Genomic DNA, 72,089 nt, shown 5'->3' with positions numbered 1-72,089 from the left:
TGCTATTTGCTGCTCTTTCAAAATCAATTTGCATCTGCCTTTAGCGTTATTACTTCAGATTACGTGTGACTGTATATTGCGTAACTGATTGGTGCCCTTATGTACGATTTGACCAGCAGGTTCTCAGTCACTGCTATGTATATTTCTGTGCAATGCTTTCATTGTTGTCTACTTCTTTACAGTTACGTATAAAGGTGGTCGGAGTCTATTGCTTTTATAGGCATCAAATGTCACAGATAAAGATTATGGGGCACATGCATCAACAGATTTTGCATTCGCAAACGGTGCGAATCGCAAAAATCGGCCGTTTGCGAATGCAATATCTGAAAATGAGATGCATCATTTTTTTGTCCATTTTGGAATCGCAATTACTTTTGCGATTCCTTAAAAAAATGCAAAATCAATTGCGATTCCTTAGAAACTCGCAATCCGTGTTGCGATTCGTTAAAAATTCGCAAATTTTGCGATTCCTTAAAAAAATGCGAAAAACGGAATGCATCAATTTTCGCACATGTCAGTAATTCTCAGAAAACACATTTAGGAAGTGCAAAAATAAGAAGAAGTGAGAGCAGGTGGTACATTTTTTTTTCAACACAACACATGTTGAAATGATTAGCAACTTATAAAAGGGACCTCAGAATGACTCTGGATCCCTTCCAGGATGGCAGCAGCAATTTTCCTAGCACGTAGATGGCGGATGAGAGCAGCAGGGAGGAGGAGAAGAGAACTCAGTGAAAGGGTTTTCAGGTTGCGCATTACTTTGCTTGGGCAGACACAGGCTGACATATATGATAAGTATAGACTGAATGCAGACACTATCATTGATTTAATTGCAGAGTTGGACCCCTTACTGCAAAGGCAGACGCGTAGAACTCAAGCTATACCCACCCATGTGCAGGTTTTTATGTTGTCTACACCTTTTAGCCTCTGGCTCCTTCCAAGGGGTAATAGCAGTTGCAGGGGGTGTGTCACAGAGTGCATTGTCTAGATTCTTCAATGACTTCCTGAATGCAATGCTCCATAGGATAAATCACCACATAATTTTCCCCTCAACGCATCAGGAGTTAATGCAGACCAAGTTAGACTTTTATAACGTGGCACACTTCCCACATGTCATAGGATGTGTTGATGGAACACATGTCCCCATTTGTCCACCAGCTGCTAATGAGTACATTTTTAGAAATAGAAAAAGTTACCACTCTTTAAATATACAAGCAATCTGTGATTCCAAAGGAATCATCACTGACTTAGTTGCCTGCTACCCAGGTAGTGCCCACGATTCGTACATTTTCAAACATAGTGCCATTCATGATCGCCTACTTGCTGGAGAATTTGGAGATGGATATTTGTTAGGTAATTATTATTTAATTTCATGCAAATTGTAATGATTCAGACATCCATTGCAATGTCTGTGATGTTTTAATTACATATGTCATCTATCAATTTAGGAGATAGTGCATATGGATTGAGGTCTTACATTCTCACCCCATACCTGAATCCAACTACCCGCAAAGAACAACTGTACAACAAGGCCCATATCTCAACACGCAGCATAATAGAGAGGACGTTTGGGGTCATGAAGTCCAGGTTCAGAATACTGCATAAGACTGGAGGAGCCTTGCCATATCGGCCAGATGTGTGTTAGAAAATAGTTGCAACATGTGCAGTGTTGCACAACCTAGCAACTAGGAGAGGCCTTGAACTACATGAGGATGATTTGCTACCAAATAATTTCAACCAGCCACAACAACCACATGCAAGAGTTCATGGACCGGACGCAGCGGAAGGGAGAAGAAGAAGGGAAGAAATTACACAACATTACTTTTAATAAAAGGTAGGAAACATATTTTGATGCTTCCAAAGGTAAACACTTTAATAAACCATGTTGCACACAGTAGTAGTTTGAAAAAAATATTCAAAGCATGACTTTCATAAAAGGTAAACAATTCAAGATATTGGCCTAATGTAATTCTTAGTCCATATCATTGTACATTGAAAATGTGTAAAATAAAATTCAACAATTACAAGTAATCACTTCTTCCTTCCACGCAAACCTAAAGCTTTAGTTTTCACCGATTCAGAAACCATGCATGGGGAAATATCAATTTCTTTTCCTCTTTTGCTACGGCGTTCACACACGTCATTGGTGTGTGCAGCAACACTGGTTCCTGCAGATTCATTGATAACATTGCCTTCAAAAGCTGTATTCTTGTTGTCATCAGTTGGCAGCACATGATCCCCTCTTTTAATATTTTTAAATCCTTCACATAGTTCTGCACAACACTTTTTGATCCCCTTTTGCATGCGCATTGTGTGTTTTATGACACGTGCATTGCTGCTGGTCACCCTATTCAGAGCCCGGGCATATGTGTGCATACTTGCCACAGTTCTCAAATGTCTATTACAGTTGGCAATGTTTTGACTTTGAAAAATTTCAGTTAATGTCACTAATGCATTTGCTACACGCTCTGAATTCAGATTTGAGGCAGTATGCGCCCCTTCAATGACCTTGCATAATGTTTTCAAACTCTTATTGATTCCACTGATGTCTTCAACTATGTGACTCATTTGTCCCTTTATCACTCTCAGGTCTTTACCCTGAAGACGCTGGACTTTCAATAATTTGTGTTCAACTGTACTTGCATGGACATCATCCACTGTGGAGTCATTTGGATTTGAAGTGCGAGGCCTTCTTCGGTAGAATTCTTGGATTCTTCTACGACCACTAAAGTGTTTTTTGGAAGTGGCAGCCTTCTCAGAATCATCAACCACATATTCAGTGACATTGGCATCTTGCTCAGAGTCTGATTCAAGTACTTTCCGCACTGACTTTCTGATTTTTTTAACATGCACAGAGGGTGAGGAACTCATAGTGTTATTGTCTGAATGGCTATGTACATCCATGCTGATCTCATCAAAAGGGTTTGCCTCATTTGCCTTTAGTACATCTATAATTAAAAAAATGAAGCATGAAATCAATGTAATGTCTTCTCAGAAAAAAGATTTAAAATAAAGACAATGTGTTCCAGAAGAAGGACGCCTTTTAAATCTTCATTTACCATGTGTTTAACAATTATTTGATAGGCAAACTGACTATGTACATATTGCATTGATGAATAATGATTTAGACTTAAAAACTACAACTCCCATGATGCATTGCACTGTTCAATGAAATTGCCTTTTACACTAGTGCTATGCAAGTTATGATGTAACAGAAGATTAAAATTATATGTTACAACATCAAACACATGACTAAATACATCCTGCAGCCCAATTTAAGTTAAGTTTGCATTTGTCAAAAAAAATTTATCTTACCTTGAGAAGTGCCAGCATGCTCAGAGGTGTCTATGTTAGTCACTCCAACTACAGCTTCTGTAACAAGTGTCCCCTCAACCAAATCCTCAAGGGGAGTTGTGACCTTATTGTCAGGGGAGCCACCACCAGTCTTCTTACTATTCTTCATTCTTGACGCAATACTGTCTTTTGCTCGTGAGCGTAAATCGTACCAACGCTTTTGTAGGTTGGTGATGTCCCGGTGGGCAACCCCCACTGCATTCACTTTAGCCTGTATGGCTAGCCACACTTTCCTTTTTGCAGCCTCAGGGACCTTCAAAGAGAGCTTTCCAAACAGCTGGTCGTGGTGTGAAGTCACCTCCTCAATCAGTATCTCCAGTTCTTGCTCACTGAACTTGATTTTCCTTTTTCTGACTTGTACATCCTGACTGGCAGTTTCTGGCTCCATTTCTCCAACAGCAGCACTCCAAAACACTCCTCCACTGCAGACAAACAGAGCTGAATGCACCAACTGCCTGTTTTCAGTTTGAATCTGCTTGGCAGGTGTGTGCAATTAGGCTCCTGGCTTCCTGGGTGTGGCTGGGCTGTGATGCATGAAAATGCGAATAAATTGCGAATTCGCATTTTGCGATATTGCAAAATGCGAATTCGCAATTTATTCGCACAAATTAATGCGATTCGCAAATTTCTGCGAATTTTACCGAATCGGTAAAAATTCGCAAAAATATTGATGCATTCCGTTTTGCGATTCGGAATTTGCGATTCTCTATTTTTCGCAAATTCCGAATCGCAAATCAACACATTGATGCATGTGCCCCCATATATCTTAAATCATAAACAGTCCATAAATGCAGTGCATATTTTATTGAAGCACATCGTAAGCAGGATACTTAGTATCAATCAACAAATATCAGCCTTCAGTTGGGTTGACAAGACTAACCAGCATCGCAAGCACAAACCCTGTGCTCTGCCTGAATTGTGGCACCTGGTGCTGAGGTGGCGCTGAGGTGTTAACAGCTCACTTTTCTTACGTTCTGGTGAGTAAATTACAGTTTTAATCTTTGGCATCTCTGTTTACTGTCTGATATCTGCTTGATCTCTGCCTCACAGCACTTCTAATTGCAGTGTCATGTTCCAATCTGCTGTTGCTATTTGCTGCTCTTTCAAAATCAATTTGCATCTGCCTTTAGCGTTATTACTTCAGATTACGTGTGACTGTATATTGCGTAACTGATTGGTGCCCTTATGTACGATTTGACCAGCAGGTTCTCAGTCACTGCTATGTATATTTCTGTGCAATGCTTTCATTGTTGTCTACTTCTTTACAGTTACGTATAAAGGTGGTCGGAGTCTATTGCTTTTATAGGCATCAAATGTCACAGATAAAGATTATGGGGCACATGCATCAACAGATTTTGCATTCGCAAACGGTGCGAATCGCAAAAATCGGCCGTTTGCGAATGCAATATCTGAAAATGAGATGCATCATTTTTTTGTCCATTTTGGAATCGCAATTACTTTTGCGATTCCTTAAAAAAATGCAAAATCAATTGCGATTCCTTAGAAACTCGCAATCCGTGTTGCGATTCGTTAAAAATTCGCAAATTTTGCGATTCCTTAAAAAAATGCGAAAAACGGAATGCATCAATTTTCGCACATGTCAGTAATTCTCAGAAAACACATTTAAGAAGTGCAAAAATAAGAAGAAGTGAGAGCAGGTGGTAAATTTTTTTTTCAACACAACACATGTTGAAATGATTAGCAACTTATAAAAGGGACCTCAGAATGACTCTGGATCCCTTCCAGGATGGCAGCAGCAATTTTCCTAGCACGTAGATGGCGGATGAGAGCAGCAGGGAGGAGGAGAAGAGAACTCAGTGAAAGGGTTTTCAGGTTGCGCATTACTTTGCTTGGCCAGACACAGGCTGACATATATGATAAGTATAGACTGAATGCAGACACTATCATTGATTTAATTGCAGAGTTGGACCCCTTACTGCAAAGGCAGACGCGTAGAACTCAAGCTATACCCACCCATGTGCAGGTTTTTATGTTGTCTACACCTTTTAGCCTCTGGCTCCTTCCAAGGGGTAATAGCAGTTGCAGGGGGTGTGTCACAGAGTGCATTGTCTAGATTCTTCAATGACTTCCTGAATGCAATGCTCCATAGGATAAATCACTACATAATTTTCCCCTCAACGCATCAGGAGTTAATGCAGACCAAGTTAGACTTTTATAACGTGGCACACTTCCCACATGTCATAGGATGTGTTGATGGAACACATGTCCCCATTTGTCCACCAGCTGCTAATGAGTACATTTTTAGAAATAGAAAAAGTTACCACTCTTTAAATATACAAGCAATCTGTGATTCCAAAGGAATCATCACTGACTTAGTTGCCAGCTACCCAGGTAGTGCCCACGATTCGTACATTTTCAAACATAGTGCCATTCATGATCGCCTACTTGCTGGAGAATTTGGAGATGGATATTTGTTAGGTAATTATTATTTAATTTCATGCAAATTGTAATGATTCAGACATCCATTGCAATGTCTGTGATGTTTTAATTACATATGTCATCTATCAATTTAGGAGATAGTGCATATGGATTGAGGTCTTACATTCTCACCCCATACCTGAATCCAACTACCCGCAAAGAACAACTGTACAACAAGGCCCATATCTCAACACGCAGCATAATAGAGAGGACGTTTGGGGTCATGAAGTCCAGGTTCAGAATACTGCATAAGACTGGAGGAGCCTTGCAATATCGGCCAGATGTGTGTTGCAAAATAGTTGCAACATGTGCAGTGTTGCACAACCTAGCAACTAGGAGAGGCCTTGAACTACATGAGGATGATTTGCTACCAAATAATTTCAACCAGCCACAACAACCACATGCAAGAGTTCATGGACCGGACGCAGCGGAAGGGAGAAGAAGAAGGGAAGAAATTACACGACATTACTTTTAATAAAAGGTAGGAAACATATTTTGATGCTTCCAAAGGTAAACACTTTAATAAACCATGTTGCACACAGTAGTAGTTTGAAAAAAATATTCAAAGCATGACTTTCATAAAAGGTAAACAATTCAAGATATTGGCCTAATGTAATTCTTAGTCCATATCATTGTACATTGAAAATGTGTAAAATAAAATTCAACAATTACAAGTAATCACTTCTTCCTTCCACGCAAACCTAAAGCTTTAGTTTTCACCGATTCAGAAACCATGCATGGGGAAATATCAATTTCTTTTCCTCTTTTGCTACGGCGTTCACACACGTCATTGGTGTGTGCAGCAACACTGGTTCCTGCAGATTCATTGATAACATTGCCTTCAAAAGCTGTATTCTTGTTGTCATCAGTTGGCAGCACATGATCCCCTCTTTTAATATTTTTAAATCCTTCACATAGTTCTGCACAACACTTTTTGATCCCCTTTTGCATGCGCATTGTGTGTTTTATGACACGTGCATTGCTGCTGGTCACCCTATTCAGAGCCCGGGCATATGTGTGCATACTTGCCACAGTTCTCAAATGTCTATTACAGTTGGCAATGTTTTGACTTTGAAAAATTTCAGTTAATGTCACTAATGCATTTGCTACACGCTCTGAATTCAGATTTGAGGCAGTATGCGCCCCTTCAATGACCTTGCATAATGTTTTCAAACTCTTATTGATTCCACTGATGTCTTCAACTATGTGACTCATTTGTCCCTTTATCACTCTCAGGTCTTTACCCTGAAGACGCTGGACTTTCAATAATTTGTGTTCAACTGTACTTGCATGGACATCATCCACTGTGGAGTCATTTGGATTTGAAGTGCGAGGCCTTCTTCGGTAGAATTATTGGATTCTTCTACGACCACTAAAGTGTTTTTTGGAAGTGGCAGCCTTCTCAGAATCATCAACCACATATTCAGTGACATTGGCATCTTGCTCAGAGTCTGATTCAAGTACTTTCCACACTGACTTTCTGATTTTTTTAACATGCACAGAGGGTGAGGAACTCATAGTGTTATTGTCTGAATGGCTATGTACATCCATGCTGATCTCATCAAAAGGGTTTGCCTCATTTGCCTTTAGTACATCTATAATTAAAAAAATGAAGCATGAAATCAATGTAATGTCTTCTCAGAAAAAAGATTTAAAATAAAGACAATGTGTTCCAGAAGAAGGACGCCTTTTAAATCTTCATTTACCATGTGTTTAACAATTATTTGATAGGCAAACTGACTATGTACATATTGCATTGATGAATAATGATTTAGACTTAAAAACTACAACTCCCATGATGCATTGCACTGTTCAATGAAATTGCCTTTTACACTAGTGCTATGCAAGTTATGATGTAACAGAAGATTAAAATTATATGTTACAACATCAAACACATGACTAAATACATCCTGCAGCCCAATTTAAGTTAAGTTTGCATTTGTCAAAAAAAATTAATCTTACCTTGAGAAGTGCCAGCATGCTCAGAGGTGTCTATGTTAGTCACTCCAACTACAGCTTCTGTAACAAGTGTCCCCTCAACCAAATCCTCAAGGGGAGTTGTGACCTTATTGTCAGGGGAGCCACCACCAGTCTTCTTACTACTCTTCATTCTTGACGCAATACTGTCTTTTGCTCGTGAGCGTAAATCGTACCAACGCTTTTGTAGGTTGGTGAAGTCCCGGTGGGCAACCCCCACTGCATTCACTTTAGCCTGTATGGCTAGCCACACTTTCCTTTTTGCAGCCTCAGGGACCTTCAAAGAGAGCTTTCCAAACAGCTGGTCGTGGTGTGAAGTCACCTCCTCAATCAGTATCTCCAGTTCTTGCTCACTGAACTTGATTTTCCTTTTTCTGACTTGTACATCCTGACTGGCAGTTTCTGGCTCCATTTCTCCAACAGCAGCACTCCAAAACACTCCTCCACTGCAGACAAACAGAGCTGAATGCACCAACTGCCTGTTTTCAGTTTGAATCTGCTTGGCAGGTGTGTGCAATTAGGCTCCTGGCTTCCTGGGTGTGGCTGGGCTGTGATGCATGAAAATGCGAATAAATTGCGAATTCGCATTTTGCGATATCGCAAAATGCGAATTCGCAATTTATTCGCACAAATTAATGCGATTCGCAAATTTCTGCGAATTTTACCGAATCGGTAAAAATTCGCAAAAATATTGATGCATTCCGTTTTGCGATTCGGAATTTGCGATTCTCTATTTTTCGCAAATTCCGAATCGCAAATCAACACATTGATGCATGTGCCCCCATATATCTTAAATCATAAACAGTCCATAAATGCAGTGCATATTTTATTGAAGCACATCGTAAGCAGGATACTTAGTATCAATCAACAAATATCAGCATTTATGAAATCAAAACTAAAAGCATATCAGTTATTTCATTGAATCAAAATAAATTAGAAGACACAAGTATAAATCAATTCAATGGTAAACTCTTCATATATGTGATATAAAGTTGTCAAGAATTATTGTATTCTAGTGTATCAACGCACTCTTAGTGAACAAGAAAAAGAGGTAGTTAGAGGGGATGGGTGTGATGGGATATAAGTGGGGACCGGGTAAAGGTGTTGTGACTATAAAACAATCACAGTAAAATTCAGTGCAGCCTTTACAGTCTGGTTTAGATAAGTAGTTCCATACTACTCTTTAACACAGGATCTGTATTAATCCATTAGTTTCTCCTATGTTTAGAGAAATGATGTGGACTGGTCGTCTACGTTTCGACCCCCTGGTTATAAGGGTTATTGGAAACCTCATGTTGGGGTCTTCTTCAGGACACAAAGGGAACTGGAGCGCCTACAAATAATACAATTACAATGAATGTATCAACCCACTGGAAAGGAGCAGTAGTGCACTGGGACTGGAGGCTTTGATTAACCCTGAATGATAGCTTCTGTATTACAGGTGGTGACTCGTAGGGACACACCGTTAGGTTAGATGTATATCTTGTAACTAACACAAGATACAACAACAATGCATAATTGTGATGTGTTTATGTGTATATATATGCATTTATGCTTAATGGACAAGTATAACCGTTTTCTGAATGCAACCAAGTTGAATACGGTAATAATGTATAACAATCATGTGATTTCATGTATATATATGTATTCATGCCCAATGGATATCCCTAACGTTGGATTTGGTTTTGATACATTGACACTGTACACTCGTCATGAGGCGAAGAGAGACGAACTCCTCTTTCCCATAGGTGTCTTTTTGAAAACAATACAAGTCCCTCTGCACATATCTTATCTCTATGAGTGAGACTTTACATTACTTAAGGAGCAATACAAAATTAGATCGATTGCACGTTCCCCAAGGCTAAAAGCCAAGTATATAGAACCTTTTTTTACACTCCGTTAGACCAAATCGAGAACTCTCTTGTGATTGGCTGTCCAACGACGAGCCTCCCAACAGTATCGAGCGACTGCACCTCGAGGCGGCTCATACTCCCATCGGCTGTCGTCCTTGTGAGATGCATATGTGAACATCTTGGTGTTGATTAGGTAAGATACGAATCATTTAGCAACTATTTCCCTCACGGATTAGGCACAAAGCTGCACTATTTTGCTCCTTTTGTCCCGCGTTTTGGAAAACTATATTATTTAGATTCCTTTAATATCTGGCGTCTGCCGAGTCTCACGAGAAGAAGGACCGGAGACTTTCTGAGTCACTTGTTGTGTATCACACCAACACATAGCTTTTACCGGATATCGGCGAAACATATGAGACTGAGCTGTAGACCATGCCCTGATTACGTTGCAGGCACGATCTCTCTGTTTACATGTTGCATGCTAGAAAGACCGTCTATATTAGCTTTTGGTGTGGATCATGCCCTGAGCACAGTGCGGACATAACCATTCCATTTAAGTCTCTAACACTGCAATGGACTGATCTATGTCCTTACCCTCATCTTTTAGAACCACCGGGTCAGTGAGTCTCTCCACGCACCCCCACGGCCAGCGGTGGACAGACGACGACTTTGAAATTTACAGATAAAGCAATTGGAAAGCGACTGCGTCCCAGTAAGTGCCCCCATGGTATTTCTATCGCTCATTATATGTACAAAGGATCCCCTTTTACATCCTATTGTAACATCGATCCTTTAAATAATTGCAGGCTACATTCTACAACATAGGAGCCCAGTATGGTCCTATCCTAACGGCCATTGAATTGGCCCTACGTAAAGTATGTACTTTATTTTTAATCCAGTCCCAGTGCACTACTACTCCTTTCCAGTGGGTTGATACATTCATTGTAATTGTATTATTTGTAGGCGCTCCAGTTCCCTTTGTGTCCTGAAGAAGACCCAGCATGAGGTTTCCAATAACCCTTATAACCAGGGGTCGAAACGTAGACGACCAGTCCACATCATTCCTCTAAACATAGGAGAAAGTAATGGATTAATACAGATCCTGTGTTAAAGAGTAGTATGGAACTACTGATCTAAACCAGACTGTAAAGGCTGCACTGAATTTTACTGTGATTGTTTTATGGTCACAACACCTTTACCCGGATCTCCACTTATATCCCATCACACCCATCCCCTCTAACTACCTCTTTTTCTTGGTCACTAAGAGCGCGTTGATACACTAGAATGCAATAATTCTTGACAACTTTAAATCACATATATGAAGAGTTTACCATTGAATTGATTTATACTTGTGTCTTCTAATTTATTTTGATTCAATGAAATAACTGATATGCTTTTAGTTTTGATTTCATAAATGCTGATATTTGTTGATTGATGCTAAGTATCCTGCTTACAATGTGCTTCAATAAAATATGCACTGCATTTATGGACTGTTTATGATTTAAGATATATAATCTTTATCTGTGACATTTGATGCCTATAAAAGCAATAGACTCCGACCACCTTTATACGTACCTGATTAACTGACCCAGGTCAGAGAGTTCTTAGGGTTTACCCCGTTATAACTCATTACTTCTTTACAGTAGCTGAAGTTACGCTGTGACTCCACATATGTTATGCGTCGGTTCCATACTTTGACTGCAACACATGTGGCATGCACAAGCAGTTTGCTTGAACCTTGGCAATCAATCTGGGAAAGCACTGTCGATCTTCGGGTTTACTTATCCCCTAACTCATCACCAGTTGTTGAATCCTCCCTTGCCTGGGTACCAGCCAATTACTAAACCACACAAGAAGATTAGTGTTACACGTCTTTATTCGTCTGCGTATAACTGCAAATTAAAACTTAGTCCTCATTGCATTCCACTTTAACACTAAGGTCACAGTTCTACATCCAAAAGTGTTCCATCATTTCTAATTTGTAAGTCACTACAACTATAAGTATCAAGAATTAGCAAAGTTATCAAGCAGTACTTTTTACTAAAAAATATTCACCAGAAGTCCGTGACAACGTTTCATGAGCATCATTAATAGAACTGTTAAAAAAAGCTGGCAATGCGGTTTTGCAGGGAGACAAGGTCTAATACACTTCGACTGTTGGAAATGCCATGTTATGCCAGGAGAGACTGTGACATTGGCGAATCTAAGGTGCCTGAAAGCAAGAAAACACATTGCACAGTTTGTTAAATGCCTATTTCTGAACATCAAACAAGGAATAGACCCTAATGTGTATTACTAAGACTTACCAGTAGAAATGTCCCTATAAAATTGGAGAGGATTAAGTTACCAGCTCTACCTTCAAATTCTGTGACACCATAACTGTTCCAAAGGCTAAAGACATCCAGGAACACTGGGGTTCAGTCCGGCCGATACAACATGCTTACCCTAAGCAATTTCTCTCTTACACTAGACCTCTGGGATGACTATGGATGCGACTCAAACCCAAGCTATGTGTTTTCTGTCTTAAATCGAAAAAATATGTATTTAAATTAACATTTTTTTTATACTTTGCCATTTGAGCTATGATTGTATGCAAAATGTTTGCACAGCTGCTCAAACTTCACTTTTGAGACGCAATACTGAAGGTGAGATTTAAGTGACTAGCTTAAAAAAACATTATAGTAGCCTAAGCTCACAGTATCACAACTTGCTACAGAGGTTAGAGTTTAAAGGTGCAACAGTAGGCAAGGTTGGACAGATAATAGGCTCAGGTGCCAAAATAAAAGTGGCCCTCATCAGTGAATCTAAAAGCTAAGAAAGTGGCCCACATTTACAATTTAGAGCAGTTTTGAACATTTAAAGATGTTCTGTATAGGTGTTTTGCAAGGTATTGGATCTTGCATGCAATTGTGCCACATGCAGACAACACTTGTAGTAATATCAGGGAATTCAACAGGAACAGACCATGAAACGGGCCCACAAATAGCCAAAAAACTGGCCGCACACTAATCCGTCATACCTGCCCTTTGGACACTGCCAGATTGCTCATTAGGCTAGTCTGAACCTGCCAATTGCCAACATCAAACTTTTCTAATTGTTTAAAAATGCCATAAAATGTATAAATGAAATGGGCATGTAAATGAGTATAACACGTGTATTGTACATTCGATTACCTATACCTCTTGTTTATGTTTTAAAAGATATGATATTGTTTGCCTGAAGCTCGTCAAAGGGTTTAGCACAGGAATAATCTAATTTCTCTTGCTGAGCTCCCTGTAGCTAACTCTCTTTGCATTCCACTCTAACACTTAAGTCATAGTTCTATTTCCAAAAGTGTTCCAATCATTTCTAATTTGTAAGGCGCTACAATTATAAGTCTCAAGAATTAGCAAAGTTATCAAGCAGTACTTTTTCATAAATATTAAAATATTCACCAAAGGTCAGTGACAACGTTCCATAAGCATCATTAATAGAATCGGTAAAAAAAAAACTGGCAATGCGGTTTTGCATGGGGACATGGTCTAATACACTTCGACTGTTGAAAATGCCATGTTATGCCAGGAGAGACTGTGACATTGGCGAATCTATGGTGCCTGAAAGCAAGAAAACACATTGCACAGTTTGTTAAATGCCTATTTCTGAACATCAAACAAGGAATAGACCCTAATGTGTATTACTAAGACTTACCAGCAGAAATGTCCCTATAAAATTGGAGAGGATTATGTTACCAGCTCTACCTTCAAATTCTGTGACACCATAACTGTTCCAAAGGCTAAAGACATCCAGGAACACTGGGGTTCAGTCCAGCCGATAGAAAAGGCTTACCCTAAGCAATTTCTCTCTTACGCCAGACCTCTGGAATGACTATGGATGGGACTCAAACCCAAGCTATGTGTTTTCTGTCTTAAATCGAAAAAATATTATGTATTCCAATTAACATTTTTGTACACTTTGCCATTTGAGCTATGATTGTATGCACAGCTGCTCAAACTTCACTTTTGAGACGCAATACTGAAGGTGAGATTAAGGTGAGATTTAAGTAACTAGCTTAAAAAAACATATAGGGGCAGATTTATGTTAACTGGCGCATCCCCAGGGATGCGCCAGTTAACATGCGCCACAGTGCGCCACAGCTCCGCCACCCATGGTGCGCCGCATTTATAATGCGGCGCACCATGGTGCAAAAACGGCACAGATGCGTGACGCATCTGTGCCGGAAATGTGACGCATTGCTGGAGCTGCGTCGCAAGCGCGACGCAGCTCCAGCAAGGCTCGGGGGTGCCCCATTTTAACAATGCTGCGTCAAGACCTACGCCTGCTTCAAGCAGGCGCTGGCTTTTGACGCAGCATTGGCTTAAAAGTGACTGAGTGAAATCTCATAGATTTCACTCAGCCACTTTTGCGAGGCGCACCTGCCCCGGAACGCCCACCCTGCACCGGAACGCCTACAAGCGGCGCAGGGCTTTACAACGTGACGCATCTGCCTAGATGCGTCACGTTGTAAATCGTTCGTAGGGATGCGCCACGTTTACGCCGCCTTGCGTGACGCAACAGCGGCGTGAACGTGGCGCAAGGGCTTCATAAATCTGCCCCTCAGTAGCCTAAGCTCACAGTATCACAACTTGCTACAGAGGTTAGAGTTTAAAGGTGCAACAGTAGGCAAGGTTGGACAGAAAATAGGCTCGGGTGCCAAAATAAAAGTGGTCCTCATCAGTGAATCTGAAAGCTAAGAAAGTGGCCCATATTTACAATTTAGAGCAGTTTTGAACATTTAAAGATGTTCTGTATAGGTGTTTTGCAAGGTATTGGAGCTTGCATGCAATTGTGCCACATGCAGACAACACTTGTAGTAATATCAGGGAATTCAACAGGAACAGACCATGAAACGGGCCCACAAATAGCCAAAAAACTGGCCACACACTAATCCGTCATACCTGCCCTTTGGGCACTGCCAGATTGCCCATTTGGCTATTCTGAACCTGCCAATTGCCAACATCAAACTTTTCTAATTGTTTAAAAATGCCATAAAATGTATAAATGAAATGGGCATGTAAATGAGTATAACACGTGTATTGTACATTCGATTACCTATACCTCTTGTTTATGTTTTAAAAGATATGATATTGTTTGCCTGAAGCTCGTCAAAGGGTTTAGCACAGGAATAATCTAATTTCTCTTGCTGAGCTCCCTGTAGCTAACTCTCTTTGCATTCCACTCTAACACTTAAGTCATAGTTCTATTTCCAAAAGTGTTCCAATCATTTCTAATTTGTAAGGCACTACAATTATAAGTCTCAAGAATTAGCAAAGTTATCAAGCAGTACTTTTTCATAAATATTAAAATATTCACCAAAGGTCAGTGACAACGTTCCATAAGCATCATTAATAGAATCGGTAAAAACAAGCTGGCAATGCGGTTTTGCATGGGGACATGGTCTAACACACTTCGACTGTTGAAAATGCCATGTTATGCCAGGAGAGACAGTGACATTGGCGAATCTATGGTGCCTGAAAGCAAGAAAACACATTGCACAGTTTGTTAAATGCCTATTTCTGAACATCAAACAAGGAATAGACCCTAATGTGTATTACTAAGACTTACCAGCAGAAATGTCCCTATAAAATTGGAGAGGATTATGTTACCAGCTCTACCTTCAAATTCTGTGACACCATAACTGTTCCAAAGGCTAAAGACATCCAGGAACACTGGGGTTCAGTCCGGCCGATAGAAAAGGCTTACCCTAAGCAATTTCTCTCTTACGCCAGACCTCTGGAATGACTATGGATGGGACTCAAACCCAAGCTATGTGTTTTCTGTCTTAAATCGAAAAAATATTATGTATTCCAATTAACATTTTTGTACACTTTGCCATTTGAGCTATGATTGTATGCACAGCTGCTCAAACTTCACTTTTGAGACGCAATACTGAAGGTGAGATTTAAGTGACTAGCTTAAAAAAACATTATAGTAGCCTAAGCTCACAGTATCACAACTTGCTACAGAGGTTAGAGTTTAAAGGTGCAACAGTAGGCAAGGTTGGACAGAAAATAGGGTCGGGTGCCAAAATAAAAGTGGTCCTCATCAGTGAATCTGAAAGCTAAGAAAGTGGCCCATATTTACAATTTAGAGCAGTTTTGAACATTTAAAGATGTTCTGTATAGGTGTTTTGCAAGGTATTGGATCTTGCATGCAATTGTGCCACATGCAGACAACACTTGTAGTAATATCAGGGAAATCAACAGGAACAGACCATGAAACGGGCCCACAAATAGCCAAAAAACTGGCCACACACTAATCCGTCATACCTGCCCTTTGGACACTGCCAGATTGCCCATTTGGCTATTCTGAACCTGCCAATTGCCAACATCAAACTTTTCTAATTGTTTAAAAATGCCATAAAATGTATAAATGAAATGGGCATGTAAATGAGTATAACACGTGTATTTTACATTCGATTACCTATACCTCTTGCTTATGTTTTAAAAGATATGATATTGTTTGCCTGAAGCTCGTCAAAGGGTTTAGCACAGGAATAATCTAATTTCTCTTGCTGAGCTCCCTGTAGCTAACTCTCTTTGCATTCCACTCTAACACTTAAGTCACAGTTCTATTTCCAAAAGTGTTCCAATCATTTCTAATTTGTAAGGCGCTACAATTATAAGTCTCAAGAATTAGCAAAGTTATCAAGCAGTACTTTTCATAAATATTAAAATATTCACCAAAGGTCAGTGACAACGTTCCATAAGCATCATTAATAGAATCGGTAAAAACAAGCTGGAAATGCGGTTTTGCATGGGGACATCGTCTAATACACTTCGACTGTTGAAAATGCCATGTTATGCCAAGAGAGACTGTGACATTGGCGAATCTATGGTGCCTGAAAGCAAGAAAACACATTGCACAGTTTGTTAAATGCCTATTTCTATAGATTAAACAAGGAACAGACCCTAACGTGTTTTACTAAGACTTACCAGCAGAAACGTCCCTATTAAATTGGAGAGGAGTATGTTACCAGCTCTACCTTAAAATTCTGTGACCGCAAAGCTGTTCCACAGGCTAAAGACATCCAGGAACACTGGGGTTCAGTCTGACCTATAGAACATGCTTACCCTAAGCAATTTCTCTCTTACACTAGACCTCTGGAATGTCTAGGGATGCTAATCAAACCCAAGCGATGTGTGTCCTTCTTGAAGCAAAAAAATATTATGTATTTGACAATTTTTTGTATACTTTGCCATTTGAGTTATGATTGTATGCAAAATGTTTGCACAGCTGCTCAAACTTCGCTTTCGAGACGCAATATTGAAGGTGAGATTTAAGTGACTAGCTTAAAAAACATATAGTAGCCTAAGCACAAGGTCAGGGTTTAAAGATGCAGCAGTAGGCAAAGTTGGACTTGGACAGAAAATAGGCTCGGGTACCAAAATAAAAGTGGCCCTCATCAGTGAATCTGACAGCTAAGAAAGTGGCACACATTTATAATTTAGAGCAGTTTTGAGCATTTAAAGATTTTATGTATAGGTGTTTTGCAAGGTATTGGAGCTTGCATGCAATTGTGCCAGCTGCAGGCAAAACTTGAAGTAATGTCAGGGAAATCAACAGGAACAGACCATAAAACGGGCCCACAAATAGCCAAAGAATTGGCCACACACTAATCGGTCAGGCTTTGGGCACTTAAAGATTGCCCATTTGGCTAGTCTGAACCTGCAAATTGGTAACATCAAACTTTTCTAATTGTTTAAAAATGCCATAAAGTTAATAAATAAAATGGGCATGTAAATAAGTAAAACAAGTGTATTGTACATATTAGCATTTGATTATCTATATCTCTTGCTTAGGTTTTAAAAGATATGATACTGTCTGCCTGAAGCTCGCCAAAGGGCTTAGCAAAGGAATAATCTCACTTCTCTTGCTGAGCTCCCTGTAGCTAACTCCTAATTATCCCACTTGTTGGAAATGGCCCTTTTTGCAGAGTTTTCTCCAAACTTTATGCTTCTTCCTCCTTTTTTTCCTGACCTGTTTTTTTTTTTTTTGGGGGGGGGGGTATGACTCTGGGCACTTTACCACTGCTGATCAATGCTCAAATGCATATGCTCCCCATTGTAAATTGTTATTATGGATTGGTGTTTCCATGATTGGCATATTTGATTTACTGGTAAACCCCTAGTAAAGTGCACTGAGTGTGCCATGGACTGTAAATCAAATGCTACTAGTGGGTCTGCAGCACTGATTGTGTCACCCACATGAGTAGGCCTGAAAAGGTATTCCAGACCTGCCACTGCATGGTCTGCACACAGTTTGTAACTGCCATTTCGATCAGGCATGTGCACCCACTTGCCAGGCCCTAATCTTCCCTTTTCTTACACATAAGGCAACCTTAAGATAGGCCCAAGGTACCCTTGTGGGCAGAGTGCTATGTATGTAGAACATGTACTGGTGTGTGTGGCAAGTCCTGGTGGTGAATTGCAGTGTATTTAGTTTTTCACTATGGAAAGGTTATCTGTCCCTTAGGGTAGAATGTGAATTTATTGATAGCATCTTATAAATATAACTTTCCATTGGGACAAGATAGGAAAGTACTCCGAATGTAAAAATGCATCTTTTAGTAAAGATGGTTTTTATGTTCTATGTTTGAAAATACCATTTCTATAAAGTAGATATTTTCTTGCTTAGCCATTTTATATGCCTCTGCTGGTTTGTGTATTGACTGACTGGCTTTGTAGTAACAGGGGCTGGGGAGGTGCATTCTCTCAGACAGCCACCAGGGGGGTTGATGTGTGTCCTGCCTTTCCTGAATGATTTACGCCTGGGCTGAATAGACCTAGGCTGCCTTTAGATTCATGTGAGGAGATTTCCCTTGCAAGTGAATAGGTCCTGTCTTTCTTAGAAAATGCTGTCTCCACCTCCTGCTGGGCAGCTGCACGAGAGAGGACAGAATTGGTTTTGGCTGAGCACTGAGTCTCTCTGCACCAAGAGAACAAGGGAATATGCTGTATAGATATTGGAACCCTGACCCTAGTATTTTAGATTATTGCTGAACTAAGGAACCTGCCAGGAAGAAGGGTTGGAAAAGCTGTCAGGAGGAACTTCCACTTTGCTGCGTGCTCTGCTGTGTTGGCCTGCTGCTTGCTGCTTCTGTCGTGTGCAGTGAAAAGACTGGAGTTTACTTTCATCATCCTGCTGTTAGAGTTTTCTCCAATGGCTTGAAGTAGGGCTTGCCTCCTATTGGAAGTCTCAGGGATAGAAAAGATTTCAGAGAGAACTCACTGGAATCAAGTATCCAGAAGAAGAAGAGTTCGTAGAACTGCCAGGAGGAGTCGGCCCCTTTGCTGTGTTGTTGCTTTTGCTCGTAAGTTTCACGATGCACCGCCTCGTCCCACACAGCCATCGGGGCCGACCGACGCCAGCTCCCGCTAACCGGCTCTTTTGCTTGTACCTGAACTTGCCAGCACGCATCGAGTAATGCCTCGCCTTGTAACATAAGCTTTGGTCTCACCGACGCCTGGCACCATAAGCCTTAGTCTCACCAACGCTGTCTGGATTATCTTCACCGAGCCGCTGCCTGCCCCGCATCTTGAGGGCACGGCTCCCTGCACCGCTTCCATTTTACAACGCAACCGCAATGGTTGCCATGACTGGCTGGCATCACTATGCCTGCCGTAACGAGAAAAGTACTGTTCATGAGTCTGTCCACGCTTTCACTGGCCCGTACTGACACCGTCGGCTGGAACTGTTAGACTCTTTTGTTTTCAACATTGCTGTAGCACCAGGCGGAGGTACCGGCTCGTAAGAACTGTGTTTTTGAGATATTTCTGGAATTTTGATGATATTTTGCAGAGTATATCTGTTTAAGTACTGCATGTTGGATTCTTATTGTTTTGGTCTTGTTTTAGATATATACAAATATTGGAAATTTTTCTAAACTGGTGTGGTGTCTTTTTGTGGTGTTTTCACTGTATCACTGTTGGTTATGTGAAAATGCTTTACACACTGCCTTAAACATAAGCATGACTGCTCATGCCAAGGTACCAAGGGAGTGAGCAGGGATTATTCTAGGAGTGTAACTCCCTTACGCTGACTAGGAAGAAGGGTCCCTACTTAGACAAAGGTGCAAGCCATTGCCAACTAGAGACCCTAATTATAACACCACTTCACAACTAAACACCCCTGGGAATGGAGAGATTCCTTTGTCTCTTAAAGCAGCCACATCTGCTTTGAAATGACTGTCACAGGATGAGGTCATAGAAATATTCTAGGCAATACAACTCCTCAATCAATCAAAGAGGATTTGTAAAGTGCTGCTATTCATCGCAAGAGTATGCAGGCACTGAGAGCCATCTGCTTCGGTGGAATCAGTTGAACAACCAGGTGTTGAGTTTCTTCCTAAATTGAAAGTAAGGTCCAGAGTGTTTCACATCTGCCCCCCTCCCTCCAAAACTTAGCGGTCCCCACTGCTTGATAAAGTGAACTGGAGCTTCCTAAAAACCCATGCAACACACTTTTGGAACAGGAGACAGTTTCAGAAACTGGCTCCTAAATAGGTATCATTGTCCAACTGCAACTCTACCAGACAATGGCACCACATCCCCTGAGTTGAAGACTGAGAGAGGCACAAGGCAAGGCCGAAAGAATCAGAGGAGATGTCGATATTTAAAATTATTCTCCCAAAATCTCAAATTTTAAATATCTCTCTCACAAAAACAGAAGTGGTTTTCTTTAGACAGAGAGTCCCCTTCAAGTGGCCAAAATATTGAGTTGTGTAACTGGAGATTTATATAGATAGCACACTGAAGAAAACATCAACATTTAACCATGCTAGAATGTCAAGATCCTTAAAACAACATAATGACCAGATGTGACTTGTAAGAGGACTATAATGGTGCGTTAGAATAACGGTCATTAAAATAATCTCACTCCCAAGGGAATTCTAAGGCTTCCAAATGCTACCATTACCAGCTCCAAAACGTAGTTTGGGAAAACCACTAATCAGGAGTCCCCAACAGGTAGCTTGCTGTACATTTGCGGTAGCTCTATGAAGTGCACCCTGGCAAAGTATGTAATGTAGAGTCTAGCCATATTGAAGAAAGCAGTGCTAAACACTTCCATATCCTTGGAGTGACCTCAAACCAAACCAATGGCAGGGAGACATGCTTACACATTAACGCAAACTGTGAAAGCCTGTAATATTGCAACATGATAACATATTTTTCACTCTCTATCTAGCACAGCCACAAAGGGAAAATTACTTTGGAAGCCTCACTCTATGAGCCATAGAATATGAGTGAAAACTGGGCCAGAAAAGAATTGCTAGCTATAGTAAGAACTGCAGTGCATAACGTGTGATTTTGCGGAGACAGTGATGGACATTCTTCCCACTGTAGTGTAATTCCTATATTCCCAATAGGCTCTGCGCATTGGAATAATATATCCTATAGATGTGACAAAGGACTGAGGTCAGTATGTCTCTAATATACCAAACATGCAGCCTGATTCATGAAGTGAAATTGCGCCCGCAATCGCTGCGAAAACGCAAATGCGGGCGCAATTTCCGTAATCGGCATTCAACAACAAAATAGCGAATTCGCTAACACATATTTGCGAATTCGCTAATATATTCGCAGAATCCCTGCCGCTGAGCATTAGCGAATCGGAAATAGCGGCACACCACGGAATCTGCCAAAATAATAGCGAATTCGCAAAAAAAAATCGCTATCGGCATTCAAGAAAAATCGCAATTAGCGAAAAACCCCAAAATCGCTATTTGCACGGCGCAAAATAAGGACAACTCAAAGCAGGTGGTAACCATGAAAGCCATTGAAAAAAAACTTTCAAAAAACCGTTGTCCTATCACCAACAGGTACTGGCCTGACCAATCACACATAAGGACCATCAGCAGCAGCAGCATTAGGAGTCCCACAATGCCAGGAATGTACATGGTGGTGAGGCGTCGCAGGCTACAGCGATTAGCACGGAGGAGACGCAGGATCCAGGACAGGATATTCCGCCAGCGGGTCACCTTGCTGGGCCAAACCAGGGAGCAGATATATGCGAAATACAGGCTGAATGGGGAAATGATAATGCAGCTAATACAGGACCTTGACCCCCTGATGCAGCACCCAACAAGCCGTACCAATGCTGTGCCTACACATGTGCAGGTATTGTGTAGCCTGCACCTCCTGGCCTCCGGAAGTTTCCAGGGGGTAGTAGCAGCTGCTGGGGGAATATCCCAGCCCACCATGTCACGCTGCCTCCACACTTTTGTTGACGCCATGCTCACCCAGCTACACCGTCACATCAAATTCCCCGCCAGCCAACAGGAATTGGACATGACAAAGCTACAATTCTACAATGTAGCACATTTTCCACATGTGCTCGGATGTATAGACTTTACCCACGTCACCATCTGCCCACCAGCTGGCATGGAGTATATGTTCCGCAATAGAAAGTGCTACCACTCCCTCAACATCCAGATGGTCTGCAATGCCAAGACATACATCACTGACATCGTCGCACGGTACCCAGGGAGTACCCATGACTCCTTCATTTTCCGGCACAGCGGACTCCACACACGACTGGTCAGGGGAGAGTTTGGTGAAGGACACCTACTTGGTAAGTACACTTTGATTGAAAAGTCACATTGCAAAGATGTAACAGCGCAGCACAGGCAATCACCATCTGCTCCTCTCATTCAGGTGACAGTGGCTACGCCCTCCGTGAATACCTCCTGACCCCATACCTCAACCCTGCAACACCCCAGCAACGGCGCTACAATATTGCACACATACGGACAAGGAATTGCATAGAAAGGACATTTGGCCTGCTCAAGAGCAGGTTCCGCATACTGCACAAGACACGTGGGGCCATGTATTACAGTCCTGAAAAGTGCTGCCGCATAGTGGCTGTCTGCGCAATACTACATAACATTGCAACCAAGCGCCGGATACCTGTTGACATCTCTGGCAGTGAATCTGAGGGGGACAACTGGCCACCTGCACATGCGCGCCATGCACAAGGGGAGAACCCAGCAGAAGGGCACAGACGTCGCAACCACATCACAGTGAACAGTTTCTAGTACAACCACTGCCATCACCCCACAAATCAACAATGCATGCAAAATGTAATGATGACACAACGCTAATGTGTGTAGGAAAATAAATGTATTTGTTAAATTCACAAAATGAAATATAAGGTTCTGTGCCAAATTGCAAAATAAAAGTACGTGTTAAATTCACAAAATGAAATATAAGGTTCTGTGCCAAATTGCAAAATAAAAGTACGTGTTAAATTCACAAAATGAAATATAAGGTTCTGTGCCAAATTGCAAAATAAAAGTACGTGTTAAATTCACAAAATGAAATATAAGGTTCAGTGCCAAATTAGTCCAACAAACAGTATTACGCCATACTGCTGTGCATGGCAGGCTTGACCTCAGCCTGTGCCAGTGGTGAAGTACAGTTCTCTAGGTGTGCCTAGAGCGTGTTCCTCCATAACGCCTCTGAGGGGCTTCCTCCTCTGGGGCTTCAGGCAATGGGGGGGTCCTGGTGCTGCGGGTGGGTAGTGGGGCCTGTGAGGCTGATTGTGAGCTCAGGCTGGACGCCCCCTCACTCGCATCATCACCCCCCACAACAGATGGAATAGGTGGAGGGTGAAGAGCCACGACAGCCGTGGTGAGGGTTTCCAGCACCCTCGTCATGTCCACACTGCACTGGATGATAGTGTGCTGCTGCATCAGACAGCGCCGTGCCAAAAGAGATGTGGCATTTGCCGACACATAGCTTGCCCTGCTGTAAGTGCCAAGCTGGGTCAATAGTTGGCGGTGGTGCCGGCGTTGGCCACCGCGCATTCTATACATGGCACGGGTGTTGGCCTCCACGGCTGCAGCAATGCGGGCCATTCCATCTCCCACACCGGCCAGGTCGGCCCTCATGCCTTCAATGTGGGTAGCAACAGATGCCACGTTGCGGCCAATGTTGTGTAGTTGGAGCTGAATTGCTCCCTGCTGCTGAGCCTGGCGCTGGTGTATGCGCAGCATCCGTCTCTCGATGCTGAGCCGCGCCAGTCCATCAGCATTGGCCCGCCTGGTAGCAGCTGTGGAGCGCTGGCGTGACCTGCCACGCCTGCCCTGCTGGCCTGATTGTGAGGCTGGTGGCTGAGTGGACAGTGGCGCAGCCCCGGATGTTGAGGCGACAGCTGCTGGGGGTAAGGCCGCCGGTGTTGCAGGTGGGCTAGTCGCAGGGGGTGTGCCTGCTGGTGTGGCAGTAGCAGTTGATGCAGGGGCCACAGGAGTGACTGACCTGGCTGCGGCTCTGGGAGGAGCAGCGGTGGCAGGAGGCACGATGGGGGCTGCCATGGCAGCGGATGTGGGCGCTGCACCAGTTGCAGGTGGGACGCTGCTGGTGGTAGTTGCTGGTGATGCAGCGGCAGGGGCTGGTGCCTGGGTAGGTGTTTGCACCTCCACCTCCGGGACGCCCTTGTCGATCTCCAGCCTGTCACTGTCACTGGTATCGCCACCCGTGGGGGTAAGTGGTGGACCATTAGTTGCATGCATCTGGCAGACGTGCAGTTGCTACATGCATGCTGGGTGACATTCCCTGAATGGCAGTGGCTTTGTGTGCATTGGGACCTGACTGGCTGCATTGTGGTACTACAACATTGTGGCCAGACTACATCTCCCACAATGCTTCAGGACATTCCTTGATGTGCAACTATGACATGCCTATGGGACATTGGGGGAGCCTATTTGGTCATGGACATCCATAGGGGGCAGGGTCGCAGTCGCATGCCACTTACCTTGGGTGTCTTGTGTGGGGCGGGATGAGTCCAGTGTAGTGAAACCCACACAGGCCTCCCTCTCCAGGGTGTTCTCAACCTGGTCCTCCAGGGCGGTGTTTGGTGGTACCGTTGGTCCTCCTCCTCCTGTGCCCGAGGACTCCCCAAGGCGCGCCACCACCTTCTCCTTGGCATGGCCTCGGAGGTCGTACCACCGCTTTTTAAGTTCTTCCAGGGACCTGGCCGCCACTCCCTCCGAGTTCACTGCTGAGGCTATCCCCTGCCATATGCGCCTCTTCTCCATTTCTGGGACCCTCCGCGAATTGGCACCGAACAGTTGGTCGTGGTTAGCCACAACACCCTCGATAAGGTGCTCCAGCTCCTGCTCGGAGAATTTGAGCTTTCGCTTTCGCTTTCTCCCAGACGAGCTGCTGGTCCCAGGTGCAGCTTCCTCAGCCATGGTATGGGTTGTGGATCTGTGGATCACTCTACTAGCCAAGATGTGCTGCAGCTCTCCTATGTGCTCCCTGTCTCTGTGCCTCAATGTGCAAAATGGTGCTGGGAACCGGCAGCTTCCTGGTTGTGATGTCATCACTGGGCTCGAAATGCGACTTCCCGTTTTCCCGATCTCGCGAGTTTGCGATCTCGCAAATAGCGATATCACTAATAGCGATATCGCTATTTGCGAGATCGCAGTCCAGCCGCGGGTAGGCCGAAATTGCGATTAATCTGCGATTAATCGCAATTTCAATCGGATCGCTATCGGATTTTGCGATTGCGTGCGAATCGCTTTTTTTTATCGCAATTATTCATGAATTCGGATTTGCGATTTCTGAATAGCGAATCGCTATTTTTCGCTATTTCAGAATCGCAAATGCCGATTTTCATTAATATGGCGGTTAATTCTGAGTGCCAGCTAGCTTAGCGGTCACTAGAAACTTTCTCGCATACAGAAGAAGGGATTAGTTTATGACAACTGCATACACATGACAACTTTGTTTCCCTAGAACTGGAACAAATATCTTCAGAGTCGTGGAAACAATAGATAACTAGTTCAGTCAGTCAATTGTTTATGCTTCGTTTCTACAGATTTGCAGAGAAATAGTAAGACAGGGGATTTCAGTAAAAGATTTATTGAGCAGCCTTCTTTCTCATGCAAAAGAGGTGAGCTGCTTTAATCGTTAGACAGAATGCAAAGTATAATGCGTACAGCGAGAATAGTGTTATAAAATAATACTGTAATAGCATTGTCTAGTGCTATGACATATAAAAATACATACATAAATAACACAGACTAAAATACTCAACTGGTGCTTCTTAAATACGCCTACCCCAATGTACCTAACCTAAGTCTAGTACGAGGAAAGAAGTAGATGTTTGTTTTATAGCAGGGGTGTAGTTCTGCAAAGATTTGCCAAATGTTTCTCTACGTTCTATTCAGCTCCATACCTTAGAATGAAGGAGGTTGGTATCTCTGTCTCAGACTCGATTTCCCAACACCCCGCAAGGGGAGTCAAAAACACTGGAGCTGTATTCTCGGCAGAGGATGACAGCTTCTTGTCAGTGCGTCAGCTGGAGAGTTGGCTTCCTTCGGCACTTGCTGTAGCGAGCTGCGTTGGGCAAGTAGGTAGTCGAACTGCACCGAACCACACTGTGCTTTGCTATAGCAAGTGGAGGTATATTTATGCCTTGAAGGTGTTTAGGAATACCTGTATTGACGTAAAAGTCGGGCAGATGAACGTCATGGATGAACCCCTAAGGAATAGTCGTTCATGCATAATAATGAGTTTCTTGCAGAAATCAATATTCAGGCTAGGGGAAGTCCCTTCTGCTTAAGAGTCTGGTTTTCCAAAAAATTGTTGTGATGTAGATGAACGGATGGAAGTAGCCATGCCTGTATTTGGGTAGCATGGGCTATGCCTAAATAAGGCTTGATTTCTATGCCTATATAAGGGCAAGGTGGATTGTACCTATATAAGGGCATGAATCAGGAAAATTCATTGAAATCTAAAACACCATACAACACCCACTCAACTTTCTTAAGTACGACATTACTAAGTTCTAAACACGTTAAACATATCTAAACATGAAGTGTTAAAACCCACCCAAAATACATAAAAATGCATTTGAACTGGATGTACACATAAAAGATGCATTGGAGCTGTACGCATTAAAGCAATGTTTCATTCTAAGCATATATGTTGACTGTTGGATGCTAAATGAATAAATCATGAAAATATAAATTTATGAAATGGCTCGTAAATAGAGAAGAAAAAAAGTAGAAACCATTTCGTGTCAGATTACTTTAAACTAGTTTGTGTATGTGGACAAGGTCAAATATTGTCTTTTCAAAGAATTCTTGTTCTCTATGAATAATTCTACTTTAAACAGATTACTTGTGCCGAAAAATGAAAAATACAAATTTGGAGAAAAAAAAATGAATCATAGGAAAAAAGTCCCAAAGTTAGATCTTTGTTTTGAAAATTGAAGATCGAATTCAAAGTCTCTCAGAACACTGTGTGCCAAATCATAAGTCAGTGTTATTGTTTGGAGAAAACATCAAACCTTCTAAGTCTGTAAAAAAGTTGTCTACCATTGTAGGTGAAAGTTGGATTACCTCGTTTAGAAGATTAACCGCACATTGATGTGAAGCATCGCCGTCAGCATTGGTCGCATTAGCAATGTTATTAACGGATGATACCTGAGTGCCTGTTTCCTCTCGTACCTCACCGTCAGCAACTTGCGATCTCAATGAATGCTGTCATCAGAATTGGTAGCCGCTGGGGACAACACTGCGCATGGGCTGGTACAGGTTCAAGCAAAGTATCAACATCCTTTGGCATGACTGAGGGGAGTATGAGACACAAGTCTAACACGCATTATTTATTTATTTATTATTTATTAATGAAATTTGTTAAGCGCAGGCAAATGCCCGAAGGCATCTCGGCTCTAGATATTGACAGCTCAAAACGGGGAGATAACAAGGTTTATTGGTTGAAAAGCCAGGTCTTTATTTTCCTTCTAAAGAGAGTAAGAGTAGGGCAGGATCTGATGTCCGCATCAAGTGAGTTCCATAGTTTGGATGTGACAACAATGAAACGGCGGTCACCCCATGAAGCAGTTTTGGTTTGGGGGACAGTCATCAACAGGGCATTCATGGAGCGTAATGTTCTGTTAGGGGCATAGAATGCCAAAGAGTTGATGAGGAAGCGAGGCCCTAGCTTACGGGAGGCTTTAAAGATTATACAAAGTGCCTTAAATTTGATTCGATTGTTTACTGCCAACCAGTGATAATTTTTAATCACATGGGTGATAGATTTAAATTTTGGGGTCCCATAGAGCATTCTAGCACCTGCGTGTTGCACAGACTGTAGTTTGCGAATGATTTTCTGTTGAGCATTAATGAAAAGTCCATTACAGTAGTCCAGGGTTGACATAACAAAAGCTGTGACTAATGTTTTACCTGAATCGGGAGGGAGAAAAGGAAGAATCTTTTTGATAGATTTAAGTTTATAGAAGGCAGTTGAAACTATGGAATTTGCATGAGCAGCAAATGTTAATTTGTCATCTAGTAGTACCCCCAGGTTTTTAACTTTAGTAGAAGGTATAGGCGGGGAGCCTAATTCATTGGGCCACCATGCTCCTGGACAAATGGGGGACAAATTTCCAAAGATCTTCTTTCGGCATTCTTCTCCGTATAGCAGCCAGCGTAGAACAGGTAAGATGCAATCTTGCTAGATTGGTCTGAATGACAGAAACCATTTGGTATTTAATTTTCTTAGACGAGGTAGTCACAAAATTTGGACGATGCACTCATGACACTTCATCGCCAGTAGAGTTGTCTCCATGGAGAACTGGGTTTCACTGGTGAATTGGCTTGCCATATCGCAGCAGAAGGAGCAAAAATAGTACCCCTGCAGCGAGTCCCAAAATGAGAGGTAATTCGCCAAACACTAAGTGGAAGAAGTTTGGAAATATTCCTAGGACTGCTTCAAAAGGTGCTAACAGTCCAGAAAATAGGTCTTAAATACATTTAGAATACCACTCGTATCAACCATGTTTAAGATACGACTTGACATTTCTGAGAAATGCACAGGGCAGTTTGTAGTTAATAGGGCATGTATCTCGGGAGAAGTCCTTGCGACTTGCAGATCATAGGTCTCTTTGTACGACGTCTGCGGCACAGTTTTTTGCAAAAGAATGCCTTTCATTCTGCATAAAGGATCATTTCGTATAAAACAGATTATCAGTGAAGGCCATAACTGTGACTCCCTGTCTGACTTGCTCTTTGGAAATAATATTTGCATACAGAAAGTGACCCTGGATGATACAGTTACTAGATTGGGTAAACCTGGCAACATGCCCCAGCAGCTGTGATCGTTCAACATGAGGTAACTTCCATTGGAAAGTTGTCAAAAAATTGGATCAATCACTGCAGCTGGTGAACCTTGCAGGTGGCAGTATAAGTTGATAGAAGAACCATTGCAGGCCCGTGTAACTTAATACCCTGACAAAGGAGAGTATTGCTTAGTGCGTTTTCACAATTTTTACCATTAAGAAACACTTCTCTTCCCCCACTCCAACATCTGTGTGTGTACGGTAATTCCCAGGATGTCTTGATGTATTATTTATGTATAAAAAGTACATATTCTTTAATGTGAATTAGGTTGTGAAAATAGACACTATTTCATGCCCAGACACCAATATAATCGCTGTGTCTAATAGGGAGTTTTCTCCCTTCTTTACATTTCATAACAGGGTTTATGTCTTTTTTTATGCATTCTTTACCCAACCTTTCATATGTGCCTGCTGGTATATGTTTTAGGCAATACTGAAAATGGAAAATTGTAAAGGTTCAATGTATAATCTATTCAGTGGCTGGCTTTTCAGCGACTGTAAATAGCAATCTTTCTAGTTTTTCAACGCTCAGCACCGTATAGTCTGCTCCCCTTTGTGCCAATTTGATCTGTTTATCAGTGACATTGAATTTTGATAACAGTGACGTAGTATTGATTAAACGCCAAGGCACATAGCCTGAACGTAGGTTGGTAACCTCTAGCCTAATAGCATGATAGAACATAATTGCGACTGACCATGTTGCAACATGACCAAGTTCTGTTCCATGATGTCTATAGCAGAAGACACTATGTTGTCCAAAGAATATATCCTGGACGACAGAGTCGTTAACTAATAGTCAACCACAGAGAGAGTTTTCTCTAAATTAATACGATCAATTTCTTCTATTCTTTCTGCAGTCTCTGCTTGCTTAATCTTCCATGCTTCATTATAAGCAGCATAGATACTGGCATATATAAAATGTGTATGACGCGGTGTTCTTGATCCTAGCAAGAATTCCCTAAGATCATCGTCATCTTTAAGTAAAGATAAGTGTAGTGTTACATGCTTGAGTAGATCTATGTAACCGTTCAAGGCATATTTTCCCTACCCTGTAAGTTGTTACTATTCCTGGATACTGTCTTTGAACATATCTTGGGTGTGGCTTAGTGGATGTGAAACCCTGTATTTTGTTGAGGAATGGATCTTGACAGTTGTTTGTGTCTGTGGGCCAGATTAACCATTTTTTCCAATCTGGATCTGTTCTGTTGTGATGCAACACAATAGTATGTACGTCGAACTCCCCTTTTAAAGTGTTATTCCTATCAAGTGTAGGTACAGGTATGGATGGATTGTTCAGGTCTTTTATCATGGCTAAGCCAATACAAGACGTCTATTGGACAGTGTCATTCAAAAACATAATTTGCTCAGGGATGATACAGCTTCTAAACATAGCTTCTATACCCTGGACCTTCCAATCTTTTGTGCCCCAGACTGTTTTTGTCTCTATGTTATCTTACCTAGTTTAGACATTTGAGCATAAAAGGCTGCAGAATAAATTTGTTTGGTATTTGTTAACATACTTTTCATGCCTGTTTTGTTTAATGATTCTGCATTGGATACATTGAACCCTGAAAGGTATGGACATTTTCTTGCAAATGTTTTTGAGCTACCCTTTGGCGGCATTAGACAATGTTCCCATTGGTTATACATTAATACATTTCTAGGATTTGCAGATTTGTGCAAGAAATGATTACCATAGTGATTATAAGAATACATTGGTTCATAGTCTGATGAACCTTCTAAATATTCATGATTAGTGAATACTGCAGACATTTCTAAGTCTGACATCATATTATTAACAGGATCACAATTAAAATTTATACACTAAACATTAGAGTTACACACAGAATGAAGAGGAAGAAGAAGAAGCCTACATATACACGCATTAATAGATTTTCAAAGACCATTATAATTTATTATATACATATTTGTCATAAAAAAAGTTCAAAAAGGACAATAACTCTCAAAGAAAGAGTTGGCAAAACAAAAACATACAATTCACATGCCAAACTAGTGGGTAACAGACAAACATTATCATTACAAAAAGGAACAACATAGGCAAATTAATGTGTCCTTTATAAATTACAGCCACAAAATGCATCAACGGCGTTTCAACCGCATGGAAACTACGTGGTCATCTTCAGGACAAGAATTATGAGCGTACAGTTTCTGTGTAATAAAAACATAAAAATTAAATTACATATAAGGGGTAGGTTTCTTCAGAGGAAAAGACTAGAAAGAAGAATTCACCAAGTGAAGATGATAACTCAAGAAAGCAAGGGGACCAACACCACACCACTTGTGATTCCATCAACCACACAACTGGACCAATATGAAAAATGACCTTGTTATACAGCCGACCAATCGTAATGGAATTCGCAAGTGGACGAGATTTCAACCCTGAAATTAAACAGGTATCCATTTAGTGCCCATCCAATAGGCCAAAAAATTCAGAATGGTTACTGAAGAAATCGGTAATACACTTACTCTAAAAATTACAAGTTTGGAGCACTCCAACGACTGAGAACCCAATTTTCAAAAAGAATATAATGACAACTATTACTGCATTATACTCTGATGTCACCTAAAACAACGGCTCACATCAAATGGACATGCCTTCACTTACAACTATTCACTGATTCAGTTTCTTTATAGATTATGCACAGCTGCTTGCCATAGAGGCATAGCGCTCGCTCATCGATGTACAGACGAGGACGATGCCGGTGCCATAGACTAGTGTCTTCCTACATAGCACTCCATAGCTTAAGGTGTAAATTACATTGAGCGGGTCCCAGTGATGTGTTTTCCCGCATGTAAGAGATAAATATTGTGCCGGTTGCTTGGTCAAAAGAGGGTTGCAAGGATAACAAAAATTATACCCCACATTATATAGCAGGTGCCCTCAACGTATAAAAGACCTATGGGCAGTCTAGATATAAAAAATGTGCCGATTGCTTAATCAAAGAAGCACATACATCTTACGCATTTTGCAATCCCCCTCAGTGTGGTAAAAACCTTACAATACCCATTTTCCAAGCACATGTAGGTGCCCTAGTCGTCTTTCAATTATTATAACCCACGAGCATACGGCGGGTTCTAGCACGGCTCGTGAACAGCAACATAACTCAAACTTTTAAAAATTATATCGCCGTATCAACTTACCTGCCGAATTTGCAGGCGACCGGTAACAACTCTGCCAATCCACCCAAAGACTGCTCTTCCTGTGGAGAAGCGTGTAAGAAAATAGAGAACGGGCATTCGCCTTGAAACATGCACGGCGGCCATTTTGAGTCAGGAATGGCCCCAGTGAGAAGCGCCATTGCAGAAGGGTAAAAATCACCGCAATACAGCCTCACTCTATTTCGATTGTAAGATTAGTATTTGCAAACATAGAAAACCGAACAGCCACTTGTAATGGAAATAACACACAAGTGTTCCATAGTCAAATGGGAAACATAAAATTACCAAGAGTACAATTAAAAATTATTCAGCGAAAACATCACCATACACACTATTATGAAACAGTGGAAGAAACCACTGTCGTACATCAGTGTACAACCACCAAACATAGTGATATGCGACCACAAAAAGTGCAATAGATGATTACAACGAACAAACATCTCCACGGCAATTATAATAAAAAGTGAGTAAAGCCACTGCCATACTTAATAATAATGACAATATTTCGGACGATCATTATAAATCATCCAGCCCATATATAGTGAAAAATTAGTAAAGGAAGTTATAGGTGTAAGAGTGAACAACCAACCCCCAGTGATCTTACATAATAAAAAACTTTATAAGTGGGTCTTGCGAAAGCCAAACAGTTAGCAACATGTACACAGTTCGAAGAAGTATTTTCCTTTGAACAAATCTAGTTACAAATATCAGCAAATCAATGCAACATTAGAGTATACATAATAGGAGTGTCATATATTATTAACATACTAGCATAGTCTGCAATGTAATGGAAAGTGTGTCATCAAATATTACACATAGTTACAACAAGAACCCAAAGGACATATGCTGGATATGAATATTGCAAAGAGTTGTACAGGGACTCATCAAATTATACATTCCAGAGTTCAACTAGTTACAATAGAATGGCACTCTTCCATAGAGTTCAGGCCTTGATTGATACTGTTACAGCGTAGCATCCAACAACACTCAATTCTGTTTAGAATGTTCGAGATACTGCCACCCCTTTCAGGCAACTTAACCACCTCGATGACTTGCCATCTCATCCTCAGGGGCATGGTGAAATTGTTGATAATGTGCCACTAGGGGGGCATTTTCGGTCAGGCAGCGTATTCGACTCTTGTGCTGTCCCAGGCGTATCTTCATTTTCTGAGTTGTTTGACCAATATAAATTAAGTTGCAGGGACACCAAATTGCATATACGACATTAGTCGTATTGCAATTTGACAGACTGCGAAGATCATATTTGATGTTTCCGTGGACAAATTGTTTAGTATTCAAGCAAGACACACACATTAGGCAGTCGCCACATTTGTAGTGTCCCACCGTTTTATTTGGGCCCCACATGGTTGGTAAAGTAGGGCTTTCAACACGAGGCAAAGCAGCTCGAACCAGATGGTCACGAAGATTTTTGCCCCGTTTAAATGAAAAGAACGGTAGCTCATTAGTAATCCCAGTGGCCACAACCAGTGGCCAGTGTTTCTTGATAATCCCAGAGATATGATTACTACGTGCCCAAACGTAGTCACGCATGGAATGCGTGTCATAGGTTTTTTGGTTTTGGGACTCAGTAAAATTTCCCGGTGGTTGTACCAGGCCCGTTTCTTTGAGCGTTTCACCAGTTTGCGGGGATAACCCCGTTGTAACAGTTTTTTACACAAAATCTCGGCCTCACGGAAATAATCGTCCTTAAGAAACAATTTCTCCGGATCCTTAAAAATTGTCCGAATTGAAGTCCATCCCTCAGCCCACGGGGATGGTTGCTCGAATATTCTAAAAGAGTATTACGGGCCGAGGGCTTGGTATACAGTTTCGTAGTCAACTTCCCTTCGTGTGGAAAAATTGTTAGGTCCAGAAAATCAACCTGACAATTACTTGAGTTAGATGTAAATCTAAGGTCATTCGAACATGAATTTAGCCAAATAAGAAAACTGTCCAACAAGTCCTTAGTTCCAGTCCAAATGAAAAAAACTTCGTCATATAGCGTCGCCAATGACGGATGCTACCAAAAAAAGGATTATTGTTTGTCAGAAATGAAACGTTTTTCAAAATGGTCAACAAACAAAATAGCAAAAGTGGGGGCATAAGAAGCCCCTATAGATGTTCCCTTGATATGTAAATAATATTGTCCGTCAAACTCAAAAAAGTTTTTAGTCAAAGAAATAGTCAAAAGGTCAATGATAAAGTCAGTAGGTACGGGCACCGGAGCCACCCGAGAATCCAAAGTTTGTGCGGATTACTTCAATCCCTTCAAACTGCGGGATGTTAGTGTATAGGGACTCAAGGTCCATACACACCAACAGCTCTGCCTCTGGGCAGAACTGCATAGCCTCAACTTGCAAGATGATCTCTCCGCTATCGTTTCCATCCCTACATTCAAGATGAGTTCTTTTCTCAACCTAGGCAACAGTACTCAGATAATTACCCTACTTGGGGGAGATTTAAGAGAAATATCGGGGGTACATTTTCTGAATCATCTGCCAGTTCTGGTGACGATAGTGATAGTGATACACCTTAAGCTATGGAGTGCTATGTAGGAAGACACTAGTCTATGGCACCGGCATCGTCCTCGTCTGTACATCGATGAGCGAGCGCTATGCCTCTATGGCAAGCAGCTGTGCATAATCTATAAAGAAACTGAATCAGTGAATAGTTGTAAGTGAAGGCATGTCCAAGTGACATCAGAGTATAATGCAGTAATAGTTGTCATTATATTCTTTTCCTTTTCAGCTGATTTATTGAGCAGACTGACAGGCATAATTAAAGTTCCGGTCATCTGAGTTATGTTGATGCAATATTGAAAATTGGGTTCTCAGTCGTTGGAGTGCTCCAAACGTGTAATTTTTAGAGTAAGTGTATTACCGATTTCTTCAGTAACCATTCTGAATTTTTTGGCCTATTGGATGGGCACTAAATGGATACCTGTTTAAATTCAGGGTTGAAATCTCGTCCACTTGCAAATTCCATTACGATTGGTCGGCTGTATAACAAGGTCATTTTTCATATTGGTCCAGTTGTGTGGTTGATGGAATCACAAGTGGTGTGGTGTTGGTCCCCTTGCTTTCTTGAGTTATGATCTTCACTTGGGGAATTCTTCTTTCTAGTCTTTTCCTCTGAAGAAGCCCACCCCTTATATGTAATTTAATTTTTATGTTTTTATTACACAGAAACTGTACGCTCATAATTCTTGTCCTGAAGATGACCGCGTAGTTTCTATGTGGTTGAAACGCAGTTGACGCATTTTGTGGCTGTAATTTATAAAGGACACATTAATTTGCCTATGTTGTTCCTTTTTGTAATGATAATGTTTGTCTGTTAGCCACTAGTTCAGCATGTGAATTGTATGTTTTTGTTTTGCCAACTCTTCTTTTGAGCGTTATTGTCCTTTTTGAACTTTTTTATGACAAATATGTATATAATAAATTATAATGGTCTTTGAAAATGTATTAATGCGTGTATATGTAGGCTTCTTCTTCTTCCTCTTCATTCTGTGTGTAACTCTAATGTTTAGTGTATAAATGTTATTTGTGATCCTGTTTTCACCTGAACCTTTTGTTAGGTGTAATAATTTACTGTCCCTGGTTCAGGGTAGTTGGACAGCCCCTGTAGTCTGTCTATGATCATATTATTAACAGTCTTGAAGTCCCAATCATCAGAAAAGGTACTAGATATAACAAAGTCACTTAATGAAATCTTGAATAAGTGTGGCATCTTCAACAGCTCAGACGGGCCGAAAATGTCATATTCAGTTCTGTCCCAAGCTATACCCCCAGGAACAGTAACAACTGTGATGTTCACTGTTGACAAGTCTTTGTACACGATGGGTCGATTTGTGTGGTTTAGGGAGTACGTTGATGTTCTTAATTGCTGTGTCCATTTTGATATATCTTCCATTTATCAGCATTCCCAAAGTTATTACCAGAGTCAACCAAAGTAGAAGAAAAAGCACACCCAACACAATTCAAAATTCAATCCATGGTGAAACCAGATAACTCTTCCAAGAGTTGAAAAAGGTCTGTTGCTTGTTCTTTGAAATGTCTTTTTGCTGCCGTTGTTTCAGGCTCGCTGGGATCCTCAGAAAATGTATCAAAGTTAATGAAATAGCCAGAGGCAGTTCTGTCAATGGTGGGGATTGCATCCGGATTTGTTGAAATCACTGGAACCATTTGATCACTTGTTACGTCGTTGTAGACAGGTGTTTCTTGATGAGCTGTTACTTGGGGTTCAAGAGGTAAAAGTTCCATAGCTTTGTTGCATAGTCCTTCATTCCACGCTGCAGATTCCTCAAAGGTGATGAGTCGTTAATTTGAAGATTAGGACGCCTTCTACTTGGTCGGAGTCCACTTGGCCTACTACTTAAGTATCGGCCACATGATGTGGTTTGACCAGGTTGATTGACACGAACCTGTTCTCCTTTTTACCAGCAAGGGTCGGCAGTAATACTGTTCTTGATCCATGGATTGCTAGGACAGGTACTGGTTGTCTGGCCCATATTCTTTCTTGTCTGCAATCTTCTCTCTGACTATATCCCCAAGCTTAGGAATCCAGACAGGCCTTGCTGGGAGGGTTGGTATCTCTTCAGTGGTGGTTGGCTTCAGGAACACGTTACTTTGTTTCGTTCTTATTTCATTTACGTCCTGTAAAACAGCCAAATGGTCTTTGATATCAAAAGGTTTTTGGACTACCACTGAAGTCTGACAATCGAGGTCCACTACTATTATTCTGGTACCCATAAAGGACTTTATATGGTGTGATTCCCACTAGAGAACTTCTTGACAGATTGTTAAGACTACGTTGCTCACTTATTCGATGTTTAACCCACCCGTCACCCGAGCCTAATACCCTAGCTGTTGTAGATTGCTTTATGTCTGGTTTTTTTCACTCCACAACCGAATTTCCCTCAGGATGAAATGGACTAGAGTACCGCAATGCAACGCCAAATTTGGCCATGGCCTCCTTGTAAGCTAGAGAGCTAAACACAGGACCCTGGTCAGAATATAGCGTGCCGACTGCGTATGTGCCGATAAAGACTCGCAAATCTTTTATAACAGTCAGAGCATCAGCCAAGCTCTGAGGACACACCCAAATGAACCTTGAACACGAATCCACTGCAGCCATGATATATTTATAGTTACCATCCCTCTGTAAGGGACCGCAGTGATTCAGGTAAACGCAAGCTAATGGTTTATCTGAAATTAACAAGGGCGTCTGCGCAGGACGTTTCACTGTAGAGACTTCATCTTTTGGCATATTTCACATTCCAAAACATAGTTTCTGATTTGTTTCCTCATGCGCGGCCACCAGTATCGCTGTTTTAATAAAGACACTGTGGCGGAAACACCTGCATGTGCAGAGCCAAGCCCTTCATGTGCTGCTAAGATTAGCCCTAATCTATGTTCCATGTTTGGAATTACCCTATCCTCCACTCCAGTGATTTGAGCAAACGGAACATTGTTTGCAATAGTTGTATACGAGTATTTGAGTGGAAACCCTTTCGGTAACGTTTCACCACTGTCTTTGCTTGATGCATTGACAGCTAGCATTATTTCACTGTCTATTTTCATTTTTGAACGAGTGATTGCAGCTACATAAGCCGTTTGCACAGCTGCCTTCGCGGCTTCATCTGCCAATGAATTCCCTGCAATGTGAACGCCATTACGTAGATGACTCAGTGTATGTATCACGTGAGTGTTTTGTAATACTTGTCTTAACTGAACTACTTGTTCTCAAAGCAGTTTATGCTTGATTGTGCCACGTTTTGCATCTTTGTAACCGTTTTGAATCCAGTTTTGCAAGTATTCATTGTAAGATTGAACACAATAATACAAATCGCACACTATGAGTGTGGGAAATTCGCGATCCGCATTTTCAAGTGCCATCTTAAAATTGAATGCGTGTACTTCAGCTCGCTGAGCTGTACAATCTCCTAGAGATTGAGTTTTAGTGACTAATGGTCAGAATTTGCTATCACGCCAGCGAACTTTAACGATCGCGCGCGCCACACTATGGGCTTGTTTACCACGGTAGCGGGTTGAGCTGATCAATCAATATAAATTATACATTCATACTGGTCAAGAGGCAGAATCTCAGTAGGCAGAGGACATTCTTGTTCGTATTGTAGAAATGCTTGTGTTTTCAAATAAGGATCAAAAACGTATTCAACGTCTGTTGCAGCAAGATAATTAACCCATTGTATCCATCTTGGATGTAAAGCTTTAGCATTAGGAATGCTCGCTTTCGTCACTGCCTCTAAGGCAGGTACCGGTGTAACAACAATAATATGTTTACCCTGTGCAAGGCTCTCTTTTACTACTGCAGTTTGAACCACTGTCAGAATTTTTTCTGTTGAAGTGAATTTAATTTCTGCTTGTGGTAACAAGTGTGATTTGTAAGCCATTGGTACGTTTTCATAATCGTTAAAAGTTAAGTACGTGAATCCGCATTGTCCTGGAAAGATTCAGATCACTAAGTTGCGTACCTTTACAAGTGTTTGAAAATGTTTAGTTTCTAACATGTCTATTTGGAGTGAACTCAAAATTTCTGTGTGTTTTTGTGTCTAATTAGCAGTTTTTTTAAATGAGGTTTAATTAATTCGTAGAGTTGTTTTACCATTTCTGCATAATGTAGAATGTATATTCTTCTGAAATTCAGAATCGACTGCAAGTTTTTCAGCGTTTTTGGAGGTTGGAGCAGTGCACATTTCTCTAGAAAGTTGCCTGCCAGACTTTTGCCATCACTTGATAATTTGTATCCTAAGAACAGGACGTTTAAATGGAAAATTCTAGATTTTTTTTATTGAATTTGTACCCTACAGAGGCGAATCCCAATATAATTGTGTTCAGCCTATTCAAGTGCCTATCCAAATCATCATCTGTTAGATAGATGTCATCGCCATATGACAATGCTTCATCATCATAAGTTTGTAGTAACTCTGTTACCGTCGCTGAGAATAACCCAGGACTATTCTTGAATCCCTGTGGGAAATGACAGAAGTGACGCTGTGTCCCCATAATTAAGAAAGCGGTCAAATACCTACTTTCTGGTGCAATGTTTGACAGAAGAAACCGTTAGAAATATCTAATGTGGGTTTATATTTTTTACGCACAATATTATTCATTACTGCTGTACTGTGTGCATTTTGTACTGCAAATGTTTTGCAACAAGAGTTTAAATGTTTGTAACCCAAGACTAGACGATATGTATTGTCCAGTCTGGAGACAGGAAACAAAGTGTTGTACATTGACTAGGTGCATGTTTCAATCACCCACTGGTATTCAAGTTGATCTAAGATCTCCCTGTGTCGTAATTTGACAATGGCCGGGTTAGCGCTTAGCTGTACTACACGTTTTCCCGCTTAACTTGGCCATTCTTGGAAACGCCATCTTGTTTGTTACGGCGGCTATCTTAGATCATGAGCGGCCTCGTGGCCAGCATGCCCTTTAGTCCGCTGTCCGTGCCCCTGACCACTCGAGTTTGCCCAGCAACAGGCTATTTTTAGTAACGGTCAAGCCTGTACATGCGCAGTCCCAACTGACCAGTCACCCCTCAGGAATGTGCCGCCAAACTGACCAGCGGGGTTGTAACCCCTCCAATGAGCTGGCTGTGTTCCAAAAATGACCATATATGTACATAACGCTCTGTAATTCTGTACCGCCTATCGTTTTATTACCTGCAAATTGTATAAAAGAACGGGTCACACCGATGTTCGGTGTGATACTTCTTGCATTACCGAAGGGTGCTGTAGGAATGTACCACCACCCCATGGGGTCTTAATAAACTTGTTCTTTGAATTTTTCAGTTTCCGTGCCAACAGTTCTTTCAATGTAAGTGGGTTATCTTCGGAGCATGTAGGCCTTGGGAACCCGATACTACAAATTGGCGACCACGAAGGGACTCATCGGCGACTCGGATGCCCGAAGGAGAGGTTGTGACGAAGGTTTGGAAACTCGCCATGGACGCGTACGCTGCCACCGAGTGACCCGAGTCTTGGCACCCGCGGTGTTTCTTCCCTTCCTTCTGATCTGACCTTCCAGGTGGCGCCGGTCTCCGACTGAGTTCTTGATCGTCTGCGTTGCTGGATAAAGTGCCGTTTGGCTGATTCGATTAAAAGACCTTGGCAGTTGGAATCTGGACCTTTGAGACTTTGGGTAAGATTTGTGATCGGTAAGGTAGTCTGCGGACGCTTACTGAAGTTCTATGATTTTGTGATCGGTGAGGTAGTCTCCGGACGCTCGCCGAAGTTCTATGACCTGTGACTTAGATTTGAGTTAGCTAACATTTGTGACTTTGTGAACTTTGAATCTATATGTGTAGTGCACTTCACATAGGCAGGCATGTAGAGATGTTTCTCTAATTTTGTTTTTTTTCCTCTGAGCGGCACGTTTTGTGTGAAGTACTGTAAGTGCCATTTTATACGGTATCACGCTTTCGTGATACTTTTTGAACATGCCTGTTTTAAGCACACTCCGAGGGATGTGCTGTTTTGGGAATGGTACCACAATTAGATTAGCGGAATCACAGCCGGCTCCCCCAGAAGGTACACCAAACCGTGAGATGTACATTAAATTCGGCCTTCCCCCTATAATGTACAGTAAATTATGGCATAAGTACACTAAATCAGATCCTGAATTGCAATGGCCACTACATGGGTCATTCGATTTACGTAAGGTTCAGTTTGTGGAGCAATGTTTGTTTCAACGAAGGTCTAGACAAAATATGTTTGATTGTGTGCGAATGTGGGAGAAAGCGGTGCGTGAGCGAATGAAACGAGAGGCTGCCTTGGCGGACAAAGAGCAGCGCAAGGCTGCTCGTGATAAGGCTTTACAGCTTGAGGAAAAGGAGGCTCAGGAGAAGAAAGAGAGGGAGGAACGGGAACGTAAATTGCAAACGACTGGTCAATTTCCTATTCGCCGACCACTTTATCCTGTCCTTAATAACGAGATTGATGATTTTTCATTGCTAGATCGATCACCGCCTCCGTACGTCTCGCCTACGGCTCCAACTGCAGACTCTGATGACGAAGGACAGGATAAGCCAGGAAAAAGGGATACGTCTGGTGTCAGGTTTTCTGCGGAGAAATCCGCGAATTTGCGTAGTTGGGCTCGTAAAGTGAATACAAATTTTGTTACTCAGGCCGAGCTTGTTACTGAAAGGGGTCAATGGACAGAACAAGAATTACTGTATTTTTTGGCTACTTTGGCAGATGAAGTTGTTACTACATACCGTCAATTTTCGGATACGTTAGAATCTAAGGCTGTGTCAGTTCATCGTGAGAATTTGGAAAAAGGTGTATTTGATCTTTCAGATGTTGATGCCTTTTACACGCAACTGATCCAGCTGCGGGATGAGACGTCTAGATTGCGGGACGAGCGGAAAAAGAATAAGGAGTCCGGGCCGGAGTCTACTGGGCAATCTAAGGAGTGTTCTCTCCGGGGTTCAGATAAGAATTCTAACGTGCATGTTATGCCTATGCGCGAAGCCGCACCTTTGTATGTTCCGCCTAAAGGGGAGGGTACAGATGATGATAAAATGTCAAAGGATGCGAAGGGATATTTTATATATAATTGGGTGTATACGCCTTGGAATAGAGCGGATGTTATGGCGTTGAAAAATTCTTTGCCTGACTTTCGTAAAAATCCGGCAGCATTTTATGAAGGGGTTGAAGGGGCTATTTCGTCTTGTGTTATGACTTTGGTTGATATAGATTTGTTTTTTGGGCTAATCCTTCCGCCTGATATGTGGAGACTAATTCGAAAAAATAATGATGAAACAATACTTGGAGGAACATGGAAAGAAATAAATGCAGCTGATCTAGATAGGGAACCGGCATGTAAGCCATGTCAGTTGATTTTAGACCTCCCGGCGGCTATTTTGATTAAATTAAAAACGCTCGTCCCATCTAAAAAGATCGATTGGACCATGTTAGCTTCGTGCAAACAAAAGCCAGATGAAACGGTCTCAGATTTCTTTACACGCTTCGAAGAGGCGTTTCATGATTATAGTGGTCAATCGTTAACAGACGATACGGGTAGGCATTTGTTTGTAGATAAGTATGTGGCTAATCTCCTACCAGAGATTGCAAAACAATTGAAATCGAGTGAAAGTTCCTGGGCCACGGCGACCCCTGCTTCTTTGCTAACTATTGCGCAGTATTATGAGCGACAGGAATTGGAGGCTAAGGAAAGTGTTGATAAGAAAGTGAAGGAATTGAAAACAAAGGTGATGTTGGCACAGGTTCGGGGAACGCAATCTAGAGGGTATGATAGAGGCAGACGAGGAGGGGGTAATGCGTCGTATGGGCGTACGGATATAGCGGAGGATCAATGTGCCTATTGTAAGGAGTTTGGGCACTGGGCTGATGATTGCCCGGTACTTCGTGAGCAGCGTAGTCAGCGTGGTCGTGGAGGGGGACGGTCGAGGGGAAGTTATTCGGGGGCGAGAGATAGTGGAGGTGATCGTGGCAGGTTTGAGGAGAGGGGCCGTGGCCAGGATGAGCGTAACACCTTTGATAGACGGAATCAGTACCAGATATCGGAAGGCGAGAATGTGGAGCATCAGGATTATGTACATGCATAGGATTGCGTAGGATGGGGTAAGGAATCAGTTTAAGTGCCAGTAGATCAGAGTGGTCCATACGTATCAGCGGGCATCTTGGGTTCTACTGATCAGTTTCTAGTCGACACAGGGGATACTCGTAGCGCTTTGTCTAAAAACTTGGTTCCGAGTGCTCCCCTGTCTGGTGATATGATTACATGTATTGGGTTTGATGGCACACCCACTCCCAGCCCATTATCAAAGCCTCTTGCACTTTGCCTCGATAAATTTTTCAGTTTTGGTCAATTTTTGCTATCTCCCCATACACCAGATAACATCTTGGGCATTGACCTGCTTAAATACTTCCGAGCGACTATACGCTGCGCTCCCGAGGGAGTGCGGGTTATCCTGAATGACAATAGGTTTTGCACTATACTAGACATTCCAGCTTTGGCATCTCTCCCAGACACGTGATGGGCAACCTCAGACACGGATGTGGGAGAGATGCGTATTCCGCCTATTCGAATTACTGTAAAGGAAGGAGCCTCTCTGCCACGTGTGCCACAGTATAAGATTTCCAGGGAAGGTGAAATTGCCCTGACACACATTGTCCAAGATTTGATAACTGCAGGGGTGGTGGAGGAGGTTCCTTACAATGTTTGCAACAGCCCTATTCTTCCGATCCTTAAGAGAGATACTGACGACAAAGTCTATCGATTTATTATTGATTTGAGAGAAATTAACAAAATTGTCATTCCCCAATACCCGGTGGTGTCCGACATCACGACTTTGCTTACACTGGTGCCACCAACGGCAACGACCTTTAGTGTCATTGACCTGAAAAATGCGTTCTTTTCCATTCCCATTCATCCTGACAGCAGATACTTATTCGGCTTTACGTTAAATAATAAATCGTATAGATTTTGTCGTGTTCCTCAAGGTTACACTGAGAGTCCGAGTATCTACAGCCAGGCTTTAAAAAGACAGCTTGATTCTTTTCAATTGCAATCTGGAGTTGCCCTTATCCAGTATGTCGACGATCTTTTTTATTGGCTGCTGATACTTATGCTCAATGCGAGGAGAGTACGATTGCTTTGCTCTCCTTTTTGGCTCAAAATAATCATAAAGTCTCGAAGAAAAAGCTCCAATACTGTAGACCTAAGGTGACCTACCTCGGTCATCTTTTGTCTAAGGAGGGGCGTGCATTAACATCAGATCGAATTCAGGCGATTTTAGACACACCAGTCCCCCGCACACAGAGAGATGTACGTGCTTTCATAGGATTGACGTCTTTTTGTAGGCAGTGGATCATGGGGTTTTCACATATTATTAAACCGTTGTTAGCGTTGCTGTCCAAAACTACACCAATGCCCCTTGAATGGACAGATGAATGCCAAAATGCTTTTGAACAGTTGAGACAAGCCCTTTGTTCTGCACCCGTGTTAGGTACACCAGATTATACAAAGATTTTCACGTTGTACGTGCACGAGAAAGATGGGTGCGCGTTATCAGTGTTAGTGCAAACACACGGGGACAAACAAAGGCCATGTGCATACTTCTCGGCGGTTCTTGACCCTGTAGCACGAGGGTTACCTGGGTGTTTTCGAGCAGTTGCAGCAACAGCGGTAGCTATACGACAGAGTGAGGGAATAGTGTTATCGCACAAACTGTTGGTGTTAGTTCCCCATGCAGTAGATGCCCTGTTAAATCAAACAAAGACCCAATATCTTACGAGCGCACATTTGACAGGATATGAGCTCACACTTCTGGCGCCACATATCACACTGAAAAGATGTGCTACCCTGAACCCTGCCACTTTATTGCCCTATCCGGTTGAGGAGGGTCAGGAAGAAAAACATCATGATTGTGTTTTCCTGACTGAGGAACAGACAAAGGGTTGTGTCGACTTGCAGGATATGCCACTTCCAGATGTGGATGGGGAACTGTGGGTTGATGGATCGTGTTTGAGGCTGCCAGATGGTACGACTTCCGCAGCATATGCGATCACGACTCTTAAGACAGTGGTAGAAACAGCACGAATACCACAAAAATCGTCTCAGGCAGCAGAGCTGATAGCTTTGACGAGAGCCTGCGAATTGAGTGCTGGCCTATGTGTGAACATTTACACAGACAGCCGGTACGCCTTCGGAGTGGCGCATGACTTTGGGCTACTCTGGAGAGAACGTGGGTTTTTGACTTCTCATGGAGTACACATTATGCACGGAGAACTGGTGCGTGATCTCCTAAACGCGTTGCTTTGTCCAAAGAAAGTAGCGATTATTAAATGCAGTGCCCATAAAAAGATCACTGATAAAGTGGGTCAAGGAAATGCCTTTGCCGACAGCATAGCAAGGCAAACAGCTATGTCCCGAACTGACTCCCCCATGTATGTAACAAAATCACAAGCTGAGCGATGGTACGATGCTAGAGCGGAGATACTAGATATCCAAAAGTCAGCGACTGAAGCAGAACTTGCGGCATGGGCAGTAGATGGGGCGCTAGATGACGAGGGCTGTTGGAGAAGCAAAGACATGGAGAGATGGAAATTGCCTGCAGCTTACTTGCAAGCGATGGTTCAGATGACACACGGATTAGCACATGTGGGAGCTCTTGCGATCACTCGATTGTTATCACGAGTTTGGGAGCATCCCGAGATTGCCAATACAGCCAAGAGAGTAGTGCAGACCTGTCTGATATGTTTGCAGCATAATCCTGCAAAGGGGACCCATACTCCGAAAGGAGGGTTCGTTCCACCCTCTGCACCATTCGAGGTACATCCAGCTTGAGCGTTGCAATAACCTTAAGTATGTCTTAGTGGTGGTGTGTGCTTTTAGCAAATGGGTTGAGGCCTTCCCCACGAAAGATAATACAGCTTTGACAACAGCTAAGGTGTTGCTCAAGGAGTACTTCCCTCGATTTGGAGTTTGCAAATTATTGTGGAGCGATAATGGGCCTCATTTTGTCGGGAAAATTGTGGAGTATGTGCTGAAAGGCTTGGGGATTCAGCAGAAGTTTCATGCTGTGTTCCACCCTCAGTCGGCAGGTCTTGTTGAGCGGTATAATGCCACGTTGAAATTAAAACTGGCTAAGATTGTGGCGTCTACGACATTGAAGTGGCCGGATGCCTTACCGCTAGCATTGCTCTCTCTCAGATCAGTGCCCCACTCTCGAACAGGCCTCACACCATATGAAGTGGTGTTTGGAAGGCCTATGAATATTTGGGGAGTGCCTAAGCCGCGATTGATACATGATGTGCCTTGTATAATGATGAACGATTATTTGGCACAATTAACAAATGATTTGCTTTCTATTCATCAACAGGTTCGAGAAGCGCTCCCCGACAACTCTACTGGAGAGGGCCACGATCTTCACCCTGGCGACTTTGTGATGATTAAGTCATTTGAGAGGGCGAACAGCTTGGAACCCAGGTGGCGAGGCCCCGAGCAGGTCCTCCTGGCAACTCGAACAGCTGTGGGTGCACTCAACCCACTGCCGTCGTGTTTCTCCTGATCTGGTGAATCCTGCTGTGTTGACCGACTACAAGGAGATCCTGGAGAAAGAAAAGAGCCCAGCTGTGACATCGGCCGAGGTTGAGGGAGCCTTCCCGGACCACACTTTTTCTGGACGAGAGCGCTATAATCTGCGGCCACGATAAGAAGATTTTTTTTGGTTTTCGAGACTGGTTGGTTACCGCTCTGGGGTTTGTGAAACGGAAGCCGGGAATCTCAAGGGGGGGGGATCAGTTCTGCCAAGAGTAGCGACACCCGTCTTGACCCCGGAGAAGAAAACAACGGCTACCTCGGAGCTCAGCACCGTATTTTTTCCTTTTTAGGTGTAAATATACACACATGTACATTTGAGACTTTGTGAACTTTTCGAACTATTTAAGACTTTGAGAACTCATTGAACTATGGCGTCTTCTGCATCACGGGACAAAAGAATACTTGGTGCCATCCTTTTTGTCTTGACCATTGTGGTAATAGCAGTGATAGCGTGGGTAGTTGAACTCGTGGTGCCTGCACGTGAACATTTGCTGCCGACTACCCCGGCTCCATCTGAACACTTTCACTTCACTTTGCCATACCATGAAGAACGGCACCGACAGACTTATCTGAACAATAGCTTTATTCAGATCCTGCATCATACTCATAACATGACAAATACGTCTAATTGTTGGGTGTGTGGGATGTTTGCCGGGCACCAGAAGAAAGGGGGCACTCCACTCATTCCACTCCCGTTCTCACATAATGGATCTTGCAATGCCTGGTACACTCTACTCTTCACTTTGAGATGGCCAACAAAAGGGGGGGTGCTTTTCCGTTTGAATAAAATTTGCTACCATGACCGGGATGGGTATCCACGAGCTGATTCGATTCGATTTGAATGGGAAGAGTACCGCCCCGATAATGTGTCTGCCCCACGTGTTTACAGCAACCAACGGAACATTAATGTCTCCAGCTCACATGTTATTAATGTTATTGCCACTAAAGCTGATTTATGTATACGCAATAAAGGTACCATCTCGGTTGGAAGAAGCGAATGCAACACTACACTCACATTTGACAGCCCGAATGGCATATCGTTTGTAGCATTCCGTAATACGTATTTTATTTGTGGAACGAAGGGTTATCACCAGCTCCCGTTGGGATGGTTAGGCACTTGCTACGTATCTTTTGTATTGCCCCCTGTATTCATTGCCCCACCAATGTATCATAATGACTATGTCCTTTACCACGACTTCGTGTTGAATTGTGTTAAACGTGCTGTTGTTCTGGACGACATCGACCAGACTGACACTGCTTTGCAACAGTATGTGGACTTCAATTTGGGACTGTTTTCCTTTGTGGGGGCTGCTTTGAATAGTCGGAAGATACGACAATTGACCCGGGTTGTTGAGGCTGTAGCCAATGATACTGCTATTGCACTAGGGAATATTACTGAAGAACTTCAGATTTCTAGGATTGTTACGCTTCAGAACAGAATGGTTCTAGATGTGGTTCTAGCTGACCACGGGGGGGGCATGTAGAATCATCGGAAGTAGCTGTTGTGTATATGTGCCTGACAACTCACCATCTGTTTATGATGCCATTTCGAAATTGCATAAGATCGCTGCTGAAATACATCCGGACAAAGGAACTTGGACTCTTTCAGGGTGGTTCTGGTCAATGCTTACCACTTGGGGTTGGAAACTGCTAACGATTCTATGCATCATTGTTGGGATACTGTTCTTTGTATGTTTATGTCTACAATGTGGCCCAGCTTTATGTTCCATGTGCTTATCGGCTTGCATACCATCAAGACGAGCTCTTGCTCACAACAAAATGATGCTTCATAAAGAAGTAGCTCAAAAAATGCTAATTGATATTGAAGATGAACACCCTGATTATGTTCACTATGAGGTAGCTTCAGCTAAACGCTAAAAGGGTCGTCTGTCGTAATTTGACAATGGCCGGGTTAGCGCTTAGCTGTACTACACGTTTTCCCGCTTAACTTGGCCATTCTTGGAAACGCCATCTTGTTTGTTACGGCGGCTATCTTAGATCATGAGCGGCCTCGTGGCCAGCATGCCCTTTAGTCCGTTGTCCGTGCCCCTGACCACTCGAGTTTGCCCAGCAACAGGCTATTTTTAGTAATGGTCAAGCCTGTACATGCGCAGTCCCAACTGACCAGTCACCCCTCAGGAATGTGCCGCCAAACTGACCAGCGAGTTGTAACCCCTCCAATGAGCTGGCTGTGTTCCAAAAATGACCATATATGTACATAACGCTCTGTAATTCTGTACCGCCTATCGTTTTATTACCTGCAAATTGTATAAAAGAACGGGTCACACCGATGTTCGGTGTGATACTTCTTACATTACCGAAGGGTGCTGTAGGAATGTACCACCACCCCATGGGGTCTTAATAAACTTGTTCTTTGAATTTTTCAGTTTCCGTGCCAACAGTTCTTTCAATGTAAGTGGGTTATCTTCGTAGCATGTAGGCCTTGGGAACCCGATACTACACCTGATCTGTTTTTTAGCTTCTTTCTTAACTAGGTACTGCCTTTGTGCATATGGTTAATTTTTTAACTGCGTCTTATGGTGAGGAGAGTCCTCATCCCATTCTACATGGTTTTTATATAATGCTGGAGCCTGGGCTACTGCCCATTTCCTGGCATAGGTATATGTTAAATGATTTAGAATGTGGTTGGAGAAGGCTGGCATAATGATCTCTTCACCATGTGGGCACTCCCTGACAAATGTAGGTGGCCAGTCTTTTTCAGCTAGAAGAATGTCATAACCCTTTGAGAGTCGTCCCAAAAGAGTGCTCTTAACTTTCTTGGTATGTCTCCCTCCATCCGGAGTATTACTTCATATAACCTATGTGGAGAACTAACCCTGGTATCTGCAGTTTCAACTTGAATGAACTCATTCAAGTCCACTGTCTCCAGATGATCGTACAAGTTCTTGCGAGCTATAGTGACTTCTGCTGCATTGTCCAACATTGTCTGAGCCCATTCCCCATTCTTGAGTTGTGTCCTCAAGATCCTTGGCATCTCTGATTTTGAAACCTGCTGCCTTCTTTTTGATGAATTGAGTTTTCTTGTTTTTCTGAACTTACTGATCATCTTTGGACTTCACGCGTTCTTCCTTGTTTTCTGACCGTCCTCTTCTTTCGGATTTCTGTGACGAAGTCTGAAAGGTACGAGAGGAACGTGTATCAGTATCTTGATATCTATCAGGTTTTCTCAAATTATCCCTATTCCTGAGGTTATGCCTCCTTTCAGAGGGCTACTTTTGAGTGATTCTCTTTAGAAGTTTGTTTAGTGCTTTCCCACTTCTTTTTAGGAGGAGTAGGAGTGTTTTTAGAAAATACCTTTTCAGAACTTTCAGATAGTTGGGGTTTAACTGGTTTCCCACCCAGACTGTCTCTTCCTAATTCCTCATAGGATTTTTCAATTATTCCGGCTAGTTCTTGTGGTTGCTCAGTTACATAAAATTCCCTTAATTTCTATGGATCACCACTGATGCTGCTTCACCTTTAATATTAGCTAATATTATTGCTGAGACCTGTTTGAAATCTTTCAGTAGTTTCATACCTAAATTTAAAGCAGGCTCTACCCGTATTCATTTTGAATCTGTTTCAGGACATCAGGTATTACCGCCATAGACGGCACACCATGGGCTCGATGTAGGTAAATCTCATTTACCGATTTTGAAATACCGAATTTTACCGATTCGGTATTTCAAAATCGGTAAATGGGATGTAGGTCCCAACATCTGGATTCGTTACCGAATCCTTAACAATTCATTAATTACCGATTCGGTAAATACCGAATCGGTAATGCCCATTCATTCCTATGGGCTTTGAAGCCCATAGGAATGATTAGGCATTAATACCGAATCGGTAATTAATGAATTCACAAGGGTGCAGGGGGTGTCACTTTGACACCCTCTAGCACCCCCAAAACGGGCATGTGTGCATTGTGGCAAACAGACATGCCCTAAGGGCACGTCTGTCTGTCACATGGCACATGTGTACATGCACAGATGTGCATGTACACAGGAATCGGTATTTTACCATGGATTTGTATTCCATGGTAAAATACCGATTCTGTAAGCCATGTGCCAATGGAAAATTGGCTACCCACATAGCATTTTCGGTAATTTTACCGAATCGGTAAATATTACCGAATCGGTACTTATTACCGATTCGGTAATAATAACGAATCGGTAAAATTACCGAATATGTGCACCTACATCTCCCTAGCCCTTTACCGATCGGAAACGGCAGAAAATCGGTATTTTCGGCCGATTCCGATCGGTAAAGGGCTACCTACATCTGGCCCATAGTGTTTTAGTATAGATAGCAGCAAAGACAATACCCCAAGTGTTGCAGTCCTCCAGTTGGGGTGCGATTCCCCATTGGTAAACAGATTGTTAGAATTCTGTGTTTCTTATGAAGGGTAGTATTAGGAAATACTGCTTCGATTTGAGTAATTTTTTTAGCTATCCAGAATGGAATTTGTTCCCGCTTTGCAGGTAATTTCCCAATGACTGAGTGTACAGTCTGTGGTGTAATTTGTAGTACATTCCCCTGGTGAGGAGTATGTTGTGGAATCATTATTGCAGGTTGGACTGTAAGAGTCTGCATGACATGTTGAACCAATTGTCTATATATTTTGATTAACTCTTTAAGTTGAGTTCGTGATTCCGCATCAGACATGTCTTCAATGCCAGGATGTGGTGTATAGCTGGCTGAGACTGGCCATGTTGTTCCTGGTCTACCTAGTGGACATAGCCTGGTAATGTGATTTAAATGTTTTAGGGCGCCTTTAAACCAGAGCTCATGCTCCTGGTATGTGGGTGGAGTTTCAATATCCTCAAAAGGAATATGTTCCTCTGGTGGTCCATCTTCTTTGTCGAAGTGGAACACATGTGTTACTGGATTTGCTTCAGGGAAGATTATCCACGAATAGAATAACTCTGTCTGGTGATACTCATGTGCTCCTATTACAAAAGCTATCCTACCCCCTCTCAATGTTAGGCCATTTTTTATAAGTTTTATAGTGATGGCTTTCCTTAAATTCATAGGAATGCATATAACATCCTCGTCGGTTTCATTACGACCTGTTGTGTTAAAAGCTGCTGGATCAGCTGCTGCTCCACCGTTCTCCGAGTTGTTACCGTTATTCTACATTGTTTAATGAAAATTTGCAGAGCGAGTTTCAAGGAAACAAAGATAAGGTGCACAATATTTTGGAACACTGTATCCTTCAGAGAACGCACGGTACTGCCTACGTAGATAATATCACATTTGTAACCTAACACATCTGCCACAGTGTGTGATATTCCTCTGTATAATAGGTCGTTGGGGTGTTTTTGAATTCTGATGTGAAAAGAAGTCCTTTAGTTACAACATCCTCACAAATTTATAAAGGTCAATATGGATTTCCGTCATATCCCCACCCTGAGTTGGACAAAAGTTCAAACCCTTGCTCAACACAGCCATTTCATCTTTGTCAAGACTTTTATTCAATAGACTTGCAATTTTCAAATCAGAATCACATTCAGAAACGTTGATTGGTGTAATCGCCAGATTACAGGTACGCTAGGACACTACGGGCTACTATTTCCGGGGTTTTTACACCTTTTTTAAATTTTCTTAGCCAACACTCTTATTGAGGCTTCAATTATTTTTTATAGATAACGGTGAAACGGACCTGATATAATTACGGGCAACCCATTGATACATAGACGCCGTTCTAAAATTAGGGGAGACACACCCTCACACTGCAGGTATGTCCCATGTGTGGGTTTGCCTTATTAAAGTTCTTCATCGTGTTATACTTTTTAATAAAATGATGCTTTGTTTATGTACCCAAACCAGACAGTGATAACGTGGTCCCTTAGATTCATGGGATAGAATTTAGGAAGCAGAACAAATTGCGGGGTGTCTACACTGATTGTCAAATCATCCTGTTGGACAAAAAGGTAATAAGGGCAGAAACTTTGTTTATTGTGGTATGTCCTCTATTCCTTATTATGATTAGGTGTGCCATGAATCACTGGATTTGGCATATACACTTGTGGTGGGTTGCGGGGATATGGAAGACAATTGTCTTACTTATAGGTGTGTGTTGGGAATGGGCCACTGTTTCTCCTCCTAGGGGTCCTTTTTTAAACTATAACATAGGGGATTAAATGGTGTTTCTTTGGTATGTTTGGTGGATCTGGGCGAGCTCTTATTCAAGTTCCTGATCGCACTTATGTCCATCAATTTGCACCCCTTGGTTTTTGATAAAGTATACTACCATTTTAGGTAATCCATTCATAAACTGTGTTTTCTATATAATAAGGTGAAACTGTACTTACTTGGGTGCTATTTGTTCAATAGATTTGCAACTTTGACTTTGAAATTATCATTAGACGAAGTGATCTCAGTCTAGTGCTTTACTCAATATCTATTCTCAATCCCCTGACAGTTGGAACATACACCAAGAAATTCCTTTACGATTTTGAGCCCAGCACATCATTATATTTATATTTTTATGGCTGCCCAATCTGAATTTGGATCTGATATATAGGTGAGACATTTTACTACTCAGGACGGCTACTTTCCTGACTACTAAGTTGCCATTACTGGTCTATCCATCCATATGTATCCCGGTCTTGGGAGATGCATTTTTATTATTTTTTACTTATCGCTGTACACTACTTTATAAACATTGGTTCTTCCCCTATTATATGAGAGTACCCCTCAACAAAGAGGTCTATACTCTATGAAGTTTCATATAAGACTACTGTTTTCTGGATTCCTATTTATGCTGGTTCCTGTGATTATTTGAGAGGTATAAAATATTCTGCTAATATTGGTTGCAAATTTATCTAAGAATATGGGGACAGTTTCATCCTTTTTGGTTGGGACTAAATTGATCTGTCTATATATTTATTCAACCTCCCCTTACTTTTTACAGCCTAATAGGAGGCTTTCACACATAACCACTGGTGATAATACCGTTATCTGACCTTTAGGGTTGTATTGATCTTTGAATATTTCTCTCAACATTAGAACATAAAGGCCTGGGGAAACCGGACCCTGGCAACGTGGTTTTTTGAGGATACTCGCATTCTCGGTACAAGTCACCAGTACCTCTGTGCCTTGTGAGTTAGGTGAGATGTGACTGTATTTGATTGATGGATCATTAACCGTGTGCCCTTATTCCATTTGTGATACCTTTATTCATGAAGTTATTGTTCTATCATTCATAAATTTAGACTACTGTCCCCATCTTATCTTTATAATCTTATTTGTACTTTTCTTTATATTTGTTTGTTCTTAAGTCACCCTATTTTCAGTTATTATGCTATCTTTCTCCTTTCCTTCCCTTTTCTTTCCCTTACGGCATATTTATTGGTATAGTTGTACACTGGTGTAGAGGAAACAACAGGTTCTATGAGTGATAGTGTAAGGATGTTCACATTGGAAAGACATTTCCTTTGCTTTTGGACTTAAATTATGTAAATGTAATTTACATGTATGTCTTGTGCAGATCTGTAAATGTGCGTTTTTTTTGCTTTGGGTCTAAATGTATATTGTATATGGTTTAAGTATTTTGTGACAATTCATCCTGTATTTTGTATACATGTTTTGTATATGTTGATATTTATGTTTGTGTATTTTATGATTGTTGCAGCCCTGACGAAGTTCCCGAGGCACTAGGGGAACGAAATGCGTTGGCTGTGCCTTTTTTTAATGAAAAGACGAATATGAATAAAAATAAGAATTTCCCCCAAAATTTTCTACTCAATAGGATGAATTTTACACAAAGAAAATAGCACTAAGTGCCACATAACACAAACAGCAGAAGCCATCCTTTGCTCACTCTCTTTTGGGATGTTGTTACTGTGCTCCAGTGGAAAAGGGAAGGGAGGTCTCCTTTGCTCTATAATAAGGGACAAGGAGAGTAAGTGGGAAGAACAAGGAAGGTCCCTGAACTATTAAGCATGTAGGAAAACCAAATATAGTACTCATATACCTCAAAATGCCAGATTTTAACTTAAAATATGTACCATAAACAAAAACAAAAACAAAAATAAGAATAAGAACCTTAGATAGTGTGTTTGTTGTCAAAAAATATACAATTTATTACAATTCAAATGGGTTAAAAACATTTTGTACAATAATAGTGACCATGGACTACCATGGTATTAAAAACCTTAAAACATCACAATTCGGTTAAAAACAATAAATGCCAGGGTTCTCAGTTTTGCTGTTGTTGTCGACGCAGCGTTTCGGTGAATCAGAGATAACACCTTCTTCAGGACAAACAATTCTACAAAAGAACATTTACAATTAGAGAACATCCCTTTTTGCATAAAGAATTTTTGACATCCTATTCTTTCATAAAAAAACCAGGTTATAACTTTTTTTCTTTTTTTTAAGCAGGGCACAGTTCATTTAACACACTTACAAGGTGAGGTTACAGTTCCATTATACATGATCTGGTTCTATAGGGTACATTTAAAAAGCATTTTGAGCTATATCGCTATATCCCTGGGTCCTATGGCTTGGTGACATAAAATCACCTAGCGGGCAGCTTCCAAGGGCAAATTTTTGTGAAGCATACCTGTGAGTGATTTCTACAGATCCCTCTGTTATTCAATTTAGAGGAATAGTTTCATTTGAATTTCTTTGAGTGGTGCTTCTGGTGTCTTACATCCCATTAGCAATACCTTCAGAGAAAGACGTTCATGTTCACGTTACTATTAGTACTTCTCTGATAATTTTGCCTAAGTTTTTAATCTCAAGCGGTAGGCTCATGTTTTACGCATTTTTTTACCTTCTCCTATTTGGAGCTCTGTGTTGTAGAGGGTACCGGAGGGGGGCCACCGTATTGTGTCTTCCGACAACTGTTAAAGAGAAGACCGATGGTGTCGTCTGAGTTCTCTATTTTTGTACAATTTATTTTACTTGGTCATACTGTTCAGAGGGTCCCTCCCTGGTCTGTTGCTATTCATGCTACTCACCTATATTTAGGGTATCTTTATTATCCTTCTTTTTGAATATAAAGAACTCGCCACTGGATGCCTTCAATTATCCGCAGCGTGGAGTACTGTCGATCACGGTTGTTCCTAAATCCAACCTGTGTGGGATATATAATATTTGCCACAGTGGGTACTCGAAAAGTTTTTCAGCGAATATTGTAGCGTTTTATGGTCTGGTTACGTGTTGTCGTATTAAATAGGTGATAGAAGATCAAACTTGCAATTATGTCTTTTGTTTTCTTTATAAATCATATTCACCCCGTTATGTTTAAAATACATAAGCATCCCTTTAATCGGGTGTTGTACGATTTAGGAAAGGTTTACCAGTATATTATAATGCTACTTTCCTGCTTTGTGTATTGTTGGAATTATTTCTAGAGAGCGTGGAGTGTCAGGGGTAGGAATAGCCAATTATCACCTGTTAGTTTTGCCGCTGTTATTAGGACAGAAGTCGGCTGCAATGCCCGAGGCTAGGCATCTCCCTGGTAGAGTCGGTTTAGCGAGGTTACCCGCTAGTGCTTACCTTACGATCTGTAACCGGCCTCCCTGCTCCCCTCTCGGTCCTTTCTGCATCCGCTCGCTCGGACGATCAGCCAAAGAATAAACATCGGTGTTCGTCGGGTTCTTAAAAAGACAGATTTTCCCGGGAAAACGTTAATTGAGTGACGTAGGCGCCCCTCGTCGACAGCCGATTGGCCTAGGTTCTGCCATAGAACTACAATTGTAGTTCTGTCGCTTATTGCTACGTCATAGCGATCAATGATCATTGTATTTGTTCCGAAATCCTTCTTATTTAGGGAAACAGACGTGTTACACTGGGTGGTTTTTCATAGTTACATCTGTACCACTTCTGAGCATTATTTGTTTACACAAAAATTTGTCCGCTCGTATACAAACGGGGGTATTATATTTGCAAATTCCGTTGATGCGTATTATTTATTTACTCCCCGAATGGGCGAGGAAATTGAGCACACATAGTTATAAGTCTTTTATTGCTTATGACAGTACGGGGGTATTTTATCTGGAGGTGCATAAATGCGTACTATTTGTTTACTCCGCGTATACGTGGGTAAGGTAAACTCATGCAGTTGTTCAATACTGATGTTAAAACCCTTTGAGATAACTCCACGAATTAGTGGGATGGTTCAAGTTATACAGATATCCCGATGTGGTGTTAATGCACCGTTAATGTGCATCTAATTTTACTCTACTCTGCCGGTAGAATAAGATAAATCGACCCAGTGCCAAGTCATATGTTTTATGGACACGAGTCTCGATTGATGTAAGGAAATTTAACTATTCCGCGGAGAGTCTGAGGGAAAATGCTGGGTAGAGAATTCACTGTAGAATTCTTTCCCAGTCTTCCCTTGAGTTTAGTCCATCGCTTACAGAGTTAAAGCGGGACATATAAAATTGTTCTCGTTTTTTACGCTTTATATTCATGTCACCCCCTCTCATGTTTTGGGTTATGATTTCCAGTCCGCACCATTTTAGTTCCTCAATTTTGTGGCCGACTTGCTCCCAGTGCTCTGTGAGTGGAGCTCCTGGTTTTTTGCAGCGTATTGCAGATCTGTGCTCGTTTAGCCTGATTCTAATTTCTCGTGATGTTTCACCAATATATACATAGTTACATGGGCATTTAATTAAATATATTAATTTTTAGATCTACAGTTTATGAACGATTTTGTGTGGTGTTTTATTTTCTTGTGTTCAATCTGATTGCCCTTGATGACATTAGTACAGTTAGAGCATTTGCTACATGGGAATGTCCCCACAGGGAGTGGGTTGTTATCCACAGTTCTTTGTGATTGGGAAGTTTCCCTATATGTATGTACTAAGCTGTTCCTTATTGTTTTGTTTCTTCTGAAGGTGAAGATGGGTTTGGGAATAGGTGGTTTATTACTGTTTGTTGTTACTAAGTTCCAGTTACGGTTAATTATATTTTTGATTTTGTTGCTCACTCCACTGTAATTTGTAACAAAGACAAGCCTCTTATCTGCTTCTGTGTTGCGATCTTTTTGTTGGAATAAGTTGTCTCTGTTGAAGTATTTTGCTCTCTTCAGTGCTTGATTGACCATCTTCTTTGGGTATACCCTGTCTGTTAGCTTTTTTGATAGTATTCGAGCATGTTTTAAAAAATCTCTGTTATCAGAACAATTCCGTTTTAATCTCAGGAACTGCCCGAAGGGAATGTTATTTTTCTGACTCGGGGATGGTGGCTTTGATAATGTAGCATTGTGTTTCTGTCGGTTTCCTTGGTAAATAGCTCTACTTGTAGAGTTCCTGCCTCATGTTTAATTATTATGTCCAAGAATTTGCATCTTTCTTGGTCGTAGTGGCTTGTAAATTTAAGGTTTCTGTCTCCTAAGTTTAGCCAAGAGATAAACTCCTCTAGTGTTTCTATAGTTCCAGTCCAAATGAAAAAAACGTCGTCTATATACCTAGACCAGTTTGAGATATTTTCAAAGAAAGGGGCAGCCAAATTAAAAATGTGTTTTTCCTCAAATTGTGCCACGTATAGGCAGGCCAGGCTGGGAGCACAGGTGGCTCCCATGCTGGTCCCCTTGGTCTGCTTATAGAAGTCTTTTCCAAAAAGAAAAATATTATTTTTAAGAACTGTTGTGACGCAATCTATGATGAATGTTTCGTGTGCAGTAGGGTCATGATCGCCTTGACATAGTAGGGTGCTGATTGTTTCTATGGTGTTGTCCTGAGGTATATTGGTGTATAATGCTTCTATGTCTAGCGTGACTAGGTATTGTGTGTTGGAATTGAATGGAAGGTTCTCAACTTTTTGAATGATTGCTGCGGTGTCTTTTATATATGCCTTTTGCTTAGTGACGTGTGGTTGTAGAAAAATGTCGGCATATTTACTAAGGGGTTCTGTGAGGGAGCCTATACTAGACACAATGGGTCTCATAGGGGTATCTGTGGCGTCTTTGTGAATTTTGGGAAGACCATATAGTGCCGGTATTGTGGGGTTAGTATTGAGAAGGAATCTATATTCTTCCTCACAGATAACATCCTCTTCTTTTGCATAGTCTAACAAATGTTTGATATTTGTTTCTAACTCTATCCACTCTTTTCTGTTAGTTTTTCGATAATGGTCTGTATTGCTCAAGAGTAGGTGCATTTTTTCATTATAGTGTGTGGTAGACATCACTACCATGCTCCCGCCTTTATCGGCTGGTTTGATAGTGAGCATATGATTGTTTTCTAATTCAGTCAATGCTTCCTTTTCCTGTCTATTCAAATTAAATTGTATCCAGTTCTTTTGTTCTAAAACATCAGAGACACTTTTAGTCACAGCTATTTCAAAGGCTTCTATCTGTTTGTTGATCTGACCTAATTGAGGGGTCCAGGTGGATTTAGCTTTAAGGCCTGATTTGTTGGGGCAGGTTATTTTTTCTTTGTCCTCAAAAAATGACATTAGTCTTATTTTTCTAAAAAAGTTTTGGAGATCCCTTTCTAGATTGTATTTGTCTACTGGAGAGGTGATTGCAAAACCTAGACCCTTTTCTAATACTTGGATTTGGATAGGGGAAAGTATTGTGTCTGACAGATTAATTATAGGTGCTTTGTTCAGATGTCCCAGGTTTTCTGGCTCCTTGTGTAAGGTCTCTGTTGATGTTGAGGCACAAATTTGCCCCTCCCTCTCCCCCTCCCCCTTTGCTGTGTAAAGTTCTGTCGTTGTTCTAAAAAAGGGAGTGAAGGTTTGTTTGGGCCTTTAGGGGTGTCTTGTTCTTTATTGCTTTGTCTGTTCTCATTGTGTGTTTCGCCCTCACTGTCTGAGCTAGTATAGGACGTTACTATGCTCCTACAGTAGGATTATTGCCCCAAATTACTCTTAATTACTCAAGATGGATTAATTGCATAATTTCGGCAACTTTGCTTCACAAGAGTAATGCTCAGTAACCGAAATTACTCAGTTTACCCTGGTGTAATTAAATTGTTGCCAAGGCCCACTCAATGCCAGGATTCCATAATTATTTCCTTTTAGGATTAGCTAACCAGCAAACATAGCATCTCCATTTCAGAATCTATGACCAAATATCAATGGCTTTGTATACAGCTAAGCAATGTAAGCTTGAAAATGGTGATCCAGCATGCTTCCACGTTCGAAAGACTGGCTATATTTGATATAAGACCTTAAGTGCATGGAGCAAATTGAGACTGCACTGCAACAGAAATCAGCAACATTTGCAAAAGATTGGGCACCAGGCCTACATCATCTAGCTAAAGAATTTACAGAGATTACTTTTCCAAAATAGCTATGCATATTTAATATCGTGGGGGATATTATAGAGGAGAAACTTGCACCATACACCTGAGAGACATGAGTTAAAAGACATGGAGCATGCTAAATTAGGACGTCAATGCTTTATAGACAGTGAGACAACTCCTGGTGTTTGAGGGAAGGGAGGCTTTAAAAGATAAACTATTCCTAAAGTCTTAAGGTTCCGTTGAGAGGGAGTGAATACTACAAACCTAATAAACCCAATCTTGGTATACCAAAGCACAGTTGTTAGGGAGTCTCTGCTTTACCCTGGCATCTGGGGAAAAACCAGGAGGCAAAAGCCAGAGAAATGTGTGTTAAGTTAAAACAGTACCAACAATTTTAAGGAAAAAAAAGAATACATTTCCAAACTGTGTAGAGAAACTAATTTAATTAAATAATTCTAAATTAAATTAGCAAAAAGACACTAAGATCATCAACATTGGATAAGGAATAGTGGAGACACACATTTTTTAATGTTTATAGCAAAACGTGCTTAGAAAACGTGGAGCATCATTGAAAAATAGCAGTTCATGATTGACTGGGAAATAGGCTCAATTTCAGACCAGCAGCGTATTCATATATACTAACCTGGTAATCCCCATCAAAGATGTTCCATTACAAATGAAACAGAAGCCAAAATTATTCAGCAGGCCAAAATCCAAGACTGAGGTCAGTGATGGTCCCTTGAAGTTAAATGCATCATTGTTGAACTCCTGCTGAATCCGTTGATTATGTAGCCACTTAGGTGGTTTCATAAGACTGATAAATGTGTTGCCTCACCCCGTTTTCCTTTGTACTTTTTTGTTTCTCAATATATTCCAGTAGGGAAAGTGTGGAGCTATTGCCAGGCTGGGATCCTCAAAGCCACATACCTTTACTGCAGCTTCCCACCATCAGTGCAGCAATAGCCTATATGCAGGACAAACCCAGTTATCTTTGCTGCCTGGGATGCCACTTTTATATATTCCTCCACTCCTTGTCCTGGTCATATGGAGGTGGAAAAAACAATAAAGCCCTACTTTTCTCCAACTGGTGAGAAATTGGTGTCGGTCAGTCCTTCAGCCCGTGGCTCTTCAAGAAAAGCGTCCAGGTACCAGGTTTCTCTCTAACCTGGAGTTCCTGCAGGGAAACGTTCTCTGTGGTCAGCTAGGCACTCTTGGAGTCAGGAGTCTTTCTTCTGTGTGCATCCCGAAGCAAGCATACAGCAGAACAACCATTTACCCTTTCAGGGCAGTTTCAGACCCCAGGTGCCAGCAGGAATCAGAAGTCTTTGAGTGAGTCCTCTTCTTCTAGCAGGAGTAAATTGTATTTTTTTCTTCAGGTACAGTCCTCTGATAAATGTTCAGAAGAATTGGTGGTGAGCTATCAGTCTTATACTGTGAATTAGCCAGGGATTGCAGAATTTTCCCTAATAATATCTTGGTAACTTTCTCACCCTATGCACACCTCCTCTTGCAGGTCTTCTTATTCACCCTATTGTAAAGCTACCCCGAAACACCTGTTTCAAATTGGCAGGTCCTTTCTACCAACATGCTGGACTGTTTTCAGTTTCACAGCTGGTCATTTATTTAGATGGCCTAATCTTCCACCATATATGAACACTACTGGTTGTCTCGCCCACTGTAACTGGAGCTAGGCTGGGTAAGAGGGTTCTCGGAGTTCATCAGAGAACCCAACTCTGGCATCTTCAATTGAAGAGAAGTGTAAAGTTTGTGTTTTGTTATATCAACTTTCCTGTGCCCCTCCCAGATTGCAAATCTCTGCTAAGAGTCCAGTAGTTAACACCCCCCAGCATTTTTCCTGGTCTGAGAGACAGGTTATTGCCCTCTGAGCCTAAGACTCCCTTCTCACTATCAACACCAGGCCAACACAGAGATCTCTGAAGGTTTCTGGGAGAGTGATGCATGCAAATCAGGATATTGCTTTCTTTGGGAAACTCTCTTGCCATTAAGCTGCTGGCCAATGAACCCCCTAAAGTCTCACAGACTTCCTAGTGCTTTCAGAGTGGGAGTTACATCCTCTGACTGCAGACACCCTCCTTCCACTGGCACTTCTTACATCTCAGAAATGGGCCCTGAGACTGCGATTGAAGTTCATTGTCTGCACGCTGATATTGAGCGCTTGCCCGGTATTACATCTTTTAAACTGTAGACACACAGTCCACATCAAGGGTGGCACACTCTGTCAGTATCAACAGTGATCTAGGGCTACTGTCATTTGTCTCTGTGAGCACTGTGTACAGTCTGCACCTCTAGGACTGAATTGGCCTTACCAGTGTCAGTCTTAGGGTCCTCTCCTGTCAGAGCAGGCAACTATGTGTCCACTGGTCCTCCAACTGTGAGTGGAACCCTACTCCTACCCCTCACTTTCCTCTTGGGTTTGTGTCCCCTAACCGTAAGGCTAACTTTGATACCCTCTCCCACTGTTCCTCTTCACACCTGAGGCAGTTCCCTGCCAAGGATGCAGGTCAGGGCATACAACTGCCTTTCTATTGGCAACTATCCCTATCCACTCTAGAGAGACCATAATTATAAGGTGGCAATGCTCCCCCTTGGCATGCATTATTTTATAGCTCTTGCAGATATAGTTCTAGTGAGCTCTTCCACTACAATGGTCCGACTGGTACAGGTATCAACAGAGTAGTGACAGAGACAATGTTCACTGTGACTCTCTGGACATACTCCCAAGAACTCTCATGGCTCATCAGCTTATCTTCTGTGAGTCACCTCCACCAACATTAGAGTAGCACCTTTTGCACAGTATCCACTATTTAGTGCCTACCAATGGAATCTCCCTGTTTGTGCTCTGACTAATGATTGTTCAAGTTCGAGTTCAAGTTCAAGTTCAAAACCACTTTAATCGATTAATTAAAATCATAAAAGTTCATCATCAATATCACAATACATTACCAAAATACATATGGATAACAGTGTTAATAAAAGAAGTTATCAAGATAAAAATATATCATATAATATGTTAAAAATACACTACAAAATGCAAAAATCATTCATGTAATGGTCAATACAGGGCATCTAATTTTCTTCTTCCTAGTAGCAGCTACTAAAAAGTTTGCAATGTTATAAATAACCCATGGGGTGTCCAGTAATTGCAAATACATTAAGGCTGGTTTCATCTGTAAAAACCCCTTTCCTCGTAAAAGTGGCAGAATAAACTTTTTCCTACAATCGGAGTACAAATCACAGAACAATACAAAATGGGAGGTATCTTGGATTGAGGTGTGGTCACATTAATAAAGTGCTGAATCCTCCGGTTTATTCCAGCCTTGATAATTCCCCGATATAAAATGAATCAGGTTAAAAATGGAACCTTATCAATAACCAGCGATGGAATGGCTTGGTTACTGACTTAAGGTAAGGTTCGATAAATGGAGATGTGGTTAAAAAAAAATGAGCCCTTACCATGGGTTTTTTAAGTTCCTCGCTCTCACGTTCCTATGCCATTAAAGATAAAAAATGTGTTTTTACCCAGCTAACGTCAGCTTTAGTGACTCCCACCGGGGTAACATACATTTCTGGGCGCCCTAATTTATGAAACATTTCCTTAACGTAAGAGAGCAATGGGATGTTAGTTGCTCTATCTAAAAGCATACAGTCCTTTAGAGTCAGACTATTCATAATAAGTTCTGGGTTCAGCCATGTTTTGATCCAGTGGATTAGAGGGGCCATGCTTATCAGATCTGAAACATAACCCATCCTCAGCTCCTGGTGGAAAGCAAAAGTAGATGACGATTGGGGTAGGGAAAGCAGGGAGCGAAGAAATTTATTTTCAGCCTGCTGGACCCCCCCCCCCCGCTTTCTTGTACCCCGATATTCCTGCACCATACACCGCTATTGTGATGCATTTAGCTTTATAGTTTGCAAGGATCTCCTCACTTGGCTTACCACCCAGACGCCGAGCAAAACGTAATATAGCAGATGAAGACCTGCTTACACTGTTACGTTTAGCTAAAAATAGGGGGGCCCATGACCCTCTGTCGTCAAATAAGACCCCTAGGTAAGTAAACACCTTAACTTTGGTGACTTCCAGCCCTTTACAATAAAATGTTCTAAATTTATCCTTTCGGGTCCCATAATTAGCACGTGTGATTTTGCTATATTAACAAACAGGTCCAAGGAACTCATGAAATCACCGAAGGCGTTCAGGAGTCTTTGTAGGCCTAGTGGGATGCGTGCTAATAAGACGGTGTCATCAGCGTATAGGAGAACCGGGATGGGTTTGCCTCCCACACGTGGAGTGTCCAGAGTAGCTTCTCCTACGATTTTATAATGATTGTTAAAGCACCTGATCCTCTAAAAAGGCTGCTTCCACCCCTTTGGTTCTGCACTTAATTCTTCCTGGAGGTGGAATGGGACTCTTTCCCCTTGTCAGAAGTTTGGGACTGAATTTTAAGCTTCTAATGAGGGCCTTGTTAAACCTGGTTTTGTTTACCTCCCTGTACCCACTTGAACACTTGTGTGTTAAGCCAGACTTTACCATCTTTCACAAGTTCCCTGAAATCAAAGAGCTCGGAATCAATCAGGTGAAGGTGCAAATCTGTAAAACAGTGACTCAAAATATACTCTCTCATAACCATATGCAAGCCATTACAGTTTGTAACTTTGCTGCCTTTCACCCAACTTTCCAGTACCTTCAATGACACATCCACAAAATGCTCCTAAGACTCCGCTTTTTTGTGTCCCTAAACTACAGTTTGTGTGAATGAGACTAAACTTACAAATGAGGGAGTTTTTCTGAGTGACATAAAAAATGCGAATGGGGGTGGTCTTTATTGGTTGGTGCCAAGTGTTGTGACTGATACAGGTTCAATAGCCCAGCCCTCCGCTGGACAAATATATCTGGTCCCATATGTTATATATTAGACCTGTGATCCTTAGGGTGGTCTTTTCCAAAACTTTATGCCTGCTTGTCACTTCTTTTTGCCGATTCTTTTTCTTGGTTTTAGGACATTGAGCATTGTATCACTGCTGATGAGTGCTAACGTTCATGTGCTTCTCCCTTAAACATGGTTACATTGGTATATACACAATTGTAATATTTAATTTACTTGTAAGTCCCTTGTAAAATAGTATACCATATACCCAGGGCCTGCAACCTAATGCTACTAGTAGGCCTGAAGCCCTGATTGTGCCAATCATTCAAGTAGCCTTTCATAACTGTCTCAGGCCTGCAATTCCAGGGTCTGGATGTGCAGTTTACTGCCACTTCGACTTGGCATTTATGCCCACTCAACAAGACTTAAACTTCCCTTTTATTATACATAAATCACCCTTAAGGTAGGCCATAGGATGCCCATAGGGCAGGCTGCTGTGTAAGTAAAAGGTAGGACATGTACTGGTAGGTTTTGTATACCCTAGTTGCAAAAACACCCTAATTCGTTTTTCACTACTGTGAGGTCTACTGCTCTCATAGTTTAACATTTGGAATTCCTTAATACCCTTTCAAGCTGTAATTCCTGATCAGAAAGGAGTAGCTCCATCATGTTTTATATCTTTGAGCGGTAATGATAAACACTATTTAATGGGAAAGTTGGGTTTAACATTTCTTTTTTTTTTAAATGTCACTTTTAGAAAATGGACATTTCTCTGCTCCTACTCATATGTATGTCTACAGCCTGTTTCCAATACAAGTCTGGGATGGGTGGCAGTTACACTTTGTGCTTTCTTTCTAGACAGCCACAAACACAGGAAGGGTAGGTGTGGCAGAAAACTCATCTACATTCTGATAGCCCTTCCTGGGCAGGAAGAGAGTTAGGCGCTGACACTTACATCAGAATAAGCAGTGTCCTGTTTCCCACACAAAGGGCGGATTAACCCCTACTGATGGGTTGTAGTCCGTGCTGGAAATAAAGGGCCTGTGTGCATGTCAAATACTTTTTTTTTAGTCACCTCACTTCAACGGCACAACTGGGTATTAATACTGGGGGTCCCACCCAAACAGACAGCGCACTACTGGACCTGTGATGTAATCTGCCATTAGTAAAGATTGCTGTGCTTCAAGAATTGCCGCTGTGCTTGACTGCTGCTCTGAAAGAATTGCTTTTCTGCTTTGCTGTACAGCCCTGCTGCTTGCTGATTCCTGCCCGTCTGAGGACAAGGACTGAACCAATTTTACTTGAACCCTCTGTTCTGAAGTCTGAGGGCCACAAAGACTTCCTTCAACCCTGCAAAAGTACATGGGCTCTGCCATCTGTGAGTCCTGCCGTGCCACATGGGTGCCAATTCAGTCCTAGACCATTAAAAGGTGATTTCTGCGGTGCTAATCCATCAAAACCGATGCGTCAACAAATTTCTGCCGATTGGAACCAACATATCACCTTCATCCATGGGATCGACCTCTCTTCCTCTGCTCCTCACATTGAGTCTTCAATGTCAATGCTTTCTCCATCTAAGGTACTTTTTCAGCAGCACCTGCATGAGTCCTGTAGCCAGCTTGCCCACCATTGCTGTCAGCCTGAACTTTGGATTTTCCCTGGTCTAGAGCAACCAGATGTCCCCTGATGGCACTTTATGCCTCGGAGTATAAAATTGGATTTAATCTTTGAACATTCCCAACTCCAGTCTACTTTTGGATTTTTATCATTGTGGTCATGTTTTACTCATAAAAATATAGTCTATTTTCCTAACCCTGTGTGGTTGTATTTTTGTGGTGTTCTCATTGTTTTACTGCCTGTGTTGCACAATACTTTGTACATTGTCTCTTTAGATAAGCCTGACTACTCTGTTTCTAGCTACGAGAGGGTAAGCACATGTTATCGTTAAGTGCGTATCTAGCTTATCCTCACTAGAGTGGTAGCTCCTGCTTGCACAGGGTACATGCTCTCACAACCAGAAACCCCAGTTCTAACACTATATCTCATCCCAAGCCTCCCGATCTACTTTTTGCATCATAAGACAACATCATAAATGGCAAAAACACTTATCTATGTCATACCCAACCACATAGTTAGCATCAAATAATTGGGAATATTATAATATGAATGATCCCTCATGGGTACTTGATTTTTGCTGCCACCAAACTCATTGCACTTAAATCCAGCATGTGCTGGTTCAATGCAATGGGCCATCATGGCCTTTGAATTCTTAAAGGGCAATCTTTTCTCTGCAAGTGTTGCTGCTGCCTATTTCTCTTCAGCAGTGATAGCTGCAGCAGTCTTTCTCTCCTCAGCTTCAATTCTTCATGAGCAAGGGCTGCCTTTCTTGCCACAGTAGTTAGGAGACAGCTATAGTCTTATTTTTCCCCAAGGGCCTGGGTTTTCTTTTTCTTCTTAGCACCCAAAGCAGCTGCTACTCTTTTATCCTCAGCATCTGGGGCAATTCCACAAAATGCTTCTCTGCCACCAAGGTTGTGTAAGGGCTGGATTAACCTGGTACTCCCCGGGCCCAACAGACACAATGCTTGTATTCACACTTCCTTGACCCCACTGACATCCATGCAGTGGTATTTATGCCAATCACCAGTAGAGCCGGGGAATGTAGATTGGAACAAGAGATTGAGAGAGAAACAGAGGCAGCAGATGGCTTCACTCTGCCTCTTCTTACTTACAGGATCAACATTCACTGCAGAGGTATTGATATCTGTAAAAAGAAATAACTCTCAGTATTGTTTCATTTGCATTGCAGGTCATTTATTTCTGCCATGGCATACAATACACCTGGTGACAATTTCTGTATAACCCACTCTCTGTGATTAGTGAACAATCTATGAGTTTCTAGAGCTGAAATATAAAATAAACCCCTGTAATAGGTTAACAAAATAATCTCAAGTATTATGGATGTTCCTCCACAGCTAACTATCAACAGTGAATTGTAAATCATATCTGCGGTCTGAGTGATCCGCAGCATACTTAGTTCATCTGCTGTAACATAATGAATAAACATTAGTTATATGTTGACTCCTACACTTTTCTCCTTTTATATGAACAATGTTGTGCAGTATCTTCAAGAGGTGCCAGCTGATGCACGTCTGCTGGGGAGTGAAAAGGTTATGACACTCCTTTTTGCGGATGACACCCTGCTCATCTCAAAAACCTCTGGGGAGCTTCATATATTGCTTATTTGTTTATATGAGGTTTGTAGGTCACAGGGTCTTGAGATCAATACTTCAAAGCTGGGGAACTTAGTACCTCCTATAGCAACCAGTGGCAGCGCCACTGCAGCTATATGAATCCAAAGCAGTGAGCTCAGCCCTTTATGGTGCAGAGCTATAGGGTTTTGAAAGCTTGGTCAACTTAACTAGAGTTGAGAACAGGTTTCTGAAAAGCTTGGTCCAACTACTGCAAGGCACCTACGCCAAGGTCCTTGATTAGGTCATTTCTCTGGATAAGCAGAATACGATTTGGTGGTTAAAGAATGTAAAGCACGTATTATCCGATATAGGGCTGGAGGATCACTGGGAGATTTCGGTCCCAGTATCTCTTCCTACCAAATCCCAAATCAAAACGGAGCTGGGTAGCTCAGAAAGTCACAACCAATCTTAACAAGGGTTGTCTAACTGAGGAATTCACAGATCATAAATCCATTGCTTTACTAGAACCATATGTAGAAATAATCCAGATGCCTCGTGATAAGAAATTATACATGCAGTTCAGAGTTGACATGCTACCCCTTAACGCCAGCACTTGGAGCAATACCCCAGTGCCTTCTCGGTTCTGCTCCCTTTGCACTGCTAGCATAGAAATGACAGTACACGTCCTGTTTGTTTGTCCAGCCTATTTATGTCCAAGAGATATGTAGCTTGTACCAAGATGCAGTCAAATGGGAACACGTAGTCATGCTGAAGCGCTGTATATACTCAGATCAGATCCTAGACCAGTGGTGGACTGCGCAGTGGCAAAGATTCTTGGCCTTATGTGGGGCATTAGGCGGAAGCTGTTGCAAGTAGATTGAGGTTGAGGGGGCAGAGGAGTAACCTACCTTATCTGCTCTGTCATTACTAGAGGTCTCAGCTGTTCTGCCTCCCATCATGGATATCGTAAGATCTGCGTTGGCTGTCTATCATTTGTGATTGGCATCACAACAGAAACATTTGAAGATTTTGGCTCTGTGAAGGCTATTGTTTCTACCACCTTGGCTGCACGGGCTAGAAGGATACTCTGTATATGCACCACACCTTTGGTTCTAGCCTAATGCGGTCCGAGGATGATAAAATGTTTTAAAATTTTATATTTTTAACAATTTATAATTCATATGATTGAGTTGAACCCTATATTTCTATCTACATATTTGTTGCTAATGATTTGTTTTTTTTCTCTTTAATAGTTTTAAAGTTTTAACAATCAATATCTCTGTATATATAAGTTGAACCACACTTTACAAACAGAGGGTCTATTGTATGTTTCCCTGACTTTTACTTTAACATTTTAAATAATAGTTATATTGCACAGCACACTTTTTTGGTCGAATGACCGAAACAAAGTTTGGATTGGCCTCATAAGCATCTGTATTGTATAAAGATCAAGTTGATGCCCATGGGTATTGTATGATGACCAAGACGCATCCAAGTTCACACAATACAATTGAGCCGTTATCCATTAAGATCGAAGTTGGTCTGACCATGTATTTACTGTATTGCATTGACCCTGGTTTGTAATATGCTATACATTTGTCCAAATGCTTTTATGGTTTTAACTGAAATAAAGCTGAATGATTATGATGATTAGTGCTATGCTTTCACTCCTGATAGTGTACTTTCAATTCCACATTACTGGCAATAATTTAATGCAAAATAAACATCTTTGCAAGTTGAGGATTTCTTAAGCTCCTCTTGTGAACAAGTGAAATTGTAATCCTTCAAAGCAGAACTCCAGTATGAACGCCCAAATCAAACTCCAAATATTTGATCGCAAGTGTTATCCAGAACACTACGCAGGATCTAACAAGTCTTTGACAAAATCCATGCGAACGTTTGATGAATTACAATCTCCTGGCAACAAGGTTCGTGCTGCAGCAACTAGTATGTTGATTGCATGAGAAGCAATACTTTTAAATTCAAGGATACTCTGGTGATCTAAGCTGACCACCGCCATTACAAACCTAGTGAAACTCATCTGGTTCTCTAGAACATGTAGTGTGCCTTGATTCCAGCTGAGCGTTTCAAGTAGTGCAAACATCATAGTCTGACACCATGCAGCTAGAATATAGAACCTCTGTATTGACCTATTTGTTTTACAAGCTTAGAATACATCTAATTTACTTCAATAAGGATGCAACATGGATAAAGATATGCACATAGACATATACTGGCAGATGCATCAATGGAAATACCTCCCGGTAAAACAGCGAATCGGTAAAACAGGCCGATACCGAACGCAAAACCAGAAAATGCTATGCATCAAACAATGAATCGCAAAAAAATAAAGAATCGCTAATTACCCCCCGCGGTAAAATACCGAATCGCAAAACAGACAATCGGAATTACCGACCCCCAAAGCGGCAATCGGTAATACCGAATCGGTAATAAAGAATCGCAATGGTATGCATGAAAAGTCGCTAATACCGAAAAACCCAAAAATCGCTATTTAGCATGAGCAAATTAAGGGGAATCACAATCAGGAGGTAAAGTAAACGGAAGGACAGAAAAAAAAATTACAACCCCCAACAGCAGGTGCTCACAATCAGTAAACCTTCAAAAAAGTTCTGGGAAACCCCACATGTCTTCCAAAATGGCTGCCCTGTACGTGCTTGTTAGGAGGAGGAGGATCAACGCCCAGGCCCAGCGCAGGAGGATGATCCAGGACAGAATCTTCAGGGTGCGCATCACTTTGCTGGGGCAGACCGAGGAACAGGTCTACGACAAGTATAGACTGAACCATGCCATGATATTGCGCCTAATAGCAGACCTGGAACCATTACTGCAGCATGAGACCCGTAGGACCAACGCCATACCAGCCCATGTGCAGGTCCTATGCTGCCTGCACCTGCTTGCATCTGGAAGCTTCCAGGGGGTAATAGCTGAGACTGGAGGCGTGTCGCAAAGCGCTTTATCACGCTTCTTCCACCGGTTCCTAGAGGCCATGCTGACATTAATTAATCGCCACATCACCTTCCCCACAACCCCCCAGCAGCTGACCCGCACCAAACGGGAACTCTACCAGGTGGCACAATTCCCCCATGTCATAGGGTGTGTTGACTGCACGCATGTCCCCATCTGTCCTCCATCAGCCACCAAATAAATTTTCCGCAACCGAAAGTCATATCACTCTATAAATGTGCAGGTGGTGTGCAATGCCAAGTGCATCATTACGGACCTTGTAGCCCAATTCCCCGGGAGCACACACAACGCTTACATATTCCGTCACTGCGGCCTCCACAGGCGCCTGATCAACGGTGAATTTGGAGAGGGACACCTACTATGTACATATTGATGCATCATCGTACTCTCCACCCACTCCATCCCCACATGTATATTTTCAATCATGCTGATGACCATTCTCTCCCCATCCTGCAGGTGACAGCGCATATGCATTGCGTGAATATCTACTCACTTCCTACCTGAACCCAGCGACACCACAAGAGCAGCGCTACAACAGAGCACACATCAGCACAAGGAATGTGGTTCAGCGTACATTCGGCATCCTCAAGAGCCGCTTCCGGATACTGCACAAGACTGGAGGTGCCTTGCAGTACGACCCAGTGACCTGCTGCCAGATCATTGCTGTATGTGCCATCCTGCACAACATCGCCACACGCAGGGGGATACCCATAGAGGTGGACGGAGAGGATGATCTACGTGCACAGCAACCACCCCCCCAACACCGACAGGCGCATGTGCCCAACACAGCTGAAGGGCAACGGAGGCGGACATACATCACACGGAATCATTTCTGAGACAGGTAAGAGAGAGACTTGACAACAGGTCTCGATTTGCAAGGGTTTAATGGGCATGGACACCTGAGTGGTGCAGAGAAACAAAACAAAAACATGCTGCTGCTGCAGCTAAAGTCAAACTTAAATTGTCCGTCCTCAGAACGTGTGATGCGTGCGGCACTTAAGTCTGGCCATGGTTACGTCACCAAGGACAGTGTAACTTTGTCACATGTTCACTTGCGTTTGCCGCATACCCCCAGTCTCTTGTCCTGTGACTCCTCGGCTTCTACTCAATGGGAGTCTGTGGCAGTTGCATTGCGGCCACTGCGCCTCTTCCCGCTGGTGTCCGATAGGGAGACGCTGCTGACACTGGAGGCTGCCTCACTCCCCTCTTCCGACCCCAGTATGCTGACACTGGCTGACCCAGGCTGCAGTTGCTCCACTGCGGTGGTCACCCTCTCAAGGGCCTTTGCCACATCCCCACAGTAATGACCTAGGTCCACTTGCAGGGACACGGACATGCGGGACAGCACAGCCGTGCTGTTGCAGAGCTTATTGATGGCCTTGTTGGTTGAAGTCACTGCCAGCATGATCTGCCTGTGGCGCCGCCGCTCACTCTGTTGGCCTGCCACTACGGCACTTGTGAGTTCTTGCAGGCACAGCTTAATGTCATTGTTGCCGGCAGCTACGGCAGTGGTGTGCTCACGCATAGCGTCTGTCATGTTGCTAAGTTTGTTGCATAGCATGGTCATGGAGAGTTTCATGGCACCCATGTGTCTCCCCTGCAGGCGCTGGACACGCAGCATCCGGGTCTCCACAACTCCATACCCTCCAGACAGATCGACTGGTCTTGCAGCACCACGAGCCGGGGTCACAGCCCTCTGCCTGATGCGCTGTTGTGATGATGTTTGGCTGGTTGGAGTGACGACAGCCTG

This window comes from Lissotriton vulgaris, chromosome 1_1, assembly GCF_964263255.1.
Source record: "Lissotriton vulgaris chromosome 1_1, aLisVul1.2, whole genome shotgun sequence".
Lineage (NCBI taxonomy): Eukaryota > Metazoa > Chordata > Amphibia > Caudata > Salamandridae > Lissotriton > Lissotriton vulgaris.
The sequence above is the reverse complement of the archived record's forward strand: the minus strand, read 5'-3'. Positions refer to the sequence as shown.